This window comes from Capsicum annuum, chromosome 5 (genome assembly GCF_002878395.1).
Source record: "Capsicum annuum cultivar UCD-10X-F1 chromosome 5, UCD10Xv1.1, whole genome shotgun sequence".
Classification (NCBI taxonomy): Eukaryota; Viridiplantae; Streptophyta; class Magnoliopsida; order Solanales; family Solanaceae; genus Capsicum; species Capsicum annuum.
Window position 1 is genome coordinate 73,904,640 of NC_061115.1, and position 72,089 is coordinate 73,976,728.

The 72,089-nt window shown below is 34.5% G+C and overlaps 1 long non-coding RNA gene across 1 annotated transcript; it reads left to right on the forward strand.

Annotated features, from left to right (window-relative positions):
• The first annotated feature begins 34,271 nt into the window (after positions 1-34,271).
• Positions 34,272-36,108, forward strand: LOC107870637. The gene is made up of 2 exons (XR_001674219.2): positions 34,272-34,742; positions 35,944-36,108. It is a non-coding gene; the product is annotated as an uncharacterized LOC107870637 (long non-coding RNA).
• The last annotated feature ends 35,981 nt before the right edge of the window (positions 36,109-72,089 follow it).

The following is a 72,089-nucleotide window of genomic DNA, read 5'->3' on the forward strand; positions in this document are numbered from 1 at the left end:
AATAAATGAACCATCTTTTGCAATATGTCATCCATCTATTACAACAAATGCCTTATCAGTTGAACTGATAGGGAATCTTTACATCAAATTGGTCATCTATTTATTCATTAAATTTTGTGTTACCATTTTGTAATGTTCTTTTTGTTCTTCACTTATTTGACTTCAAATACATTTCTTTTGTTTGCAAATAAAAGGAAGTAAAACTGGATCAAATTTTACCCGACTAGCATTAAAGGCTAGAGTAAAGATGGGTTCAGAGGAATAAGCTGCTTGCATATGGAACCACTTGATATTTGAGAGGTATGTATTACTGATCAACCTATCGTGAAAACACACATCTAGTACAATGATTTTGTGAATGTTGGTTCTTTACCTATCAGTCCTTAATCCTTTAAACAAGATATGGCATTTTATAGTTAAGATTGTTAGGTTCGAACTGGTAAGGCTGAGGGACCAAGTAGGTGGTGTCGATACACTATTACAGTTTAATAAAGATTTTGCTACTATATATGTGTTAAGTTTAGAAAAGGGTTAAGGTTTTTGGTGGCAGTGTATACATTCAAATAGGGATTGCATTGACTTTAAGGGTTCAATGGACTTTTAAAAGGCCTCTGAAGCCTCGCACTGTTGCAAGAAAGAATAGAAATGAATATAGTTATTGCTCTGGTCGAAATTTATATGGATGGGTTGCTCGAGGAGACTATTATATAGTAGAATGTTATTGTAAGAATACCTGTGTGGGCCTAGGGAGGTGGAAAAGACCATATATCAAATCAGACCTTATTAAAGAATAAACACAGGGTAGGAAGGAAAGTGTAGCAAAACTGACTGATGAAATTGACATGAAAAGTAAAAAAACTAAATGAGATACGAATGTTAAAGTGTATCCAAAAAATGAAAATCCATCAGTCGTTCTTGAAAAAGAAAAATGCTCAAGTGGACTGGAGCTGTGTACTTTGTTAGGGGGATGCAACTAGCTAGCGTAGCCTAAATAAAGACTCACAAAATGTAGGACCAGAACTCTAAGGAAGTAGCTTCATGAGCATGAAAGGTAGTAAGATTGTCGGTCAGAATTGAAACCTGAACCAACTAATCCTGAATTAAAAATAAGGGATCAAGCCAAGGTGGCAATTTCTCAAGTTAAACTTACATCCCATGCCTCATGTTTATGGCTCTGATCAGGTCAAAGCTAGTGGAAACAACAAGGCATAGGATATCTGCCCAACTTCAGACCTTTTTGTTTCTACTGCCATTGACCTGATCATATCCACAAATAGAAGGAATGTCATATAAGTTAGACTTTAGAAATTAATGCCTTGGATTCCTTTATTTTTACTTCTGCAGTTGTTGTTTCAGGTTTTATTCTTGTTTAAAAATCTTATCAATCTCCAGTGCTAGCGAAGTTCTACCATAGAGTTCTAGTCCTGCACTTTGTAAGTCTTCATTAAGTCCATGCTTGCTAGTTGCAGTCTCTCGCAAAGCAACCAGCTCCAGTCCTCTTGACCGTTTTTCTTTTTCTTCAATGACTGACGGATTTTTACATTTGGATACACTTCCACATTTGATGCTCATTCAGTTTTTTTGTTTCTCATGTCAATTTCATTGACCAGATTTATTAGAAGTTCCTTACTTTCTTCCCTATGTTTTCTCTTAAACAAGGTCTGAGATAATCTATCATCTTCTCTACCTCTCCCTTCCTATACAGGTATTCTCACAAGCACTTTCTGCTGTATAATAGTCTTCTTTAGCAGCCCATTCGTATAAATTTGGACCAAGGGAATTTCTATTGGTCCCATCATTATTTGCTGCAATGCGTGGCTTTGAAGTTCTTTCAATAAGTCAATTGTGTCATTAAAATTGGTCCAATCACTATTGGATATTTACACTACCACCAAAAACTAGAATCCTTCACAAAACTTGACACAAAAACATGAACATAACCGTCATTAAATTGTAACAAGGAAGCGACACCACCTTCTTGGAACCCTTTGGCCTTATCAGTTCACACATATCAAACTAAACTGTACAATGTAGGATTTTGTTTGAAGGATCAATATCTAATCGCTAAAAAAATGTATTCACAAAATCATTGTACTTTATGTGTGTCTGTCATGGTAGCTTGATCAATAATACATAACTCTTACGCATGAAAGTGGATCCATTTATCTACACACACTTTATTTTTCCTACCCCCTCAAGACATGTCAGACAGTGTCTATTCATCTACATACATGTGATGACTATTAAAAAATAGTTTAAGAGTCGTGACTTTTTATCTAACATATTAAAAACAACTGACATATCGAATTCTCTATTTATTGAAACTGATGAATCAACTGTTAGAAAAAATCAAAACATCTCAAATAGATGGTCTATTTGTCGCAATAGATAATACATATGTTGCGACAGATGTTGCAACAAATGGTAAATCTATTATGATAGATCAAACAATATTTATTCATCTGTACGCATATGATAACTATTAAAAAAGAGCTAAAGAGTCGTGACTTTTTATCTAACACATTCAAAATAGCTGATAAATTAAATTCTCCATCTGTTGTAACTGATGAATCAACTGTTAGAAGAAATCAAAATATATCCTTAGACAGATGGTCCATCTGTCGGAACAAAGAATACATATATTGTAACAGATATCTCATCTGTTGCACATACAAACAATCTATTGCATCTGTTGGTAAATCTATTTTGACAGACTATTTGTTGCAATAGATGGTAAATCTATTACGATAGATGGATGATCTGTTGCAATAACTCAATAATAATGGTTGTTATCCAGTCTCAAACCATTTTGAAAAGGTGAGATGTATTAATGTAAAAGAAAAAGTTGTGAATTTTTACAGAAACAAAATGCCACCAATTTGAATGTAATTAATACAATGGAGCTGAACAGTCATGCCTTTTGGACTGACACATCCAGATTTAATCCTTTATAATAGGTCCCCCCTTAATCTTCATTCTACTCAACTTTATTTATTTCTTGCATTTTTTATTTTTGTGTGACATCTTCAACCACTTCTCTTCAAAAAATATATTCCTTTCTCATTGAGGTAAGTTTATTTACGGTGTAAATCTTCCAGTTGGTAGTATACGTTGTATTATATTTGGACTTTTTAATTTATATTAGTCAATTCATGCGTGTTCTAGATATGGCTGATCCTGTTTGGGATATTATTATTCTACGCGATACAGTGTGGGAGCTTTAGAAGTAGGTTAATGACCTGCAGAGGTAGTTCCTCACCATGAGAGCTACGATGTTCAGAGAGATCTAGAGGCTGATGAGGGCCCTGCTACTGAGAGTTGATTGGCCGAATATCATTAATAATGATGATGATGATAATAATAATTAGAATGTGTTTTTTGTTTTAGCATATGTATTTTAATTTTTCTATATCGTATCTATACCTAATGTATTTTATTTTTCGTTTACTGAAAAATTTATTTTTAGTTGACTTTGCCTTATTAATTCTTATTCAATTTTCATTCTGTCTATTTCTTATAAACATAACATACATGTTAACATGTCAACGATTAGAGGCAAGAAGCAATTTTGAATCTAGTAGCAATAGCAATTTTTGCTTTTGAGTTCTTTCAACAAATGTACCATGTGTTGTAACAGTTTGGTCATCGGTTGGGTTTCTGTCAACAAATTAACCATTTGTTGAAAAAGATTTGTCATTTGTTGGAGGAAAGCATTTTAGTTTGATGGAGTTTTGTTGTGTTCTTCAAGCTAATGTCCATCTGTTGCCACAGATGGGTAATCTGTTGAAAATAATTGTGGTCTGCTGTATTATTTAGTATATGTTTTGCCTCTTTTTATTGATGCACAAGTTATTAAAAAAGATATTTTATATATAATAAATGATAATATTACGTTCATAATAATGAGTTAAATATATAAAATTCCACAATTAACAACAACACAAGTTTTTGTAATTACAACGATCATGGTGGATTACGATCCGGGAATGTAGTTCTTTTGTGGCTAGCGTGCTTACATACAAAGCACTTATTTCTTCTTGATGAAAATGATTCTCTGACTCAACACCACCTCTTATATGGATTTCTTCCTGGTTTGACAGTGCATTGGTCAATATATGGAGGAGGTATTAATCTCCCCAAAAGCTCTGTAGGAACAACCTAAGATTCTTCGGGAAGCATCAGAGTAATATGCCCACTATATGTCATTTCATATTTTTTCACCGAATAATATTGAGAGGAGTGCTTATAAGCTTTAGGTCTATATTTTGGACCGTATTGAGATCGAATCACTGCCATAGCATATGGATAGGGTATTTTGTTCAAGTCAAAAACTGTGCACGTACAAGATCTTGTTTGAAGATCTACCGTGGAAACATGACTATGACCGGTGATATTGAATTTGTAATCTACTATTTTATGAGATAATTACCTGTTCCCCAAATTGGTGTTCATTGATATTATTTTTTCAATTTCTAGAACAAATGAGGATCTTCTTGGGCCCTCGAACTACACCCGCCTTTAGTTAAAAAATCAGTCATACTTCTTGTTTATTATTTCAAACAGAGCCTTGATGGGAAATTTTCTTTCATTGCCAAATAATGAATTCACCGATTCAGCTTTGTTTGATGTCATAATAATGTAACTATAAAAAAGAATCACTTAGTACGACATCATAGTAAACTTGTAACTTAAAAAAGACATTAAATTTATATGAATGCACCTATTTGCAAGACAGAATGCCCGAATCCATCTCTCGAAACTGACACATATGAGAAGTTCTTCTACCATGGGATGCACATTCGTTATTTTATTGAAATGGTCTAAGAACTCATCTCTACTATACGCTTTATCTGCTCTATAAAAAAGGGTCACGACCCTTTCGTTGTGATAGTTTGTCAGAATGTTCTCTCCAAGATGCCTGATGCAACAACCAAAGTAAGTTGAAGTGAAGGAAATTTAACCCATCTTTGGAATACTTGGATGCCTATTAAAAAAAGCACAAATCTTTGGTATCTTTGACGCAGCTTCGCAGTTGTTCCAAAAAAACCATAAGAGGCATTATATTCCTTATCCGCTACACAAAAAGCAATAGGAAAGATGTGATTCTCTGCATCCTGTGTCACCACCTCTAGCAGAACTCCATTATACCTGCTCTACAAGAAGTTACCGTCATGTCTATGCCTTTTCTTAAATGTCAAAAACCTGGAATCGAAGCACCATAGGATACGAAAAAGTACTTGAAAATTTGATTTTCATCAACATGTAATGTCTTCTTACTTTTGGGATTTATGGACTCAATCATGTAACAGTAGGAATCCAGGACTGCATACCCATGCTCGTGTGTCCCCCTAACCAAGTCTTTGGTAATCCCCATGAATGTATATATCTTCTAATAACTGACTAGGACACCTAATTCTGTAAAGAGTTCATAGGTCATAACCTTTGTAGAAGAGCCTTTGGCATCAGGGATACTACTCTTGAAATATTCACCGAGGACTTTGCCGTGGCGTGAGGATTTTGGCCTGAGATATGCTCTGAACCACACGTGTCATGATTTTCATGCTTTTGAATGACGAATCTATCAGAACATACATACTTCACAGCTCTCAACCACCACTTGCAGTTCGGATTAGCATATTTGTAGCAAAAGACACTGCTCGAATTAATCACCTTCTTTGTTCTGAAATCTTTTTTCAAGCAAGAAATAAACAAAGTGGTAGATAGTTTATTCTTTTCCTTGAATGACATTCTATTGAAAAATATGGTTCCATAGTCTTGAAGATTACCAGACTGTGTCGATCGAGAAAAACTGACCACCATATTGGTCATATCAACGGGCGTAGGTGTTCGATCATAATCTGGAATATTCTTGTCTAAATCATCAACCTATCATCAAAGATTCCTTGTTTTTGTTCTTCTTCTACTTTTTGATTCTCATTCTCTCTCATCTTTTCAATCAAGTACACCCTTAACATCGGCCTGGATGAATCACTAAGATAAGTTCGCAACCGAACCTGATCGATTTTTTTGAAAGGTAGTACCCTCTGATTTTCAAAGGAGTTGGGCATATAGCTGATGATGAGTTCTTCCGATTGATAATTCAGTCCATAATAGCTGATGATTAAGTTCAAAAAATCATCATACAAAACATCACTTTGGACTGTCATAGCTATCATCTCTAGCATTTTACCCTCCTTTCAATGCCTTACATATCGATTGCTCTTCTCGATCCATTGACCATGACAATCCACCCTATTATTATTGATCCCTCCTTTACTGATGCCTAAATTAAGTCATTTGTTAAAAAAGGTTAATAGTGATTTCATAGTTCTGTAAAGGAATTGCAATAGATATGTAATCTATTACAACAGGTAAGTGATCAGTCACAAAATATTACTTACCTGTTGGGATTTATGTTACGCTCCTGAAGTTAATTTCAATAGATTAGTCATCTATTGTAACATATGAATCATATGTTGAAACAGACTATATATCTATTGCAATAGATAAAGCGCCTGTTAGGATGAGAGACATGTTGTAATAGATAATTAACCTATTGCAATAGATGACTTACCTGTTGCAACAGACGATGATATGTTGGAATCAAGGTCAGGTTCTATCACAAACGGTTACCAATATGTTGCAATAAATATTAAACATTTGTTGGAATTGAGCTCAGGTTCTGTTGCAATAGGTTAATAATATGTTGCAATAGATATTTACCATGTTGCAATAGATAACACGTCTGTTGGAATTGAGTTCAAGTTCTGTTGCAATAGGTTAATAATCTGCTACAATAAATATTTATCATGTTGCACCAGATAACTAATTTGTTACAACAAATGGGTCATATATTACAACTGATGATCCATCTTTTTGATTCATGTTATGGCCTATAGAACCATAAAAATGAATCCAACATATAAGTCTTCCGTTGAAACCATTGTCTCATCTATCGCAACAGATGATTGATTTGTTTTAACAGATGGCTCTTATTTTACATTCATCTTTGTGTGCTATCTATTGTTGGAAAAACAGCATAATTATAGCTACCCAGATGACAAATTAAACTACAAATCATAATTTGAATTACCAAAGTCTCCTATGAAGTAATGCCAAAGTGGAAAGTGATGTACGAAACAAAAGTTGATCTAAGAAATTGGTAAATAGAAACAGTAGCGATAACAACAACAACAACAACAATGGTCAAAAAGAAGAAGATGGAGATGATAATGAAGTAGCAAATTATGATAATGAACCAGAAGATGTTGAATAAAGTAGCAGCAACAATGAACAACAAAAATCACTAAGAGAGAGAAAATAATAATGGATGAGAAAAGAGATAAGCACGTCTTTTTTCCTCTGTTTTTTATTATATTAGGTAAACATTGATCAAAGTGTAAATTTAAAAACTTCTGGACTATTCACAAACTTACCCGACTTTCTTAATCCATAATAAAGTAATTGTCACCTCCACTCAGTTATTAAGACTTGTGTCTCCTATACCTCATTTTAAAACTCTTTTGTTACCCACAACTTACTATTAGTCATGCTGCTACAGTATTTTAGGATTTAAGAAAAAAAACATAAAAATTATATCAAATGTCTCAATTTATGTCATAGATTTTCATATCGCTATTATAACTTTCTTGTTTAATAGAATTTTCCAAGCTCTCTTGTTATTGAAATTTTGTAAGAATATTTAACCTATATATATAAAATTTATTTTTTCTTACTACAGTTGCAATTTTTCTAAAAAGAAAAGCTATTTAAAATATTTATTTAATCATATATTGTAGGAGTGTTAATTCTCCTTCCCTTGTATTTTCGGAATCTAGTTAAACATACATAGGGAAATATTAATTCTCCTCCTGTATATTGTAGAAGTCTAGTTAATGTAATAAAAATAACTAAATAAATAATTTGAGGAAAATAGTGAAAAGATGAATTTGTCTAAAATAGACTCTTTTAATGAAGGGCAAAAAGTTTAAACAATATTTTTAAGACCCTTCAAACTTTTAATATATTAGATTAGATTAGATAGATAGATAGATTAGATAGTAAAAAGACAATTTTACCTAAAACAAAGTCTTTTATTGAAGGACAAAAGTTCAAACAATAATTTAAGACCCTTCACACTTTTAATAACCTAATTTATGATACATGTATTTCCCGTGAATTTAACTGATTATCACCAAGACATTAGTTCTTTTGATATAATGCACAATAAAATCTGAATTGAGCTATTAAGAAATCATAACTAATCAAATAGAAGGTAACACATAGAAAGTAGTCATAATCTAAATCGTAATAACATTATTAGAAGTAAAAGATACTTACATATATTTTAAACTGGCGAATGAAAAACTGAAGAAACTATATCCTTGAAAAATCTTGGCAGGAACACAGTGGAAGATTTATGAGAACCCTTAAAAATAAATCCATTGTTAATCTGCTTCAAGTAATCACTGCATTGAAGATATCAATGTTAGTAACCCATATTAAGAAAATTTTATGAAAAGAAAGTACGATGATTAGGGATGTACATACGTTGGGATGGTTTCATTTGTTACTCTAAAAAAAATCAAATCAAAGGAACATAAACTGATTCTTTTGGCTTGGTTTTACTCATTTTTTAAAATTTTCTCAATTTTTTATCATCTTTAATTTTACAATTATATCGTGATTGTAGACAAGACCAAATATGTTTTTACTCTTATACTAGTGAAAAACCATAATTATTGAAAATGAGGAGTGGAAAGGAGGAGCGGAGAAACCGTAGGTACCACCTGCGCCCTACCAGACCGCAGCTATAAAGAGCAAGTGGTCACCGACCCTGTTTTCTCCTATTTTGTCTGGGCTTTACTTTTAGGATTTTCTCTTGTACTGTAAATACCCTTTATGTATATTTTAGTAGAGGTTATGTACTTTTAACACTAAAAAATATATTTTGATTTCAAGATCCATCTTTGATCTTGGGATCTCTCTGTATTGACTTTGATTGATTATTCAGTTTATGGTTTTGGGTTTTTATTCATCTTATCATTTTGATTTCATATTATCCTTTAAATATGAATGTTATTTATTTCTTCACAATCATGAGCGGCTAAAACCCATAGCTAGGTTTGTGGAAACTCTGGCGAACTGACGAAGTAGCAGAAGTGCGATTGTTGATCTGAAGCAATACCAATTGCATTGCATTACTTTATCTTCATTATGATTTATTTATTAATGGGTGCACACATTAGGATCCCACCTATATAATGCTATTTAGTCCAAAAGAGGACAAGTGACTAGTAAAAGATAAAGACAACAGTAATTTTGGAGATAATTGTGAATCCATTACCGCACAATGGAATATAGTGAATGACTATTAGCTTTCATCTAATAACTTGAGACTCAAAAGGTAATAGTTAACTGGGATCAAGATTATGGGTAGTAACGTGACACCTTGAGACTCAAAATGTAAAAGGTTAAATCCTCCTTCTTGTCCAAAAGACTATGGGAGGTACATAACTTATCGATTTTGCCTGCAAGGTATTGGATTGGCTCAATAATGCACAATAATCCTACGGAATTGAGATGCCAGGGGAACACAATCCTAGTGTTCACTTATGACTTATTTTCAACCAAGTTAATACTATTCTTTTTTTTATACTACTACAGACAAATCCCCCCATTTACTTTTTCTGTCTTGCCCATAGACTTCAACCACTGAGATCTACAAAGCCATGTGTTCCCTTTGTATTAGACCCCAACCTCAGTTGGGTTACTATAAATTTACAGAAATTGTACCATCATCTAAAATGAGGTCTTTCTTGGACGTCATCTAACCTTTGATATTTGAAGGATGCTAAGTTTGGGACCTGGTCTTTAGATCTTTTTTAGAAAAAAATTTGGTATGAGTGTTGTATTGAAACTAACAAGTTGAGCATAAGAGGTTAAAATAGGGAGTGTTTTTCTTAACTTGGCCTAACATGTAAATTAGTGTCTATCTTCAAAATTTTGGCTTTATTCAGGAGATAGGTATCCTTGGTAGAATAGGTGCGTTTTGGTCTAACTCAATATCATACCCTTGCAGTAATACACCCATAGGAACAACTTTGGAGGAGGAAAATGTAACATCCACAAAGTCAAGGATTCACTCAAAGAAAAAGAGGGACCTAGTCACATCTCTCAAGTTAGTATCAAGAATTTTCATTTTGTTTGTTCTAATAGATAAAGTTGCATCCTTTCTCTCTCTTTCTATGTCAGAAAAATATTGTAATATCCTAAAAGAAAGGATGAGTCATCCCTAAATTAAATTGATCACCTCCAACTATTTCAAAAACCCATTTATATGCTTACTTCTATCTTTATATCTAAGCTAATACATTCCTTCTCTAGTCAAAACAAAAAATCTAGTCACAAATAGTTCTTCTATGGAAAGGATCTACAAATGGCTACAAATTCCTTATTTTCGAGTCTTTTAAAGGAAGCTGTGCATAGCATTAACAAAAGTCCATTCCTAAATCCCCTTGAAAACACTCTTTCTCTCTTATTCTTCTAAAGCCAAATTCCCTTTTCACTCAAATTATTGATGAAGAATCATCCCTGGGCTATCAATTTTTTTTTGATAAAGCATTGATAGATGATTCATAGGTTGCTAAAACCCTCATCTTACTATCAAATAGCCCAGGAAAGGGTATATTTTCTCCCAAAAACAAACATATTAGTAAAACACTAAAATATTCAGGAAAAAAAGTCTGAAAGTTTTATTGAAAAGAAGGAGACCTTTGAGGGACCTGGTCCTAGAAGGAGGAAAAAAGCTAAAAAAAATCAGTGATCACCTATACTAGAAGGAAAATAGGGAGATAAATAAAGTTGTATCTAAAGAAATGAGAAATAGGTTATGAGAAATCAAAAGGTATTAACTGGAAGGATTTTTGACACAAGTGTGCTAATAGAACCTAGAATGTTGGAGATAGTTGAACTGGTAAGACAAAAAGGCTGGATTTATCTCATGGAAGGACCTATTCCTGTAGTCTTTGATGAGGTTGTCAGGGAATTCTAATCCACATTGGAGTTTTCTGAAGATAAGATAAAGATGACAATAGTAGTTCAAGGGAAGAAGCTGAATATTGATGTTGCTTTACTTTGGAGAATTCTAGATGTTCCAATTATGGTGTGAGGACTATCTCAAAATAACAACGATCGATAGAGTTTTTGGAAACAACAACAAAGGTTAAAGGAAAAGCAGTGGTTGTAGTGAATAGAAAATCACTCAAGAGTGAGTTAGAATTTGTCTTTGATTTTGTAAACAAAGTAGTTTTGTCTAGATCACAAAAAAAGAACCTTGCTTCAACTGCTAACTTGTATGTAATAGAATGTATTAGAAATTTTGAGTTCATTAGTCTACCTGCATTAATGATGGAACACATAAACAAAGTTGTTCTTGAGAACAATGGAAAACATGGTATGCCTTATGGTTAACTAGTTAAATAAAGTTTTTAATCACCTTTGTATTGTATGTGAGAATGGAACACCTGGAACTATATTATAATTGCTTAGAATAAATAAACCGATCAAAACTGAGTTTGTGAAGAAAAAATCAAGCACCAACGGTCAAAGGGAATTTAGCAAAGAGATAGAGAAATTACAGCTCAATATAGCTTCTAAGGATACAGAGATCAGCAAACTTAATATGACAATTTAGTATCTAACTATTGAGGTCTTGAGTGTCACTGATGAGCTTAAAACTAAGAATATTGACCTAAAGAAAAAGGTCTCCACTTTGACAGATGAGGTTCTCATCTTGAATACAGAGATAAGGTATTTAACCAAGGAATTGTTGCACTATGATGCTGTAGATCACAATAACCTGGCTCTACTAATTCCAATCATCCTTACAAGTCCCTTCCCTGTTTAACCTTTCTTGATTCCTTTGACCTTTTCTCTAGCATATTTATACTATGCACTACAATGATACTTTTTCTCTACATATGAATCAATCTTTATTTTGGTGTTACATGTATTTTCTCTTTCTATAAAAGATGTTCTTTATGTTAGTGTTGACCCAGTGGCCATGAGTTAACTAACCTATACTTATCTTTACTCTTGGTTTACAGTTATTCATTTTCAATGATGCCAAAAAAGAAAATATTGACTTTATGTGTTAAGGACTAGAGGTGTGTGTCTAAGGAATGTACTGATGATGTTAGGGACTTTTAGGGACCAGGTACGAAGTATAACACATGTGTTTGAGTTTGGAAGCATAGTTATAGGGGGGAATATGCATATACAGTAAATGACCAATGGAGTATGATCATAGGCGAAGTAATTTAAGATTGATAGCAATTGACAACAAGGGACCAGATCCCTAAGTTGTAGAAGCATGGTGTTGCATGATAGGGTGGATATTCATCTTCAATAGTGGTAATCACACCGATTAAATGTGATGTATGTATGTTAATTCTCAAAACTCTGTGGCTGGTTTGTTGATAAGTGGTGATTTTATCACTCATTTTCACTCTCTAATTATGAACACTACTATGATTTAAATATATCAATGAGACAAGTTGGTAATTAAATGCACTAAACTCCACAATTTGCAGGTATAAAAGCTAGATGAGTGAAAAATATGGATTTGAGCCAAAATAGATATAAGAAGGAAATAAGTACAACAGAATCAGTTGGAGCAGTCATTAGCCTCAGTTACCACGATCGTGGGCTATAGGTTGCGGTCCCAGTTAGTCAAAAAAGAGTCAAGAAGATGCGATCGCTGAAGCATTATCGTAGTTGCATTAGCTGCGATTGTGGATAATCTCATGCAATCGTGGTTAAGAGGGAATGTTGTCTAGGGCAGTTCTGTCAATTCACTTGGCCAAATCCAAATCCCCTTACAATCTAAAACCCTTTCTTCTTTGGGTATTTCTTACAACTTAGATACTTTTGAATTCAAAATAAAAACCCTAAATTGGGTAAGCTTTGTAACCAATTTTGGAGACTTGAATTTTTCATAGTTTTGAAGGATTAATGCTCTAAATATTCCATATGATGATATCTTTCTCTAGTTTCTTCACGAGTAGCTAATTATTTTAGTCTTGGGATTATGTTGGACTAAATTTCTATCTCTGTTGTGTGTGTTGATGGGTTTACATGATTTCTAGTTAATGATTATATTTCACCATTGATTGAGTTTAGTGGTTGGAATTTATGGGTGAAAAACAAAAATTTCCAAATGGGTTTGATGGGTGAAAACCCCAAAATCTTAAAAACCTTTATCATCCTTATAAGAGGGATGATGATGCACCTTAGGGAACCCATCGCATCCTTGAAAAAGGGTCATATGGGGACAACACAACGATGGAAAATTAAGCATGTGATTTACTAGCTTTTGTATTCTTAGAAATGTGTAAACTGAGGGTAGGTCATGTCAATGGCATTTTTATAGAAATAGGGATGCCCGATTGAGTTTTTTGGTGATTATCATGGACACATATGTTAGGCGCTCGAAAGATCCAATGGGTGAAATCATTGAGGTTTGGTTGACAAACTAACTGCAAAGACTTTCGACCTAGCCTATCTTGCATTCAACAACCTAGGGTTCATGCTAAACTATCTTAATCCTACGCACGCATTGCATTTAGGTATACATAATCCCAATATTTTCTCTAACTTTGACGTTAAATAAAAAGTTTTATTGTATCTTGTAGTGTGGCTCAAAATTGATACAACCCAAATCTTAACCAAACCCCCCTCACCCTCCGCCCCCACTTTACCTTACATATTTCTTTTTGCATTCTTTCTGGGTATCCCTTTTAGTAACTAGAGTACCCATAGGAATTGAAGTTTAAATTTCACTCCTTGTGGATTCGACCCCAACGAGAGTTGGGATATTAAGAACGACCACCTTACCCCATAAATTTAAGAGTAAGTTGAGCGTTATCAGAATAGCGTCGTTGCTGGAGTGTGGTATCTAGATTTCACATGTGTGGTGTGATTTTTACTTGGGTAAACCAGGAGTGATTTTGATTTATGTTTTGTTGTTTTTGATTTTGTAGGTGATCATAGTGTAAATGAAATAATGAGTGACAATGCTAGTCACGTGGTGCCCTTTGATGTCCCTCTTGATGATGAGGGGCAACTCAATGAAGTTGGTCATTCAAGTGCTATCCGTGTCACACCTACTCATGGGAATAGTGCCATTCATGTCACAAGCGCCATGTTGCATATGTTGCAAATGAAGGGACTTTTTGTGGGGGCAAGCGTATGAGGACCCCAAAATTCATTTGAAGAATTTTGTAGAGGTGTGTGCACCTTGATATTGGACACATAACCCAAGAATCCATCCGACTTCATCTCTTCCCATTTTCTCTGAAGGAGAGTCGGAATTATGGCTTTGATCTCTTTCGGTTGGGTCTATCACTTCATGGGATAAAATCAGCACGATCTTCCTTGGCTGGTATATCCCACCTTCCAACATACTCCAATTGAGGAATTGGATCATCAACTTTAGGCAATTGAATGGAGAGCCTTTGTATGAAGCTTGGGAAAGATTCAACGAAAAACTAATGCAATGTCCAAACCACGCGGTCCAGGAGAAAAGTCTTCTCCAAATCTTCTACCATGCCCTTGACCCACTCAACAAAACCGTGATAGACAATATAGTGGGAGGCTCTCTTGTGAAGTTGCATTAGCATGCAGTAATGAATTTGCTTGAAGAGCTGACCAAGAAAAATCGAGGATGGAATATCCAAGATACCAAAGTTCTAAGGAGTTCTCCTACTAAACCTTTGGTTGACAATGACCAAAGAAAACAAGATGAAGAAAGAGAGGAGAATATAACTAAGATGATGATGTAACTAGATCTTTTGACAAAACATGTGAAGGGTGCGTCCGCTAAAGCGGTGAATGTCATGACATCAAAAGCCTATAAGGATGAGGAGTAGGCTATGAAATTAGGTGAGGAAATTCGGTACTTGGCAAACTACCCGGGGGGTTCCCACCCTGCCTATCAAATGCAAGGTGGGAATCAAGGTTGGATGGATCGTGATTATGATAGGGATTGGAGAGATAGAGAACGTGATTATAACCACTATGTACCTCCCCATGATTGGGAAAATAACAAAGAGACAAGTTTCACAGACCTCAACATGTACAAATCTGAAGATGTTTTGGCAAAAAATTTTCTAAAGGTGGAAGGAACGAACAAGATGATCTGCAAAATGAAAGGAGATTTCTCACAACTCTCCCAAACCGTTGTGTCTCACTCCACATCCCTCACATAATTGGAGACCAAAATTGGGCAAATATCAACTCAAATGAATGCTAGGCCTTGAGGCGATCTCCCTAGTGACACTATTTCAAATCCAAATAATGATGCTCAAGTTTAGTAATAGTCACTAGGAGTGGAACACACTTGTTGAAAACTTGAAATAAGACATGAGAGGAAAGATGCCTAAGGATAAGCCAAAGGAAGTGTTATCTATAAATCAAGGAAAAGAAGACAAAAAAGAGCTAGTGGAAGTTGATGAGAAAGTAATTAAGGTTAAAAAACCACAACATGCAGCAAGGCCTACAATCCAAGTCCCTCTCCCATTTACTCAAAGATTGCATAGAAAAGAGGAGGGTGACAAACTCAAGCAATTTATGGCCAAGCTTAGAAATATCTTGATCAATATCTCATTACTTGAGGTGATCCAAGAGATCTCGGGATATACTATGCTAAGGAAAAAGTTGATGTCCAAGAAGAAGCTTATCGAAGGTGACACCATTGCAGTCACCCATAGTTGTAGTGCTATCATGAGTAGTGAGATTGCAGAGAAAAAGGATGACCTCGAAGCTTTCACTATTCCTTGTACCATCGAAACACACACAAACACATATATATATAAATGAAAACAACATAGACATACATAAAAAATAAACTAAAACAAAGCACAAGTCAGGTGTAACTAAGAAAAGCCATGTCAAAGGCATATGTAATGCAATGCAATGAGGATGGAATGAATGATGAAAGCCATTACAGGACTTTCTGTATCCACCTATCAAACTCGCAGCTCCCAAGATTTAAGCCAATAGGGGGGGGCGGGGTTTCAACATATACACAATATCTCATATGTTAAATCTCATTCCACCTTTCTAGCTCATATTCATGGGGGTGTTTTAAAAATGTCTTATTCTCTTTCAAAGACGGTGTTCCTCAATGGTATCAGTATCCCATGAATGTATATGTATGGAATAAGGATGTAATACTCATAATCAACTCAATAAGATGATATCCAATCCATCCAACATGTATACACACACAGACACACACACACACACACATATATATATTACTAGTATTACTACTATATATAAGCATAAGTGGGGCGGTTGGAAGTAGGTAGCTGGCGGTTGACATGCCTGCATCCAACTGCCTGCTTGCTCTGTGATTTTACTATATCACCCCTAATTAATTATTATATACTCCCTCCATTTAAAAAATAATGACCTAGTTTGACTTGGCACGGAGTTGAAGAAAATAAAGAAGATTTTTTAATCTTGTGGTGTTAAATTAAAGATATGTCAAATGTACCAAAATGCCCTTCAATCTTGTGGTCTTAAACATGCCATGTGAAAATTTAAAATTAAAAGTTGCTAAAAATGGAAAGGGGTCATTCTTTTTGAAATAGACTAAAAAGAAAAGTAGGTCATTCTTTTCTAAACGGAGGGATTAATATTTACGTATTAAAAAAATAATAATATTTAATAAAAATAAAATAAACATTTGTGGTGACATGGCTATTTTAGCTGTTTCTAGCTGCCTACTTGCTCTATGATTTTACCATATCACCCGTAATTAAATATAATATGATATTTACGTATTAAAAAATTAATATTATTTAATAAAAAATAAAATAGACATTTATAAAGTAAAATAGATATTTATGACATGGTTGATTCAGCTGTTTCAAATTTTAATTTTACTATTTCACCTATAATTAATTATTATGAGTCATCTAAGTATTTAAATATTGATAATATTTATTTTTTAAAAGGTGAAATAAACATAAAATGATAAATTAAAAGTTTTTGTTTTAAATTAATTTGACATCTTATGTGAGGCTCACTTAAAAAAATTCACAAGTATTTTTTATTGCAATTTTGTTATATCACTTTTAATTAGTTATTACGAGTCATTCAAGATGTACCAGTTTCACTATTTCAATCGTGATATTGGGTTTACTCTCGATACAAACCATATATGCTACAAGACTATTTTAAATGTTTTCGATTCCATAGAGATGTCAAATTTTTTGAAAAAGTTGTTTTAAATAAATTAACCTCGGGGACTCCTTTTTCACTATTTTGCAAATGAAGGTCAAAGTACAAAATAAGGGACCCAAACCGACTATGCTACTAACCCAAATTCAATATTTCAAACCTAATGGAACTATTTAAATTGTCATCTGCACTCAGAATAACATATGTTGGCCAAAGTCAACTATATGATTTTTTTAAGCCTTTATAAATTCAAGTTCATCAAAATCACTCCTAATCACATTCTAACCAAACCCACACCTTAAAATTATCATATATCAACTACAAAGATATACAAAATGGTCAAAACATATTAAAATTAAGTTTTTCACAAGCCAGGCCATTATAGCATCCACCACTAAGACTCTACTTCATCCTTGAACTAAAAGGCAAAGAAATAGTTGAATTAGTAAAGAGCTAGGGGTAGCGAATACGCATGTCAGATTTGACCTCACAAGTAGGCTCCTTAAAGGGACAGTGTCTCCACTGGACCTTAACCACAAAAATATTTGTAAAACACAACTGTTTAAGATGCCCAACTAAAATGGACACTTGCTCCTCTACAAAGGTCAACCTCTTATCCAATTGAACTAAATCCCAATGAAGCACATGAGATTCATCAAGAATATAGAGTCAAAGCATAAATACATGAAAAATTATATAAATGGCTAAAAAGTGTGGAGGTAATTCCAACTCATAAACAACCTTCCTAAATGTCTGAAGAATCTCAAATGGTCCAAAGTACCACGGGCAAAGCTTGTATCTCTTCCCAAACCTTATCATGCACTTCATAGAAGACACATGAAGAAAGACTCAACACTAATCCCAAACTTCAAGGCATTAAACTGTCACAACTCAATTTCTTAGGCCATGATGGCACCTACTTTGACCCACCAGTAGGAGGCCAAACCATAGCCTTGAGCGTTAGTAATGGGCTAATTTGTGGAAGGCATAAGTATGAAAGAAACATACAACTTAATTGTAAGCAGATAAATATAAGTGCAACACATTAAATAAAAGCAGAGAATGAGAAAAGTGTACAAAAAAACATCCCATGACCTATTAAGGTCGGTACAAGAGCCACTAAATAAAAAAGGTGAGTACTGAATAACATATATATAAAGGTAGTCTCAAAAGTAAAGGCTGTTAGAAAATTGTAGAAGTGAGAAAATTAGCTCCATCTCTAAAAGCTCACCCTATCTCTGAGTCCTAAAAGAAAGTTGGATGTAATGTCAGTGACAATGACTCCTACTCGATTCTGCTTCAAGAAAATATGCAGAAGTGCGATATGAGTACTAAAATAATGGGTACTCAACAAACATTATCGACAAACTAAGTAAAATCATAATAAAAGCATAATAAAATGTGAGAAAGTAAACTAAGTCAAGGATGAGTCTAAATCTGAAACAAATACTCCAATTTGGATAAAATGATATGTACGCAAGAATGAATGAATTAATATAAATACAAACAATAACCTAACTGGAGACCCATAAGCCGAGAAAGTGCAAAAAAATGAAAAAAATAACCCAGCCGATCCCTCATATGCCAGGTGGATGCAAATAAAGGAAAGCGAGTACCAATAATAATAACTTAAATAATAATCAATCATAAGACCATAACAAAAATTTCCTTCAAACCATAATGTTAGACTCGAACTAAAACCAAAGAATGATATCATCATAATAATGCGATAAATAGATCACAATTTTTGGACTTGAATTATAAATAGTTAGTTAATCTCAATTGATTATAATAAAAATATAGAGCCGTAACTTTCTTAAAGACAATTTAATATCAAATTAACAGCTTCAACGAAAAGTTTACGAGGGTAACAAGGTTTACTCAATGAGTCTAATAAATGAGCTTAAAGGCCAACCGTATTCTAATTCGGGTGTTTCACTAATCAGAAACTGATAGAAAGACTAAGTCACCCTAAGGTTCAAGAATTTACCAAAATATCCCAAGAAGATCGTATAAGACTACAAAGGACTAATCTAGATGTCTGACCTATAAGGAGGCCCGACAGGACCCACTACTAATACCGAAGTCTATACTACGGAAAGCACCAATCCAAACATAGACTAAGGATTTAAAATATTAAACTAAGATATAAGATGAGCCAAAACTATCCCTAAGAAGGTATTATGATCATTAAGATGGGTGAAAAGGTTGATTTCAAAAGAAAAAGCCCTTAAGGGAAATTTTTTTCTAATAAAATATGAAATAAACACCAAGTTGTAAAACCCTACTCATGACTAGAATAATACTATACTAATACTATAATAAAGCTCAATCTAAGAGAAGTAATCCTATCCTACCTAGACACGGTCAAAAGCTTGATAAATTTCACTAGGTCAAAACATTTTCCTTCCAAGAAGCCTCTACATGATGCTACAGGGAATAAAAATAAAAAGATGACAAAAATAATATCAACTTACCTAAAACATCTAAGGATCGATGTCTAAACTATCTTAACTCTCTAGGGTTTCTAATGGTTTCTTAGGAGTTGAAGATTGGCATAAATAAAGAAGGTAAAGTCCTTAAATACACTAGCCTTGTAGCCAAGGTAGCATAAAGCATCGTATAGGTGGCCAAGTCATCATTTAGTCGATGGCATGCCAAAGGAAGTTTTATCGTTAAGGCAGTACAACGCATCACCCAGGAGACCTCGCCTAAGCATCCAAAGCACAACATAGGCGATGACCTTACCAAGGAATCCATGCCAATTAGGCATTCCAACATACGCCAAGGCAACAGTGCCTATGCCACCAAGGAGTCGCTAAGGTAGTACTTACCCATCAAGACTCAATTAGATTCTCGTGAGAACAAATGAACTATGCTACCATACCCATTTGGTATTTTGGACTCAATGGAACCTTCAAATTTCAATCTAATGTCTTTTTGACCAAATATGGGTCCCACACTCAAAGGTCCATTTTAATCAATTTCCACCTAATAGTTCAAAATGAGTTTGAAAGCCTTAGGACCCAAACCAAGGGCCCCCAGCCTAAAATCAACATTTTAGAGATAATAAAACTATTAAAACTAGCATACGAGGAACTTCAAAATAGGAAATTCTCTCTAAAAATCAAACAGACTACCTAGTAACCAAAATATCAGCTCCAGTATGTTATAAATGACTTAAAAAAGCTATTGGAAAGATATAAACGTCCAAAGAGGGTGGAAATATAGAAAATAACATGAAGGGTCATTACAATATCCACAGGAATTTCATCCATAAAAGTAAAGAATCAAGATGTACCAGAAGACTCAAATAGGTGGGGATACTGAGTCCGCATCTCACTTTCGATCTTCTAAGTAGCCTCTTCAATTGGATGATAACCTTAATTACTTGAATAACTTTAGTAAAACTATTTGACATCCTAGACAATATAGAAACTGGCTTCTCCACAAAGTTCAACCTATTATATAACTGACCTAATCCAACTGAAGCACATGCAACTCATCAAGAATATAATGCTACAACATAGAGACATGGAAAACTTCATGAACAACTAAAAAATCTTGGGGTATGGTAAACTTATAAGATACCTCTCCAATCATCCAAAATATCTCAAATTGTCTAATAATATTGAAGGGGGAGCTTTCCCCTTTTATCGAACCTCATCACGCCCTTCATTGGAGATATCTTAAGGAAAACTCGGTTACTATCGAACCTCATCACGCCCTTCATTGGAGATACCTTAAGGAAAACTCGGTTACTAACTCTAAATATCTAGGCACAAAAACTATGACCAATATAAATTTTCTACCTACTTTAAGCTGCCCTCAGCCTATCCTAAATCACTCAGACCCTATCCAATGACTCATGAAGTAAGTTAGCACCAAGGACTAACCTCAAAAGTCTTAAACCAACCTATCAGAGATTGACAACTCCTACAATATAATGCCTTAAATGGTGCCATCTCAATAATCAAATGAAAGCTATTACTAAAAATGAACTCTGCTAAGGCCAAGTATTGCTCCCACTAAACTCAAAAGTTCATAACACATGTGTGGACCATATCTTTCAAAACCATAATAGTCCACTCTAATAGCCCATCAGTCTTAGGGTGAAAAGTGGTGTTCAGGTCAACATGAGTACCCAACTTCTCTTAAAATATCCTTCAGTAGCTACAGATGTATATTAAACCTCTATTATAATAATAGACACAAGCATTATATATAGTAAAACTATATTATGAACATAGATACGGGTGAACCTATCGGCACTGAAAGACTTATGATAGGGATAAAATAGGACAATTTAGTCAACCAATCTATAATGACCCAAATTCTATTAGAACTGCAAGAAGTGCGAGAAAACCAATACACAAACTCTATAATAATCAGCTCCCACTTCCACTTAGGAATGGGTAGGCTCTAAATAAATAGACCAAGCCTATGATGCTCAGTCTTCACCTATTGACAATATAGGAAATAAGCTCCAAAGTCAGCTATATCCTTTTTCATACTGCTTCATCAATAGTATTGCCTCAAATTTCTATACATCTTAGTCGTCCATGGGTGAATGGACTATCGAGAGTTATGATCCTCTCAGAATATCAAATAAATTAAGTATCTAACCCTTTAGACAAAAATATGTATTAAACCTTAAAACAAGGTAGCCCGACGATATTCACCTCTCAGCACCTAATCATAAATGCCAATTAAGTCTACTATCCTCAAAGTGATGATCCTGAATCTGATCCATCAAGGTAGATCTAGGCTCAACAATAGCAATAATCTTCCTGAGGTCTGAGATATCAAGTAAAACCATTAAGTTGTCTAAGAACTAAATATCCTAATCCAACAGTCGATCTAAAACTAAAATAAAGACTCAGCTTCTCATACTCACTGACTTCTGGCTCAAGGTTCCCGCTACCATATTTGCCTTGCTTGATTGGTATAGAATAAAGATATTATAGTCCTTCAACAACTCAATCCACTTGAACTATCTAGAATTAAGCTACCATTGGGTGATAATGTACTGAAGACTATAATGGTTAGTATAGATCTCACATTGAAGACTATACAAGTAGTTCCTCTAAATCTTGAGCGTGAAACCACCACTGCCAATTCCAAACCATGGGTAAGGTAGTTGATCTCATGGATCTTCATCTACCTCAATGCATAAGCAATAACTCAGACCTACTACATTTAAACACAACCCAAATAAGCACTAAGGGGTCATTTGGTAGCGTGTATTGAAATGTTAATACATGCATTAGTTTAATCTGTATTATTTGTACCTTGTTTTGTATACCTTTTTACCCTATGTATAACTAATGCAAGCATTAGTTATACACTCTATTGTGTATTGAGGTGTGTATTACTAATACCTCAAAATTCATGGCATTAGTAATGCAATGGATCTAATGCATGCATTAACATGCTTAAAAACCCTATTAACCCTCAAAAAAAAATTTGCATCCTTTCCAACATATATATTTGAGGGTATTATGTAAAAAAATTTTTTAGAAATTATGTAATTAATATTTTTTTAATACATCAAACTAAACACTGCATAATAAAAATACAAGCATAACTAATGCAAGCATAACTAATACAAGTATTACTAATACAAACATTCCTAATTCACCTTATTTTGGATTATTCTTATACACTCTACCAAAAAACCCCTAAAAGCATCAAAATAAACTATAAACCCCTTACCCGCAACTAGAAGAGTCAAAATAGGAGAAAAAGTGAGAAAGTCCTTGAGCTTTTGAAAGCTAGACTCATACTTATCGAACCATAGAAAAAGAGCCTCCTTCTGAGTCAATATGTTCATAGGTGCTGCAATAGTTGAAAATGTCTCAATAAACTGCTTACAGTAGCCTGCTAACCTAAAAAACTGCAAACCTCAATCACAGATATAGGTTTGGCCCAATCATTCATTTCCTCAATATTTTTTGGACCCACCATAATTACATTCTTAGCCACCATATGCCCTTAGGAATGTAACAAAATCAATCCAAAACTTGTGCTTTGAGAATTTGGACAAAAGCCTATGATCCCTTATAGTGTGGAGCGCAGTCCTTAAATGTTACTCGTCCTCCTCCCTACTCCTCAAGTAAACAAGTATATTATAGATAAAGAAAATCATAAAGGAGTCCAAATAGGGCCTAAAAACATAGTTCATCAAACTAATAAATTTTGCTAGGGAATTGGTCAACCCAAAAGACATCATCAAAAACTTAATGGCACTAGCCGGTCTTGAAGGCTTTCTTAGGGATGTCCTCAGACCGTGTCCTAAACTAATGGTAACGGGACATTAAGTCATTCTTTGAGAATATTACCAGTCCCTGAAACTGGTCAATCAAATAATTCATAAGAGCCACAAGATGTTTATTCTTTATTCTGACCTAGTTTAGGTGTCTGTAGTCGATACACATTCACATAAAACCATATTTTTTCTTCACGAACAAGACAAGATCACCATAAGGTAATACATACATCTTAATAAAACCTTTAACTAGAAGATCCTAAAGCTAAGAATTTAGCTCCTTAAGCTCGACAACAACGTTGCAATAAAAGTGCCATATGAATAGGTTGGGTGCCCAACTAAAGATCAATAACAAACTCAATATGATGCTTTGAAATAATATTAGGTAGGTTATTAGGGTAAACCATGAACAATAGGAACAAAATCAATTAAAAAACTTTCACTAACATCACAAACATAAGCAAGATTAGACTCAAAACCCCTCGACACAAATATCCTAGCTTGAATAAAAGAAATAATCCCAGTGGATGCACAACTAAAGAAACCTTGCCATATAATTGAGGGTATACCAGGTATGGATAAGTTAACATTTTTCACAAAGTAGTCCAAGATTGCATGACAAGGGAAAACAAGTCCACGCCCAGAATCACATCAAAATCCATCATATTTAACATAATAAGGTCATCCTAAGTGTTGACACCCAATTTTGACCGCGCGATACTCTTTTTGGGCTGCTATTTTAGGAAAATTATTAATTTCAAATGTTAACCTTTTTTACATATTATTCTTATATCGGACAATACCGACGTGTCACCTTCATGATTTAAAAAATGTACAAATTATTTTATTATCTTTTGGAATGAGTTTTAAAAATTTTTAAAACTCAAATGCAACACTTACGTAATTTTATTAAATTATTCGTAGCTGTGCACACTCATTTTTTTTGCCAATACTCTATCTAGTTTGCCATTATTTAGTATTATTTATTTATTTATTATAATTATTATCGTTATTTATTTTTATTATTATTATTTATTATTATTATTATATTATCTACTATTATTAGCATTACTATTATTATCCCAACTATATTTAAATAACAACCAATTTTAACTTATGTTGCTTAATTTATTTAAATTCTAGCCTTTATTTATTTAAACTATAACAATTTTTACCTAATTTCTTGTAATTCTAGCCCCATTCAAACTCTACAACAACAACAACAACAACAAATCCAGTATATTCCCACATAGTAGGGTTTGAGGAGGGTAAGATGTATGCAGTCCATACCACTACCTCCGACATAGTATATTCCCACATAGTATATTTCTAGCCGTTGACTAAAATTGATCTAACGGCTGATATTTGATCTGCCTTCTTTCCATTTAAATTAATCAAAACCCTAATTCATATCCAACCAAAAATACGCCATACTTTTTTCTTTCTTTCTCTACCTCTCCCTTCTCTCTAAAGCCACAACCATCGCTCCTCTTCGGTAGATGGCTGCCACCGCCTTTCTACCACCCCTACTTCTTTCTCCTCTCTTCCTTCTTCTTATTTCATTGATGCCTCAACCTTTCCATGATAAACCATGCTAGTGAAATTCCTCAAGCCATCTCCACCAGCGCTGAACAGCTATCGGTGAGCCACCCTCCACCGACATCGACCAAGGCTAGACTCGCCATCAGCAACCAGCCATGCTGCCATACCATTCTCTGCATCTTTTTCGGTACAAGACTACCAGCCGCTTCTTTGGTGCCTCCCTCAATAGCTCCAGCCGGTGAAACCCCTATAGCCTCCATGCAATGCCGCTGGTCACCGTCCAGCTTACCTCCAGCAGTTGTGAACCAATAATGTAACCCTCCAGCTGCGATTTAGCCTTCTCTCTCTTATCATCAGTCACGTTCTCGTCAAAAATTGAGGACCGGTGAGACTACTTTTGGTGAACCTGACTATTATATAGTTTGATTCTTGAATCCATTAATTGCATATTGTTTTTTTTAATTTGTATATTTTCTTAATTGCCTTAATTAATCTCTTAGTTTTAAAGTTTATGATATCAAACTTTGAATGTTGATTCAGTCCATTAAATTACGTGTTTATCTTTGGATTTTTATAAACGATAATCCCTAATTTTTGGCACTCAATATGATTACTGACTTCTGCTTGTTCTTGAAAGATGTTATACTTGGATTATGTTTGATTTAATTGATATTGATAGAAATTTAAATTGAAGTGTTTGGTAAATTATTGATTGTGTTTACTCCCAACTGTCAATTGATTCAGTGTATTAGTGGAATTGATTATTGTGACTAATTGACTTATGATTCGTCAATTAATTTGAACATATATGGTAAATGCTAAAGTTAGTATAGATTTTATTTTTATTTATTTATTCTCTTTTTAATTAAGTATCTCTTACTTATCTATTTATGGTAAATTCGCTCCTAGTTGATTTTACTTATTGAATTAAGGAAAATAATTTATTGATTGATTTTTCTAAACATCTGATTTTTTTTATAGTTGGATTGACTTATGGATGATGGATTCACTTATTCAAAGTTTTCTATTAATTGATTTATCAACATATTTCCCTCTTGATTGATTCTGATTGGTTGTTTAAGAGTGACCTATTTTCCTTTCTTATCACCACTAATTGATTCCCTTACATATTTATTCCTTTTATCCTCTAGCCCCTATTACTAAACAACATATTTCTTCATTTACTAAACAACATCTCTTTTCATTTAATAGATAGCTCTTTAATTACAATCACTCTCTAAATTAAAATTTACTTGCTACTGTAAGATGAAAAGAAAGATATTCTTAAGCTATTTGGTTTCTCTGATTTCAACAAGGAATTTAACTCGCTTTACTATTGCAATAATACTCCTTTTATTCTTTATTATTATTTTCTCCTTTTCCTGGCAAGTTCTCAAAACAATGTAATTTTTATTCTTTATGTGTGTTGATGTGAGGCGGGAGAATGAGGTAGGAGTGACGCTAGAAGCACAGGAGGTAGGGAAGAGGGATAAGTTCAAGTATCTCGGGTCCGTGATCCAGAGTAACGGTGAGATTGATGAGGATGTCTCGCACCGTATTGGGGCGGGATGGATGAAGTGGAAACTCGCATCGGGGGTGCTGTGTGATAAGAAGGTGCCGCCCAAGCTTAAAGGCAAATTCTATAGGGTGGTAGTCCGTCCGGCCTTGCTGTATGGAGCGGAGTGTTGGCCAGTTAAGAACTCCCACATCCAAAAAATGAAGGTGGCAGAAATGCGGATGTTGCGCTGGATGTGTGGACTGACCCGAGGGGATAGAGTTTGGAATGAGACTATCCGAGAGAAGGTTGGTGTGACTTCAGTGGAGTGTAAGATGCGGGAAGCACGATTGAGATGGTTCGGACACGTGAAGAGGAGGGGCATGGATGCCCCGGTCCGTAGGTGTGAGAGGCTAGCGTTGGATGGTTTTAGAAGGGGAAGGGGTAGACCGAAGAAGTACTGGGGTGAGGTGATTAGGCGGGACATGGAACAGTTACAGCTCACCGAGGACATGACCCTAGATAGGAAGGTCTGGAAGATGCGAATTACGGCAGAGGATTAGGGCCAGTTCGGGTCGCTAGTGTAGGGAATAAATTGGTGGGGGTGTATTCCTGTTATGATTCCGTATTCAGTGTTTCGTGTTCCTTGTTCCATGTTTATTACGAATCTGTGTGCTTTCCTCTGCTTTATATTCCTGCATTCCTGCTTTACTCTGTTTTATATTCCTTATGGGTGCCGTATCTATGTTATGTCATCTGCTTCTGTGCTGTACTATGTGTTTGTGTGATATCTCGTGACTTGAGCCGGGGGTCTTTCGGAAACAGCCTTTCTACTTCATCAGAGGTAGAGGTATGGACTGCGTACATCTTACCCCCCCCCAGACCCCACTAAGTGGGAATACACTGGGTTTGTTGTTGTTGTTGTTGTGTGTTGACTGCATCATGTTGGGAAAGCCTTTAGAAAGCATGTCTATAGGAACATTTCGATGTTCGTTATTACATGGTCCTGTTTGCTTGCCATTACATCTTGCATCACAGGTTTAAATAAACAATTATGGGGTTTTAAAGAGTTACCAGGGTGTTTACATTAGGTTTTAGTATTTCTATTTAGTTTTAGTTTCTTATTATTTGGTTTGTGATATTATTGTATAAACATTACTATTATTGTAATAATAATTTTGGGGACTGCCTAGGGGGTGGGGACTTACATGCTCTATGAATAGTATTGATAGGCACAACTTAGGTTTTACATTTATTACGTGCTACGTGGATCAAGTTAGGCCCACAAATCTAGGATTTATTAATACATAAATTTCTTAGACATTTAATCTATGTATTAATTCGATTAGAAATCTTGATTTTAGGATTAAACTAACCCATGCTAAATTAAATTCATGTATATTAATACATTTTTAGCATGTTAAACATTTGAATTAATCTGGTCATTGTATGTTTAGAATATTAACACAAATTTAAGCATATTGGTATTTTTAGGCATGTCAACAATTAGATTTTCACATATTACTACATTTTAGCATTTCTAGCATGTTAAACATTTGAATTATGCATGTCATTGTATGTTTAGCATGTTAACATGAATTTAAGCATTTTGGTATTTTTGAGTATGTCAATAATTAAATTTTCACATATTAATACATTTTAGCATTTTTAGCATGTTAAACATTAGAATTAATTATGTCGTATAGCATGTTAACACAAATCTAAGCATGTTAATATTTTAGAGCATGTTAACATAAAATTCTTGCGCATTAATATATTCTTCAGTATGTTAAATTCGTGTTTCTGCGTTGAACAATTAAATTTTAGCATGTTAAAATTGTGTTTCTGATGAATAATAAAAGGGGACTGCTTATGTAATAGATTGCTTATTTAGATGTTGAATAGCACGTGGGGATGAAAAAATAACTTATTTATTGATCGTTTACTAATTTTATCACTTAGATAATAAATAATTAGAAGTAACAAAATAACATGTGTTTGCTTATTAATTATTTTATCACTTAGTTAAGATTAAGTTAATAAATAAGCGACCTTTATTCGATCACGTAGAACTCCCATGTAACGTACAAATTCAGTCGGGAACCACCTTGTTGACCTCGAAAGGTGCCTAACACCTTCATTTTGAGGTAATTTGAACCCTTACCCGAATCTCTAGTGAACTAAGACTAAAACAACAAAAATAGGTTCGTAGTTAGCCTAGACCGGTTCCCTAACGCACCTTAATTCATTAGGTGGTAACTTTTCGTACCCTTCCTTCAAAATAAACCCAAAAAGAGTGGTCACGTCGAATCCTGCTTTTCGCGAGGAAAATGGGGCGTGATAGAATGGCAACTCTAATGAGGTCCTTAGGTTCTAACCATTACAAATTTTTGTTTTATGTGGGATTCTACTACTTTCTTTGTCTTATTGTTCTATAATTACTTTTTCTTTTTTTTTTTTATCCTTTTTATTGTCTATCTCATGACTAATCTATACATGTTAGTCCCTTCTTCTTTCCTCTTTTATGTGTTATTCATAGTTCTTCATGTATACTTTTTGGTGATTAATTAATATATGTTAGTCCCTTCTCCTTTCCCCTTTTATGTGTTATTCGTATTCCTCCATGTCTACCTTTCTTTTATTGGTTATGTGTTTTAACATTTATTTTTATATTGCTAAAGCATGGTATTGTATGTTGCTATGTACTATGTGTTACCGCTTTATATAACTATCATTTCGCTCATACTTCCCCCACTTGGAACCTCATTTATTTTTCTTTACGAACAGTTGCGTGGTTGCACAGACGTTTTTTCTTAAAACAACTTTTGGGAAATACCTTGTGGATCGGTCGATCAGTGGTGCGTTGACAGCCACGATCTTTCTCACTCTCGAGTTGTCCACTCGAGGGAACTATGTCATAAACCTACTCTTATCCTTTAGGTCTTGGCTACATATTTCTTTTATCATGGAATATATGTCCAATTCAATGTACAATGCCTTGCATCCTTGACTCGTTGAATGTTAGTCTCATTCAAAGTCTAAAGAGGTTCACGACCTCAAAGGGACTCACAATTATTTGTTATGGGTTATATTTCTATGTATGTATTGACATCTTGCCTATCTTGTTGTTTCCATTCTTGCCTTAGTCACTCTTTACATTTAGTGTTCCTCACTTTAAAGCTTTACTGTTAAAATTCTTATCATGTTAGAACCCTACAATACACTCTTAGAGCCTATGGAAAAGCCTCTAATTCATCCCCACATGCTATTCAACTTCTACAACTCTCAAAATTTTGAACTACAATCGAACTAATTCCCTTGTGGATACGTAGGCACTCATTTAATGAGTTCGGTATCACCATAATAAATCTTTCTTTTCCCTTACTTTATCATATTTCCTTATGGAGTTGGATGAATTTACAATATGACATGAATAAATAAATCTGATGTTCAACATAAGTCGACCTTCTTCATTTCCTTTCTCTCTTACCTTCTTTACAGTTACAATTGCAAATTCGACATCACGTTCTATCAGTATCCTATTTTGTAAGTTAAGAGCTCAAATCTTCACGCGCGGAACGCTTATTAAGGTTTAGTCTTTCTCCCAGAATGACTTTTGTTTTGTATGTGTTTAACTTATGCATTATGTAATTTTTGCTGACTTGCTTATTTTATTTTAAGGTTGTCTAGGATTTGAAAATCGATTTCAAGTGACAATCAATAATATGATAAATATGCTCAATATCCAAAAAGTTTTCAATCCCCTTTCTCATGGCCCAAGGGAAAACACTGACTCCTATCCTCACCTTATCCAAACCCCTTCTCAGTAATTTTCTCTTGCACATGACACTTCTGAAAGTGAAAGGATCAATTTAGATGAACGTTGACAAATGAATTTTTACTTCACGAAATACGTTTGACCTGACTTCTATTTGGATAGGTAGGAAGCCCACTTTGATTCCGGTCATAATCTAACAAAACACTTCTTTCCCCCTCTCTTTCACATTCCTACACTTCCAAATAGTCAAGCTAATTAACCAAACTCTTGAGCATATGAAGGAAGATTAAAATTGAGGTTACGGTATTTAAATGTAGGACAACCATTTCTCTTAGACTAATATTTTCTTTGAGTGGTACAGGAATATAAGGCTCCAAAGAAAAAAATTGGGGCAGAATTTTTGAGGTTTCAAGAAAACCTCAAAAATTTCCCGATTAAACAATAAATCTATTCACAATGATGTACAAAAGGTGCCTTTCATTCTAAATTGGGGCAGAAATTTTTTAGAACTCCTCAAAAATTTCACGAGTAAATAATTTATTCACAATGACTTGCGAAAGACGCTTTACAAACTGGGGCAGAAACTTTTGTGAATTCCACAAAAATTTCATCACGATGGAGTATAAATCCCAAGGATTCATGGAGTAGGAAACAATGACCAAGGAGTCGACTCCGGCATGGTACAAATCTACATTTCTTTTTGACTGACAACTTTTCTTTGAGTACAGTATTAACAGGTACAGATGACAGAAATCACTCCATCACGAGTGGCACAATAATATGTGAAAATTTAATTGTTGACATGCTAAAAAATACCAATTCTTAAATTCATGTGCAAAATCCTCTAATTCATCCCCAAGTTCTATTCAACTTCTACAACTCTCAAAATTTTGAACTAAGATCGACCTGATTCCCTTGTGGATATGTAGGAGCTCATTTAATGAGTTCGGTCACACCATAATAAAACTTTCTTTTCACCTACTTTATCATTTTTCTTTATGGAGTTGGATGAATCAACAATATGACGTGAATCAATAAATCTGATGTTCAACAAAAGTCGACCTTGTTTATTTCCTATCTCTCTTACCTTCTTTACAATCACAATTACAAATTCGATATCACGTTCTATCACTATCCTATTTTGTAAGTTAGGAGCTAAAATCTTCACACCTGGAGCGCTTATTAATGTTTAGTCTTCCTCCCAGAATGACTTTTGTTTTGTATGTGTTTAACTTATGCATTATGTAATTTTTGTTGACTTTCTTATTTTATTTTAAGGTTGTCTAGAATTTGAACATCAAACTCAAGTGACAATCTTTAATATGACAAATATGCTTAATATCCAAAAAGTTTTTAGTCCCCTTTCTCATGGCCCAAGGAAAAACACTATGACTCCTTATCCTCGCCTTACCCACACCCCTTCTCGGCAATTTTTTCTTGCACATGACACTTTGAAAGTGAAAGGATCAATTTAGATGAATGTTGACAAATGATTTGTTACTTCACGAACTACATTTGACCTGGCTTCTATTTGGATAGGTAGGCAGCCCACTCTAGGTCTGGTCATAATCTAACAAACCACTTCTTTCCCCCTCTCTTTCACATTCTTACACTTCCAAATCATCAAGCTAATTAACCCAATTGTTGAGCATATAAAGGCAGATTAAAATTGAGGTTATGATATTTAAATGTAGGACAACCATTTCTCTTAGACTAATGTGTTCTTTGAGTGGTACAGGAATATAAGCCTCCAAAGACAAAAATTAGGGCAGAATTTTGAGGTTTCAAGAAAACCTCAAAAATTTCACGATTAAACAATAAATATATTCACAATGATATGCAAAAGGCGCTTTTCATTCTGAACTGGGGCAGAATTTTTTGAGAATTCCTCACAAATTTCACGAGCAAATAATCTATTCACAATGATATGCGAAAGACACCTTACAAACTGGGGCAAAAACTTTTGAGAATTCCTCAAAAATTTCATCACGATGGAGTACAAATCCCAATGATCCATGGAGTAGAAAACAATGACCAAGGAGTCGACTCGAGCATGGTACAAATCCACATTTCATTTTGACTGAAAACTTTTCTTTGAGTATAGGATTAACAGGTATAGATGACAGAAATCACTCCATCACGAGGGGGCATAATAACCAATCTAATATCATGACGAGAGACATCACAATTAATCTAAGAAATATGACATATACGTTTTCTCATCTTTTATTATCTTTATTGTTATGGTTGTTTGTTACAAGGTTCAATCTTCTATACACACATATATATCCGTGCTAACCATTTTATCCAGTTGAGCTAAAACTGGCAGGATCAGCAGGTACATATCCAATTAAACATCATATTGAGAAGCCAAATAGCTGATCCAATGATACATCGAGAGGTTCAACAACCGATCTAATGTCATATCAAGAAGCCAAACAACTGATCCAATGATACATCAAAAGGTTCAACATTCGATCTAATGTCATCTTGAGAATCCAAAGAGCTGATCCAGCAATATATCGAGAGGTTCAATATCCATTCCAACGTCATCTCGAGAAGCCAAACAGCTGATCCAATGATATATTGAGAGGTTCAATAGCCGATCCAACATCATATTGAGAAGCCAAATAGATGATCCAACAATACACCGAGAGGTTCAACATTTGATCCAATGTCATATTGAGAAGCCAAATAGCTGATTCAATTTCAAATCAAGAAGTCAAACAGTTGATATAACGATACAATAGATACACTTTCTTTATTTCTACATTTACTTTACGTTTATCAACTATTTACTTCTTACATGTCTAACCTTTGTCATTTAGTACAATGTAAAGACGCAGGTAACAGAGAAGGAAAAACAAATAGGGACAATTTTCGTTTTTGTTTTTGGAGTATTACTCCATCTATGCATCATCGCCTAAACTAATCTTAAAACTCACCTACCTCAACACTATCAAACTTCTCCTCACGTCATTGTTCCAAATCCTATTCATTACCATCTCGCTGACCCACGATACCATTGTTGATGTCCTATCCTTTATCATTAACATTCTTTAGGAATATTATTCATTCCTAAATCTAGAACTACAAATGGTCTGATTCTCATAAAACCAAAGATATGTAGGCAACTTGAAAACAAAGTCTCGGCCACACTATTTTTAACAACCTCTTGTTTTCTTAATTCTAACAAATCTTTCTCGGTTGGACAAAATTGGCTACTACGTCAACTTTCATTGCTTGACAATTCTTTTATTAATCCCAAGTAATGAAGGGCAACTGCTAACACCCAATTTTGACTGCCTGATACTCCTTTTAGGTTGCTATTTTAGTAAAATTATTAATTTTAAATGTTAGCATTTTCTACAAATTATTCTTGTATCGAACAATACTGACGTGTCACCTTCGTGATTTAAAAGTTGTACAAATTATTTTATTATCTTTTGTTATAATTTTTATAAATTTATAAAACTCAAACGTGACATTTACATAATTTTATTGAATTATTCGTAACTGTACACACTCACATTTTTTTGCAAATACACTGTCTAGTTTTTCATTATTTAGTATTATTTACTTATTTATTATTATTATTATTATCATTATTTATTGTTACTATTATTATTTTTATTATTATTTATTATTATCATTTATTATTATTATTATTATTATTTATTGTTATTATATTATCTACTATTATTAGCATTACTATTATTATCTCTAGTATTATTTAAAGAACAACTGATTTTAATTTATGTTGCTTAATTTATTTAAATTCTAGCCTTTACTTATTTAATCTATGATATTTTGGCCTAATTTTTTGTAATTCTAGCCACATTCTAACTCCACATAATCTTAAATCCCAGCCGTTGATCAAAATAAATCTAATGACTGAAATTTGATCTACCTTCTTTCCTTTTAAAATAATCAAAACCCTAATTCAATTCCAACCAAAAACTAAGCTGCACCCTTATCTTTCTCTCTCTATCCTTTCTCTCTCTACCTCTCCCTTCTCTCTAAAGGTATAACCGCCGCTCTACTCTAGCAGACGGTTGTCGCTGCCGCTCCATCACCCCCTACTCCTTCCTTCTCTCTTCCCTCTCCTTTCTTCCTTGATACCTCACCCTTTCCCTGTGAAACCACGCCGGAAAAATCCCTCAAGCCTTTTTCACCAGCGATGAAAAGTCATCGGTGAGCCGACCTCTACCACCATAGACCAGATTTAGACTCACCAGTCAGCAACCAGCTATGCTGCTGCCCCGTTCTTCGTATCCCAATCAGCACAAGCCCACTAAACGCTGCTCCGGTGCCTCCTTCAATAGCTCCAGCCGGCGAAACCCCTACAACCGCCATGCAATGCTGTCGACCACTGACCAGATCACCTCCAGCAGCCGCAAACCAATAATGTAATCCCCCAGACACCTTTCAGCCTCCTCTCTCTTCTCACCTGTCACGTCCTCATCGAAAATTGAGGACCCGTGAGACCCCTTTTGGTGAACCCGATAATTATATAGTTTGATTCCTCAATCTCTTAATTGCATGTTTGTTTGGTTTAATTTGCATGTTTTTTTGATTGCCTAAATTAATCTCTTAGATCTAAATTTTGTGATATCGGACTTTGAATGTTGATTTATTTTGTTTAATTAAGTGTCTATCTCTGTATTGTTATGTGCGATAATCCCTAATTTTTCACACTTAATATGATTACTAACTTCTGTTTGTTCTTGAAAGATGTTATACTTGGATTATGTTGGATTTAATTGATATTAACAGAAATTTGAATCGATGTTTGTGGTAAAATATTAATTGTGTTTACTTCCAACTGACAATTGATTCTGTTTATTGGTGAAATTGATTATTGTGACTAATTGCCTTATTGTTCGTCAATTAATTTGAACATATATGGTAAATTCTAAAGTTATTACATATTTTATTATTATTTATTTATTATGTTTTTAAATAAGAATCTCTTACTTATCTATTTATGGTTAATTCGCTTCTAATTGATTCTACTTATTGAATTAAGGAAAATAAATTGTTGATTGATTTTTCTAAACATCTGTTTTCTTTTATTGTTGGATTGACTTATGGATGATTGATTCACTTATTCAAAGTTTTCTATTAATTGATTTACCAGCATATTTTCCTCTTGATTAATTCTGATTGGTTGTTTAAGAGTGACCTATTTTCCTTTCTTATCACCACTAATTGATTCCCTTACATATTTCTTCCTTTTATCCTCTATCCCACTTTACTATATAAGGAACATCTTTTTTCATTTAATAGACAGCTCTTCAATTACAATCACTCTCTAAAATAAAACTACTAGCTACTGCAAGACGAAGAAAAAGATATTCTCAAGCTATTTGGTTTCTCTGATTTTGACAAAGCATTCAACTCACTTTACTATTGCAATCATGCTGTTTTTCGTTCTTTATTATTATTTTCACCATTTTTTGGTAAGTTCTCAAAACGATTTAATTTTCATTCTTTATGTGTGTTGACTGCATCACGTTGTGAAAGCCTTTTGAAAGCATGTCTACAGGAATATTTTCATGTTCCTTATTAAATACACCTTTTTTCTTGTCATTACATCTTGCCTCGCAGGTCTAAATAAACAATTATGGGGTTTTGAAGAGTCGCCAGGGTGTTTACATTAGATTGAAGTAGTTCTATTTAGTTTTAGTTTCTTATAATTTGGTTTGTACAATTATTGTATAAACATTACTATTATTGTAATAATAATTTTGGGGATTGCTCGGGGAGCGGGGATTTACGTTCTCTATGAATAATATTGATAGGCACAACTTAAGTTTTACGTGTGTTACGTGCTATGTGGATCAAGTTAGGCACAAAAATCTAGGATTTATTAATACATGAATCGCTTAGACATTTAATCTACTTATTAATTCGATTAGAAATCTTAATTTTAGGATTCAACTTACGTCCTCCATGCTAAATTAAATTCATGCATATTAATACATTTTTAGCATGCTAAACATTTGAATTAAGCATGTCATTGTATGTTTAGCATGTTAACACAATTTAAGCATATTGGTATTTTTTGGGCATGTCAACAATTAAATTTTCACGTATTAATTAATTTTAGCATTTTTAGCATGTTAAATATTTGAATTAAGCATGTCATTGTATGTTTAGCATGTTAACACGAATTTGATTATTTTGATTTTTTTGAGCATGTCAACAATTAAATTTTCACGTATTTATACATTTTAGCATTTTTAGCATGTTAAACATTAGAATTAATTATGTCGTCTAGCATGTTAATAAAAATCTAAGCATGTTAATATTTTAGAGCATGTTAACATAAAATTCCTGCGCATTAATATATTCTTCAGCATGTTAAAATTGCGTTTCTGCTTAGAACAACTAAATTTCAGCATGTTAAAACTACGTTTCTCCATAAATAATTAAATTTCAGCATGTCTAAATTGTGTTTCTACATAAAACAACTAATGTCCAGCATGTTAAAATATTAGTTTAAGAATTTAAACATGTTAACTTGAAATCACTGCACATTAGCATAATTTTCAGCATGTCAAAATATTTGATTCTAGGCATTTTTAGCATGTTATTGCATTTTTCAGCATAATTAACATGAAATTTCTGCACTATTAGCATAATTGTCAACATGTTAAAATGTAGATGTTTGAGAACTTTTCAACATGTTAAACACTAGATTAAGTACATCATCGTGTGCCTTAGCATGTTAATGTATTTTCAATATTTTGTCAATTCCTTCCAATCTTATTAGTTTATACACTTGCACAATAAAATTCGAAGCACAATTCCTTGACATATCAACCACACTTTTGACACCCTCTTTTAATAATTTGACAACACATTGTTGCATTCATAAATCACCGTTACATTTTATCACACTAACATTTGTTGGAAACTTAAATATCATCCTATAGATTAATGACACAAAAAATAGCTATTCTTTGTCATTGCATGTTAATCATATTAATCAACTCTTTAATAACCAAGGGGATAATGGGCGACATTACTTGCTACTTGACGTCCAATGTGTTACGCGTTTTGAGCCGTTGCAACATAACTTTATTTTGTTTACACCACAAAACAAATATAGAAAAGTCCAATGCCTTTTGGATGATAGGTATTACTAAAGATCCTAGTTTTATCCTTGTCTTAGAACGCCTTTAGAGTTAACAACCAACCTAGGTGGGGTGAGATGGGTAGCCATTCGAAATTGATGATTTCTAACAGATATTAAAGGTAAGACATATGACTTGTCTAAGAGTTCGGCCAGTGGGTCTGATGATGATTAAACAAGTTGGGGTTCTGATTCGAATGAGACCAAAAACGTTTCTTTGTTTGATTTGATGAATTTTTTTAATTCTTTTTTTACTTTACATGCTTATTTATTTTGGGTAGTTAGTCTATTACATAAGTAATCCCCTTTTGTTATAAATTATGCCATTTCTTTCTCCTCGCTTGTCTTATTATATGTTTTACACTGATTTTATCACTTAGATAATGAACAATTAGAAGTAACAAAATAACATGTGTTTGCTTATTAATTATTTTATCACTTAGTTAATATTAAGTTAATAAATAAGTGACCTTTATTTGATCACGTAGAATCCGCATGTAAAGTACGAATTCAGCCGGGAACCACCTTTATGGACCTAGAAAGGTGCCTAACACCTTTCTTTTGAGGTAATTTGAACCCTTACCTGAATCTCTGGTGAACTAAGACTAAAACAACAAAAATAGGTTCATAGTTAGCCTAGACCGGTGCTCTAACATACCTTAATTCGTTAGGTGATGACTCTTCACACTCTCCCTTTAAAACAATCCCAAAAAGTGTGGTCACGTTGAATTCCAATTTCCACGAGGAAAATGGGGTGTGACACTGACTATGAAGCTCTCAAATAAAAACAATATATGATCAGTAAACCTGATCCACTACTAAAGATCACCCATGGGAGTAGATATATGCAATGGAAAAGATAAAGGATCCCAAGGTAACTCTAACTATGGTGCATAATAAGCAGAAACATATGAATAACTAGATCAGTGAACAAATGAGGTAATAGGTGGTTAACGGCATATTAAAATCATAGTTGTAGTTATAGTATTCGAAGACACTACCTCAAGACTACAAAGTACAACATATAACTAACCCTGTCCTCTTCTGAACTAGGTACCTAATAAACCACTAGTCTTACCAGCCTGAGGACCTCCATGAGAACCTCTACCCCTACGACCTTGCATACCATCTCTAGCTAGGGGCGGCACCACTCTATTCAATTGAACACTCTAAGTTGCAAGTTAAATCATCCCATGTTGGGGACACTCTCTTGAGTAATGATTGACAAACCCACAATTATAGAAATACCTGTGGATTCTACCCTATCCAAAAGATCTAGTTAACCTAGCATAGCCAACTCGGATAGAAGACCCAAAATGTGCACTTTCAAAGACTGGCTACTACCCTGGCCATTATAGTCGCTATAACCAGAATGACCTTCATCTGTGATTTGAAGTATTTCTTGAATAAGTGTACTAGACTAACCCTTATGATTATAAGACTAATGCGGAGGGTACTACCCTTAGAACCTCTGCCTCTAAGTTGTTAGTTACTATGGATACCACTCAAACTACCTTATTGACATGGCCCCTTATCGCTGCCCACTTGGTCCTTGCAATAAATATTCTCTATAGTCTGAGCATAATAAAAAACCTCAATAAAGGACCTACCAATAGAAACAAAATATTAAGTAGCCATGCTAAGAGAAAGTTTCAACCCTCTAAAAAACACCAAATCCGCTCGTACTTGATAGGAAAGATCATTGTAGCATGTCTGACAACTAATGAAATCTCACCTCACACTCAATAATCATTATAGAACCCTACCCCAACTTAGTAAACTGATCTCTCAAAAGCTCTCAAAGACTATGAGGCATATACTTCTCCAAGAAAGCCTCAAAGAATTGAGTCTATGTTATAGAGGGAGATCCATGAGGAATCGAATTAATGTAACCTCTCTACCAATGTTTAGCTTTCTAGTCTAACTAAAAGGTAGTGTATTCAACTCCAAGCATCTCAACTAGGCCTAAAATATAGAGTCTATCCTTACAAGAAACTCAAATTCATCCTCATCTAGGATCCCAACAAATCTAGGTGAAGTCAATCTAAAAAATCTACCTAAAATCTTCTACAACTTAATAGACATAGCTGTCTAGGAGACTATCATCTAAGAAACTATTGGTGCTGGATGAATCTCAACTCTTGGAGTTGCAGCTATAGACTGTGGCCCTACATCTATGACACTCTAATTTATGATAGATCGCTATCATAGGTACACCACTAACTAATCCCAATAACTAAATAAACACATATCTAATCACTAAAGATGAAATAAACCCTAGTAGGGCATGGGTTGCCCTATGGCCCACTAATGGTTGAGGTGGAGAAATCTCTAACTCGCAAGCAATAATAGAATTTGGTGAAGGCTACCTATCCTGACCCCATGTTGGGTATGTATCCCTAGACTAAGCTTGTTCCTTGGGTTGGCCACGACCTCTAGCAGGTTCCCTAGCCACGTACTTGGGATCCTTATCGTAGCTCACATCTTGACTATCTTGCGGATGAGTGAAAAAATGAAAACTTTATAAACCAACACACACTTGGTGCATGAAATAAACGAAGAAAGTGATATTCTCCTAAAAATAACTTATAGCCTCCCGAAGATAAGATATAGATGTCATCTTTCCAATTTATGATTTTCTGCTAGGCATTTGAACTTGTACTAATAATACTAGTGTGCCTAGGCTCTAGTACAAATTTTTCATGTCCTAATTTCTATGGCCATAATGGCACCTACTTTAACCCACAATAGGTAAGGCAAACCATAGATGGAAATATTAGTAATGGACTAATTGGTGGAAGATATAGCAAATATAAGAAATAAAGGATACAACTAAATTGTAAGAAAACAAATATAAAAGCAAGATACTAAATAAAAGAAAAATGAGAAAAGTGTACAAAAGAGTATATCATGACCTAGTAAGGTTTGTACAAGAGCCGCTAAATCAAAAATTAGAGCACTAAATAATGTGAATATACAGGTAGACTCAAAAGTAAATACTATCCAAAAATTGTAGAAGGATAGAAGATTGGCTCTAGCTCTGAACTCTCATCCTATGACTGGGTTCCAAGAGAAAACTAGATGTAACATCAGTAATGGTGACTCATACTCGGGCGAAATTAGAAAAAAATACAGATGTGTAGTATGAGTACAAAAAAATGGAAACTTGGTAGACATTATCAACCGACTAATATAAATCATCATAAAAACATGATAAAATAAGAGAAAGTAAACTAAGTCAAGGATAAGTTTAAATCTAGAATAAATACTCCAATTAGGATAAAATGATAAGAATGCAAGAATGAATGAATTAAGATAAATACAATCTAGCTATAACCTGACTGGACCTCCATAAGCCCTAAAGGTTTAAGAAAATAAGAAAATAACCTTATCGATCCCCCATAAGCCGACACTACTGGAAATTACCCCTATGGTAACGAAAATTTTGGCGACGGTTAAGAAAGCGTTGCAATAGGTGGTCTATTGCGACGGTTCGAAGTGTTGCCATAAATAATTGTTCTATTAGTTATAATTTTACACTATAAACATTGCATTTGATAATAAGAGTTGTCATAGATAATTAAAATAACCTATAGAAATGGTTATTTTATTCCCTTCATTTTCACTAAAAATTTGATAAGTCCGCCAAAAAAGACAACCTAAGACAACTGTCTCTTCCCTCTTAGCTTTTACTTCTCTTTCTCTCTTAGTTTCTGTATTAGCTCTCATCTTACTGAACCTTTTGAAAAAATAATATACTATGATTAGGGAATCAATCGATTGCTACAACAATCAATCGATTTGGGAATCGTCTTCTCTTCGCTACAATCGCTACAACAACAATCAATCGATTAGGGAATTGGATTCTCTTTGCTATAATCTCTACAACGACAATCAACCGATTAGGGGAATCAACTTCTCTTCACTGCAATCGCTACAACAACAATCACTCGATTAGGGGATTCAGTTTCTCTTCGCTACAATTACTTGATTTGGTAGTGAGCTTTGTAGGATTTACTGGTGTTGCTTCAAAAATTGATTTACTGGTGCGAGAAATATTTAGACTGAATTTTCACTTCAATTTCTCTCAAATTTGCACTACAACTACTTCAATTTGGGGATTTTAAGGTTAGTGTATTATTCTATGTCTTGGACCTAATTTTTGGGGATTTTGAGCTTTTCTTCTCCTTCGAGAACATTTTAATACTAGGTTCATTTGATTATGTGAACATTGGTAAAAACTTTAGTAATAATGCGATCATGACTTGGTAAATTTTGATTGCTAATGATTTTTATGTTACCATTAGTTAGTTTGAATTAAGACAACTCATATTAAGTGAAATTTTGACTGCTGATGTAACAAAGTTTCAGGCTTTCTGCTACTGTAGTAATAATGCATCCATGAGTGTCCAAATTAAATGCTTGGTAATGAAAGGAAGAAAAATTGGACTGAAGGTTGGTTACATGGTAAAGAAGTTTCGATGGGGTAAAATTTATGCAATGAGATAAGTATGAAGAAATGATTAATATTTCATTGTAAAAGATTAGTTTTTAAGTAATTTATGTTAATATGGTTATGGCAAACATGAACCAGTACATTTTGTCGTAATTACTATTCTTTGATAATCATAAAAGCAAATGTACTCCAAACCAATTTTGATAATATTAGTTTGACGCCAATATTTATGGTCTAAGAGAAAATAAAAGGGAAACCTGGTGCACAAAGCATCCCATGCTAGTAGGATCTAGAGAAGGGCCGCACGACAAGGGGTGTGATGTTTAAATGAAAATAATAGAAAAAAGGTCTACTGTCTAATGGAATTTATGGTCTCAGATGTCATTAGAATGTTGTTATTGACTGCAGACTGCATCTAAATTACACATTGATTATTGTTGCTGTCAACTACAGGCTGCTATGCTGCTGAAGCTTCTTCTTAGCTTGCTGTTGTTGGAGTAAAATTTTAAGAGGATTAATATTTCCATGTTCCTTGGATGGACTAGTCATGTTAACCTCCTTAATTTTGTTTCTGCTAGAGTCTAGTTGTTACTACTCCATATCATTTATAAGTTGTTTTTCCTCAGAATATTCTGGTACGATAGCCTCTTTACTAATCTCTATTTCTGCTTCAGGGATATTGCTGGATGAGTTATAATTTTCCCACTTTTCTTAATTATGGGTTGTTGCTGTTTCATATCATCCTTAGGGGAAATTTATTCCTTATCTTCATTGTGAATCATTGTTGTATCTTCTATCAACCTATTTCTTTTTGTATCTTTTACCTCAATGTCACTATGCTCCTTAACAAGTTCTTTTCATTATTCTCTCTTTGTCTCATTCAGTAGGATCTCTTGGGATTATGGTAGTTTCTTGAGGAGGTACAAAAAAGAGGTTGAGTAAGGGGAGTAAATGTGTAGTAAATGAGGATAGCGAGTCACTTTCCTCTCTTTAATTTGAGGTGAGAAAAAAACTATCTCAGATTACATTCTGATTCTTTTTATATGCTCCTAATATTTTTTGCAGTACTAGATATTGATTCTGTTGGTACATTTACTATGGGCCATGAAGCACTTAACTATATCAAGAAGGGGGGACTTGGGAGGAGTTCGACTTCTGGTGGACTAATATTGAACATCAGTGCTACTTTGCATTACACTGCATCTTGGTATCAAATCCATGTAGCTGTTTTTAAGGTTTGGAACTTCAGCTTGAAGCTTAGTTTGTGTTCATTTTTATTTTGTTATTTTTAATTCCCACTGACATCATCTCTCGGTATAGGCTGCTATTGATGTAGTCACTAGAAATTTGGCTCTAGAGTGGGGCACCGACTATGATATTAGGGTAAATACTATTGCACAAGGCAGCATAGGTGACACTGCTAGCATGCATAAACTTGGACAGTAGGAGATAAGCAATAGGAGTAGAGAATACGTGCCTCTATACAAACTTAGGAAGAAATACGATATTGCCATGGCTGCTCTGTACTTTGCGTCGGATGCTGGTTGGTAGCCTGATGCTTTTTAGACTTGCACTGAAGTTTTACACCTATGTTAATATTAATTGGTCATACTGATATTTATGATCTAGAAGAATTTTAAGATATTAAATATGAATTGAGATAGATGCATCTTTGTATTAATTACTTGGTTCATATTAGGTGACATGCAATTCCCACTTCTACTTCCTTCTCTTTCCTCACACCATGTGCTGTTGTGCTTGTCCAAGTTCACTATTGAAGACGTGTGGGGGGATATTTCAATTCACTAGCATTGTTGCCTTGTTATTCATCTCATTTTCTTTTTCAAAACACAAACTCAAAGTCTAGTGAAGCCGTATGAGGCCTATTTCGATTCACTAGCAACTTGTTGTTCAGCTTGTTGTTCTTGTGTTAGTTTGTGAATCCATGTGAGGCCTCTTTCCTTTTTTCTAGTTATTGGTATAGATTTGTGTGTTTTTTCTAGTCGAAACTTAGTAGATTACCTTTTACGTCCAACAATGGAAGTATTTGGATTATTGATGAAAATTTGATTTACTAGTCAGGAAACACATTATGAGAGCCATTAGGAGCACTATATCACTTACACTTGCTTGCTTTGACTCTCTTTCTAAGTTGCTATATCGTCAAATTGCATGCTGAATTCCTTTTCCACATGTATGTGTATGTGTATGTGTATATATATATATATATATATATATATATATATATATTTTATTATATGTCTTTGTCTGTCTAAATATCTATCTATCACTACCTTGCTCCTGCATTGCTGCATTTTCAACCAAATTAACATTGAAAGCATAAAATTGGGAGGATTAGTTTCTTAAATGTAGACTTATAGGGTCTCTTCAGTTAACTTCTCTCTTATAAATCAGTGTGTTTTACTTCACAAGACTCCTATTTTTTTTGGAGATTTTGGTTGTAATGGTATGATATAGATGCTTCTTCTTCAACTTAAACTAAGACTCGGAGATTAACGTCTTCCAAAAACTTAAAACATATTTGAAACAAAAAAGAGACCGTACAAGTAACCTTCGTCATTAACTATTGACCAGCCATAGTAGATGAATAATTTTTTCTACTGAAGGTGGTGTCTATATTTGTAATTGGAATGTATCATTGATTATGCGAGTGTGTTAGTTTTAGCTAGTAGTCTCTCATTTTCACTTTGGCATGACTATTTATGAAATGTGTGTTACTTGAATTCATTGTTTTGCTTGCAGCTCTATCTTTGCCTTGTGGCTTTAACTTATAAAGTTCCTCCAAAGATTGTGCCTTGCTCTAGTAAAGTTAAAAAGTATGTCTAGGAACCATTTTTCAGTGCAAGAACTTCATTGATGTTATGTCCATACATGTTAATCCTGAAGACTTCATAGTTATTGCTGGTAGAGTTCTAAGTCAATCTATAAGTAGATCCAACATAATTTTCATTGTCAGTATTACTAGTGTCATTTCCCATTCGTTCATCATCGTACTAGTGATCATCATCACCAGTACTACAATCATCATAACTAGAGCCTTAGAGGGATGGGGTTTTATATAAAGGGTGGTTGCTTCTCCCTGATATGTCTATCTCAGCAACACCCCTTAAGTATTCCTCTATAAAAAGGGGCAATGCTCTTCCTTTGTCTGCTTCTGCTGGGACCACTTGGATACCTGGTGTCCACGTTGATCGCCGGAGATCACCTGAACCAGTGACAATTTGTTCACAATACAATAAATAGTACAGTTTTTCAAGCAGATGTACAAACAGTACTTTGAAGGGATTCCGCTGCTGGTTTCTAGTTTGTATATGACAAAGAAAGAGGAATTACTGAATCAGTTCTCTGTGGTACCAGATGATCTTATCTTGTTTGCTGTTGGTCACCATGCAGAAGTCAATAAAACATTGGATCATCTAAGAACATATGTTGCACATGAGCTGGGTTTAATTGATAATGCGAGTATCTAATGTCCAAATTTGGATTAACATGTGTGCTTATTTGTAGAAGACTTGGGTTCTTGAGTAGAATCTTGTATTTCCTAATATCCATCTTTCTTTTGTTCATATATCTAGTCCAGGAATTCAATACTTTGGGTGACTGACTTTCCAATGTTTGAGTGGAACGACTCAAAACAGAGACTTGAGGTATGGTGCCTTGAATTATAACCTTGAATTATGTTTCCCTTTCCCTATGAAATCTATAACCTTAACCTTATAACTTTAACGGCCACCATTTAACCATATAACCTTAACGGCCACCGTTTAACCTTATAACCTTAACGGCCACCGTATAACCTTATAACCTTAACGGCCACCATTAAACTTATAACCTTATAAGGTTAACGACCATCATTTAACCTTATAACCTTAACGGCCACTGTTTAATGTTATAACCTTAACAGCCACTATTTAACCGTATAACCTTATAACCTTAACGGCCACCGTTTAACCTTATAACCTTATAAGTTTAACGGCCATCGTTTAACCTTATAACCTTAACGTCTACCATTTAACCCTATAACCTTAACAGCTACCGTTTAATATTATAACCTTATTAGTTGGTCTTGTTTGGTTTTAGTTTGCTTTTGTTATGATTTTTGTTAGCGTTTATCACATAGAAAGAAAGAAAGGCTTAAACTTACACGAACTGTATCAATTATAAAACCAAGTGAATGCTTAGGGAAAATGATCTAAATAGAATCCATACCACTATTGTAATAACCATTGAAAAGGGCTACATTCAAAAGAAATAAGACTCACCTGGGAAACATTAGTCATAAGTTTAGTAAGTACGTAAAAAAGAGCAACTTGGTGATATAAAATCTTCTTAAACCAATACATCCAAGAAATTCTAACATAACCTATGACATGAGGTTCTAGTTCAACCTTGTCAAGAAAGGCAAAACTTCAATATTAACATCTAAACGATAATTATGTATTTGAATATTGTTTAGTTAGCAACTGGGAGTTTTTGCTTTATAAGGCTTGTGTATTCTGAATTTGTTGCTTTATAAGACTTCTAGTTGTATGTTAGAAGATCAATACACACTTCTACTTCATGCCAATTCTTCTTTGTTATTTTAACCAACTTGACATTACATTTTTGCTCTTGATCTTATAGAGACGTAAAGAATCATGAATCAACAAGGGTGTTCGAGGAATCATCAGAAAACTAAAAACTTTCTTTCAGCTGGATCACTAGTAGCTCTACGAAACAAAAAAATACTAGAACATAAGAGATGAAGAAAATGATAAAGACATTGACCATACTTGATAAGATTTTTGGGTTGTGGATAAATGCTCTAATATAAAAAGTTTTGTGGTGAATTTGTTTAATCTTATCGTGACTTGAACTTGCTAGTATGTAAAACCTTAACTAACCATTTGAACTTGATTACATTTTACTTTTGGGTTTAAATTACTAGCTTGTTGCATATTTTGAATTATGAGATTATTAATGAATGATTTTATTGTGTGATTTGCATATATTGTGTTATAATTTACTATGTATATAAATAAAAATTTATATTAATACGACTATTTAGATAAATCGTTTTAATTTAATAACAAAAGCGTCACAATATATGTTATTGCGACGGTTTAATGTCATTGAAATAGAATCTATTACAATGGTTCGTAACTGTTGCAATAGATGGAAATAGGAATCAAAAAGTGTTGCAACAGAATAACGAAGGCGTCACAATAGCATCTATTGTGATGGTTCATAACCGTCGCAATAAATTCTATTGCAACAGTTCATAAGCATTGCAATAAATGGAAATAGGCATCTCAATAAGTCAAAAAATAGCCGTCATAATAGTCCTATCTATGAAAATGGTTTTAATAGACCGTCATTATAGCTCTACCTATGGTGACGGTTTATATACAACCATCTCAAAAATCGTTGCCATAGACCTATCGCAACGCCCACCTATGGGATACTTGCTAAACCATTGCGATAGTCTATGGCAACGGTTTTTGGCCTAATTCAATGGTTTTGCAACTGTCACCATAGATCTAATTTCTGGTAGTTCCAGTGGATGCAAATAAGGAAAAGAGCACCAAATATAACAACTTAAATAATAATTGCCGATGAGACCATACTTGATATCCCTTCAAATTATAATGTCGGACTCAAACTAGAACTGAAGAATGATTTCATAATAATAATACCATAAATAGATCACAATTGCCGAACTTGAATTAGAACTAATGGGTAAATATCAAGTAATGATAATAATAATTTGGAGCCATAACTTTCTTAGAGCCCATTTAATATCAAATGACCAACTTCAATGTAGATTTTACAAGGGTAGCATTTCTTAATCAATGAGTCTAATAAATGAGGTGAAAGGACAACCATTTTCTAGTTTAGGTGTCTCGGCAATCGATACCTCATAGAACGCATACATCATCGTAAGGTTCATGAATTTCCAAAAATATCCCAAGAGAATCTTCTAAGTGTACAAAGGTCTAATCTAGATGTTTAACCTACAAAGAGGGCCGATGGGACCCACTACTAGTCTAAAAAACCAATAATGAGGCAAACACCTACCCAAACTTAGACTAAGGCCTTACAATTTTATCCTCAAAGCTCCAAACTCAAGCTCATTCCAAGAATTCAAGAAATTCATGTATGTGGGGTTTGAAAAAGGATAACCTTTCATCCTTGTGCCCAAAAACTTTGGTTTTAAAGTTGAATTTATGTGGTTTTAAATTAGGGTTCATACCCAATTTCAATATTCTTGAAATTTTGACATTATCATGTAATTTAAAGTTCAGCTAGACAAGTATTTATCTTTACTAATGTTTCACTTGTATGATTTTTATTTTGAGGTGAATTTTTTTATTTTTAATGTGAAGTTATATGAGATGGTGAATATATATGATTTTCAACTTGATTTAGTTAGTTTACACATATGAGCATATGAATTTATCATGATTCTCTCAATTTGCAAGAAGTTCAGATTTACTATTTTATTAGGCCGCTCTAAATATTTTCCCCTTGAGCATGAAAATAAATTATCAGTAAAATCTATTAGGAACCCTTTTCCATTGGTCATGAAAGTTATAAATCAATAGAAAGCCACCTAAAATACGTTCCTATGTGGCATGTAGTCATAAATTAGTAAAAGATCCAACCAAAACACTTTTCCACCGGGTATGCAATTACTTTTGAATGAACTTTCCTCAAAATATCCCTTTTTCAATGCCATGACATGAGTATGAGCGGTATGCATGGATCACAACAATAAAGTAAGTACAAACTGTCTAAATACCGACACACAAGGTCATATTCAGCTTAACAATACCGACTACAAGCCCCAAAATTATCATGCCATGCTCAGCTCAACAGCACCAGCTATAAGCCCAAATATTATCAGTCTAACTCAAATATTCAAATCATTCCTCTACAGATAAATTACAATCAATATCATCATCTATCGAGTTTGATAAAATCATTAATCCACTTTTAATATTTGAATCCATCAATCAAAATAGCAAAAATAAGCAAGTCGTGTCAAATAGTCATTTTTAACCATTTTCAATACACAAGTACCCAAATAGATGTTCGTCATATAATATATATAAGACCCCATTCCCATTACACTCCCTACAAATAACTAAGAGATAGGATATTCGAAAAAGAGCCTAAGCATGTCTCAATTTAACTTAGTAAAGCTCAAATGATCAAATTAAAGCTTTACTCAACTGAATAGCCTCTAAAGAAGCCAAATTCAGCCAAATATAGATTTTGTGTAAGAAAATGAAACTACAGACATCCATATTGCTATACTTAAGATCTAAATTAAAAAACTCAATTGAAAGGTCAAGTCCATGACTAGAAGGAAAATATTGGGAGTTTATTTAAAAACCATGTTACCTATAATTTAGGGAATATAAATATGAAATTTCATTGAAAATGGAGTTAATATCGACATTGAAATTATCAAAATATCATTTCATTACATTCCTATTAAAACACCCAATTTTTCATGTCCAAACATGGATTAAAAATAACAAAACTATAAGTCAGTAAATTATAAATGAAATTAGATTACCTTTACTACAAGGACCTTAAATACAACAATCAATAAAATCTGATCTCAAACTAATCATTATTTCAAAGAAAATGATTTCGTAACATTGGAGTTTCAAATCTCAACTTTATGAACAAAAATCATAAAAATCAAGATGGATATTCTTGAAAAATGAGAAAAATAAAGGCTGAATAGTTAACCAATGATTGTATGAGAATTATTCATCGACAATTACAATAATCAAAGCTTTTTAGCAAATTTTGGAAATGCTAAAATCTTGAAATCTACCTCTTAAATACTCAACACTTTTAGCATTTGGGGATAATAAACCATATTTTTAGATATCTAGCCACATTTTTTCGACCATCTAACCCATTTTCTTTACTGCAATTCCAGCTCAAAGTCTACATTTTGGGGTTACATCATAACTATCCACAACAAATCACGGTACAATGTTCATATCTCCCTTATACGTACTCAAAATTCTAGTATACTTTTTGTGCTAGTTTTGAAATTTTTATATAGATTTAATGGTTTAATCCAAATACCAAAAATAACTCATTTTATTTAAATGATAGTATTAAAACTCTACTTCAAAAAATTTCAACCTCCAAAAAGGTATCCAAAATTGAAAAAAGAATATTCTTTGAAAATAAGAAAAATGAAGACAGAATCACTAACTAATGATTGTACAAGGAAAACACATGAGGGATCACATAATTGAAGCTTCCTAGAAAATTTTCAAAATACTAAAATCTCAAAATCTATCCCTTAAGTACTCAATAATTTCAATATTTGCAGATATTTAACCTTATTTCCAAACTCTCAAATATAGTTTTTAAACTTTTACTATAATTAATTCTCTGTAATTATAGCCCCATGTTTGCATTTGAGGTCTTACCAGTACTAACAACAAACTTAACATGGTATAAAGGTCATATCTCCCTCATACAGACTTGAAACGAATGAAATCTTTTTGTGTGGACTTTAAAATTTTGATATAGATCTAGAAGTACCATCAAAACACAAAAAATAGCTCCTATTATTCAAGTGATATGATTAAAACTCAATGACAAAAAACATCAAACTTCGAACAAGTTTCCAAAACTCATTAGATACCTCCTGAACACTAATCAATAGTGCAAACCATTTGTAAAACACATTATGGACCTGATGGAATAATTAAAACATCCAAACGAAGTCATCATGAAATTATTCTTATGAAACCATAAGAATTTGTTGTGTTATTGCTCTGCCTTTTCTAATACAATATGTGTAATGATTCTCTCGGTTATTTTCTTAATTTATATATTGTTCTGGCATTTTGAGCCTTCCCACTATAGCAACAGGTCATTTATGACTCGCCAAAACTATCGGTTCAATTATCAAATAGTTTATTTAGATGTTAGATTCATTTTTCTATAATAGAGCTGTTATTATTAAGAAATCAATCATGGACAAAAAATCCTAGTAAAAAACCATATATGAGAAATCTAATAACTTCATTAGTTTTAAAATATTGATTTTAAGATAGGAGGACCCTTTATACAGGTAAAGAGGCTTTTAGAAAATTTTTGGGCTGTTGGGTGGAGTTAAAATAAAATGAAACTAGGTGTGGGACCCACATTTTACTGAAATAATCGGATGAAAGTTTTGATGATTCTATTGAGTTTGGATGGCCCAATTTGGTAGGGTTTCATGGATTTTTGCAAACAGGGTTCTAAATGAATCTCGAACTCCTGATCAAAACCCTAAGGACTTTTTTATTTTGATGGTTTTCCAGCTTCTAGTATAGGAAAATTTTGTCTTCGCATACATATGGCATTAGTTTTATTCATTATGGGAAAGATTAATAGCATTTGCATTCGCGAGCCAATCATCACATTCGCAAAGGGTAAGCTGGCCTGTCCAGCTCAACTTTGCTCTTTGCAGTCATGATGGACCGAATTCATTTATGAAGGCTTGAAGTAATCTGAGATCGGCATCATGATAGGGTTCACTCTTTTGTGAAAGACACTTGGCAGTTTCTGTAGGTCTCTCTCTCTCTTTCTCATTTCTAAACCCATTTCTTGGGTAGTTTTGCCAATGAAAGACTTTTATGCTTAGAAATTATTTGGGTTTCATCATATTAAGCTTAAGTACATTATCCTACAATTCCTTGGTTAATTACCCTTATGTCTAAATCTTATTACATACCAAAATCCATTACATTCTTAGTTTTAGGTTTAGATTCTTTGGGCTTTGGAGGCTGATTTGAGCCTTGATTTACAATCCATTTGTGCTCAAATTTTGAGCACACATTCTTGTCCTTTGAGGGTCCTCATGATGGATTCAACTCAAGGATTTTGTTAAAAGGCTCCACAAGTCCATTATTGACCCAATTTTAAGCCTAGAGTTTTATATATAAATATGGTATTATTTTAATTCTATTAATGTTTAGATTACTATTTTAATAGTATGATATCATTTCAGGATCATAGAGTAAGGACAAACGACTTGTGGATTATTCCATATTGCAATTTGGCACCAAGGTTGGCTTCGGTCTAATTTTCTCTACGAGATTGTCTATTGTATAGATTGTATACTAAGCAGGGATAATTGGATGGAATTATGGCTAGTATAACATAACTTAGTCTAATTAAGGAATATGAACTTAGTCTAATTAAGGAATATGAAAGAAATATATGACCTTAGCATAGGATACTTTTTATCGCCATAGGATACTATTACCCTTGATTATAAGTATGTTAATCATAGTTTGATGTTAAGAACCCTTTAGTACAAGAGTTACTACGTGACTTAATGATTTGGATGGTATTTATATTATTCAATCCTTTAGTGACCTTACACCCTAATTTACTGTATTTCTATATTTATGGGGTTTTATGATATTGATTATGTAGTGTGGTCTCCAGGTCATGGTTGCGTACCAGATGTGTAATGACCCTTCAGGTCATTTTCTATATTTTTGCTTATTTTTACTATTATATTTACCATAGCTTCCCAAGTCAATTATGACTTCCTGGAGTTGATAATTTGGTTACTGACTAGTTTATTTATTTTTTAGAGCCAATTCTCTATTTTAAAGTATTCACTTGTTCAAAATATCCACCGAGAGTCAAATAACCTCATATACGAATTCTGACTACTCCAACAGCTCCAAAATTTTGATTTTAGGCTTGTAGGAATCTTAGTTTGGGTCCCGAGATACCCAGGCTCATTTCGACCTATTAGTCAGAAAGTAAAGAAAAAGAAATATGGGTGTTGGAGCCATTTTTTTAAAACAAACTTGGATGGAAATTTTAACTATGCCATTGAGTCTGAAACCTTGAATTTGGTATGGTAGCATAGTCCATTTGTATATACATAATTTCGGTTGAATTCTGAGGGGTTTGCTGAGACTTGAAAAATTCCAAGTATCAGCTGTATCTGGTGCACTCGTTAATAGTGAGCTAGGGGTCGGGATCGAGATTTCCTTGGAAGGCCCGCATGTGCTATGCCTGTGGTGAATATGTCACAAATGTCACTTACTTTAGCAGCCTCAAGATATGGCGATCGTGAGAGTCAAGTCATGATTGTGACACCTAAGCACCTAGAAAGGGTATACATACCCTATTTCTACCCTATTTTTGCCCATTCTTTATCCATTCTCTCGAGACTTAAACCCTAAGGAGGGAAAAAGCTTAGGATTCAAGCTTGTAGAAGATTTGGGAGCTTTAGTAATGATTATTATGAGATTTTCCTTCAGATTTTAGGTAAGATTCCTTTATTTTCATGGTTTATTTCCCCTTTTTATTTCTAAAATGCCTAAACCTTGGAGTTTTGATTTTACCACCAATGCAACTCAGATTTCACCATTCTTGAAGGTAATTACTCCTTAAGGATGAAGAATTGGGTTGGTATGATTTTTGGTCCTGAAGCACAATGCTGCAATATGAGTATCATTATTCCCATGTTAATGAGTAGATTGTTATTTTAATAGCTTGGCAACTTGCCGGAGCTTTTGAGAAGGGAAAGTCAATGATTTAATGGATTCTTAGAGCTTTCTTCAATATCCATGAAGGATAGGCCCATAGATTGAGCTATGTCATAGTATGTTTTTGATATTATGTAAGATTTGGGATGGGTTTTTAGTGTTGGTGATCAAATTGGCAATACTTGAGTTAGTTGGACCTTTTAGGCTATTCGAAAATCATAATTTAGGTGCTTCAGTTTTGTTGGTTAGATCATGAGTAGAATTTACATCTTAGGGCTAATTTATGCTTGTTTGACATTTAAAAGTGGATTTATATACCTTAGCTTAGTTCAAGATAGAATTTTCCTAGTAGTGGATTTCAGGGATTTATAAAAGGGCCCTTGGACCCACCTTAGGCAAGACTTATGTTAGCTATTGAAAACCCTTATATAATCTTGCTGTATGTCTTAATATTGGTTATCGAGGTGATATTGGGAAGCCTTGGAACTTTATGGTAATGATGGGTTGAATATTTAGAGTTGAGGATTATTGATTATGCTAGTGATTATGTTATCGATTATGCTAGTAGTTATGCTATTTATTTAGATAGTGATTACGCTATTGCTTATATATTGGATATATAGTTACCGATTCTAGTTCGTATATTGATTATAATATTGATGACATATTATATATATATATATATATATATATACACACTAGTTCAATTTTGGGCATTTATTATGATATCATGATACATGATTACCAGTTCAAGTCCTTATATTAATGATGAAATTAATGATATTATAACTGATTTGGGTATGTCTATGAAGTATGTGTAACGACCTGATTTTATGGAACTAGAACATCACGCGATGCTTATGATACCAAAGGACCACAAGCCAACCCTCTAGTGATATCTGTACCTAAACACTACATAATATAGATAATAAATGCCGAAACTAGCTATAAGGTTCAAAACATCTAAAAATACTCAAAATTGAAAACTGAATACTGATACACCTATTTGAAAAGCTTCTAAACTGTCTAAGTTATGGAGTTAATGGGACATGTCCCCAACTAACTCTGTCTACTGAATATAAGAAAAATATGATACGATAATACAAAAATAAGGATCATCCTCGACTAAAGACGACTCACTGCTATGTTTACTACTGCTGACTAGGACTAAGCAGGTAAGGGTACTCTGTATCTCATGCCTCTGAACCCATGGTTTCAAATAAAACACCATAGCGCAAATGCGTCAGTATGGGAACGTAAAAGTATAAAGATGCGGTAAGGCTAAATGCAAGGGATTATGCATGAACAATTACTTAACTAAATAATCAAGAGAGTACTGAATGAGAACACATGCATGAATGCACAAACCATAACTACAACCATCACAAATCTGAATACTAAAACTCGGATACTGCATTACTACCATATCGACTTACTACTAATACTGAGATACTGAACAACTAAATCATCTGATGCTGATAACTGAGTACTGAGATGAGATCAATCTTATCTAGCAAGTGATCTCAAAAATTGAGGATACAAAAACTGATTAACTAAATCTACTCATATCAATGACTGAATTCTAAGCTCACTTCTCTTGACTGACTCAATCGGAGATCAACCTCTCTATTGGATGATTTTGGAATCTATTATTAACGATAAGAAAAGATCATGTCCTAATCTGACAACAAGAATACTCAACTTAATCTGAGACTGAGATTAAGCCTATCAGGTGATCTCTTGATCTGATAATGAGATTACTCAGCTGATTCTGAAGCTGAGATCAAGCCTATCTATTGGGTGATCTTTGGATATAATACTTAATAATTGTATATGAAACCCAGCCTATCTGAGGGGTGGTCTATGAATTAATGGAACTATCTGAGTTCCTCACTAAGATAGATGACTTATCTGACGGTCCTGATTTCTAAAGATTGATACTGAAATTGCAACTGTGGGAAGTAGTTACTTAATCGATATGCCCCAACCTCACACTGGTGGGGTCTAATCTATAATTCCAGCTGGAAGGGTGTCAATACCGTGCCACGGGTAAAGACCTCTCTGGTCAAGCCTTTCTGGTGGTTGACCCTCACAGAAAGTCAGCCTAAGGAAATATAATAGTCAAACCTCTCACTACAGGTGACAGCCTCTACTGACGGTGACTCCTGCATCCTACGCTGGCTATGCAGTTCTGGAGTTCAGGGATTTCTCCTAACATCTTGGCCTCTCTCTCTGAGCTTCTATCCCTTCCCTCATTTGATGCTAGCTCCTACTCTCAACTGAAAGACTCTGAACTAAATTCTCAACTGAACACAAACTAAACTAAATCTAATACTGTTCATGTTTCTCAAATGATCTAACTGAGTTAAGCTGAATTCACTTGGTTCTGTATCTGACGAAATACTATTGAATCATGGTATCTGATTAACTATACAGAGTTTTAATAGGGTACTCAATTATTACAGAGGTCAGAACTGAACACTTGAATACTACTAGATTTGAGCTGGGTACAGAACTGAGGCTAGATTACTAGCGATACTGAGATTACGGCGATTACAGAGATTACTGAGATTTCTTAAGTTCTGTATCTATTTGAGAATACATAGTTTTATAACTCACTGAGTTCTAAGAATCATGGCTCGACTAGAATTATCATGAAAGCTGACAAAGGATCTAGACAATAGCTAAATTGTTGGGGACTCGATAACATAAAGTAAAACGTAACTATTCTTGAATTATTAAGACCATGGACAATCATTCACCATCACAATTACTAAGGAATCACTTCAATCATTTAGGAATCATAAACATGTGATAGTACAGGGAGCCATGCTATTGGATCATACTCCATTTGACAAGGCCTTGCATCAAGCACTTCGCACATATTTAAGTCTTGGCATGTACCGGAGAACACATAATTGGGGAACATCATTCTACCATGTCACAATTAATTTACGAAAGCTTTTCAACAAACAATTGACATGCATAGGGTTACAGACAATTGGGGATTTCTAGTCAACATGCTATAATGGCTCTAATTCATTCACATAAGCAATTTATCAAACATATGTGGAGCATGCTTTGCTTATTAAACAATTTCTACACCTAATTGACACGAACACATCACTTAACCAGCAACTTGAAGAAGGTTTATCATGAACATCACATGAATATCACATACAAGGGTCAAAGCTTGAAAAACTTGTAAACAAACATGAATCACAACTCAATCATAGAATGAACATCAATTTCAAGTCACATGAATCATGAAAACTCATAAACATAAGAAGATTTGAAATTTGAAAAAGGGTTCTCGAGCTTCTTGGATGAAAGGGACCCAAGAATCAACATCTACATACCTTAGAGAAACTCTTTTTTTGAAAGCTCTTGGAGGGATTCTTGATTCTTGATTTCTCTTGAAGAAGAAGGAAGGATTTTGATTTTGTAGAAACCCTAGTTTTTGATATTGAAGAGAATTGAGAGAAAACAATGATATTTTGGGTGAAATGAAGCCAAATCCTATGTTAAGGAGTATATATAGGCGTTGGGAAAAGACCTTTTTTCTCCCTTGGAATTAGACTTAAAAATCCTAATTTTACATACTGGTGCGACACACCATAATCGAGCCAGCTCACTGGAAATTAGGCAATCGAGAAATTGCTTGATGGCGCAACACGGTGGAAATCATGTTGCCACCTTGGTTACAAACTGGAAAGGCACCGCGGCACGGTGGAATTGCGTTGGTTCTATTAAAATTGACAATTATGAAATTAAGCCTTAGCATGATGTGTTAAAATAATGAAAGCTCACTGGATTTTAATGATTGCCATTTTGGCTGTTTCCGCGATGCGCTAAAGTGCCAGTTGGTACACTGTCTCACTAAAATATCTCTAAATTTTTCCTCAAGTATCGGATTCGGGCAAATTTGTTATCAATGGAAAGGTTATTCAATTCTCTACATGACAAAAAGTCAATATTAGGGTATTTCTACATGGTTCAAAATACTTCTCACTTGGAAGACACTTCTCAACCTTTTAGGGCTGGATTCACACTCAACTAAACATGCTCTAAGGCTCAGACTACGATAGAATTTTGTGGAGTCTTACAATATCTCCCCCTTGAAAACATTCATACTCGAATGTCGCTTAATAGGCTAAGAATACTGATCGACTGAACTTACTCAAGGAACGGGAGCATCTGAAACATTACTATGTAGTTGGAACCACTGATACTCTGAGTTCTCATACTGGACATATACCTTATGTATGGAATACTCGACTGAAGCTACTTATAAGCAAAATTCTCATAATGGACATGCATATCTAATGTATGAACTGATAATGGAGTTGATCTCATGAATGCATGACTGAACACACTAAAAAACTGAACTCTTTCTATAGAGCATGCGTATCTAGTGCATGAATGCCTGATTGAACTGACTCTCAAAAGCATGACTGGCTATGCAATGATAACTGAGGTTAACTTTGTAAGGAGAGTCTGAACATACAATTGAATAAGTCTAAAGACATGCAAATACCACACTATCATGGGGTATCTCCCCCTTGGGTATCAATGTCCCTCTACAAACTCTTCGCTGAAATACTGGGGTGGCGCACAGGGCACCTACAAGCTGGGTCATGATTGACAAACTTAGATCTAAAACTCATGCATGGATCATACTGACATATAAGCTCAAAATAGAAGCAGGGGATCTGATAATGCATATCACAAAGATGAAGAACTCATAACATACCCGAGTCTATTTCAGGGAACCTTTCCCGATCAACGAGAGCCTGAAGTGCATGAATTCTTCTCTGACGCAGACCACTACTGACACCGAAAGGGGAACCTAGCTGAAGAAACTCTCTACCCTCTGAGGTAGAACTATACATTCTCTCATTCTATATCCTAGATCACCACACCCAAAGAATATATCACTACCGGCTCTACACATATCTTTGTGGCTCTTGCCACACTTTTCACAAAGCGGATAGGTACGAATACCACTAGCACTACTCTGGGATTTAGATCCTGGCTCTCCATCATAACTGACACTCTTAAATTCAGGTTTGGGTACACTAGATGAGGATGGAGCTAGGACTGAATGTCTCTGACTATGCTGGGAACAGCTACTATCCTGGGGCCCTACCTATGAGAAACCACGACTATCTATCCTTGCCCTCTTGCTCAGTCTCTCCTTTTCCTTCATCTTATTCACCTGAATCTGCTGTGCATGTATTATCAGTCTAGCAAGGTCTATGTCTCTATTAAGCATGGCAGTTCTACACTCTTTAAACACTAACCCAGACACACAAACTTACTTATACTTGCCCTAGGGTCAGCTATTAAGTCAGGAGCATACTTAGCTAATTGTTTGAACTTAATAAAGTACTCCTTCACTTTCATGGAACCTTGCCTTAGGTTCATGAACACTTCTACCTCAGCCTCTCTTATCTCTAGCGGGAAAAACTTACTAAAAAGGCACCCTGAAACTCTTGCCATGTCACGGGAGCTATATCCTCCCCTCTACCCTTCTTCAACCTATAACCCAGTTATGAACGATATCCTTCAACCTATAGGATACTAAGTGTACACTCTTCTCCTCAGAAATATGCATAATCTGGTTAATCTTCCCCACCTCCTCTAGATAAAGCTATGGGTCTTCACCTGCTACTGACCCAAAGAATTTTGGTGGGTTCATTCTCATGAAATCTCCAATTCTGGCTGAGGATGAACCCCAATCTAACTGAAGTAGGGCCACAGCCTGACGGTTACCCTGAATATTTGTCACAGCTTGGGCTAGCACCTGAAAAGTTACCCAAAATATTGCATGTGACACATTCTCATTCTAAGAATCTATTGGCTGAGGGGTCTGGTCATTAAACCTAAAGGAATAATCTCTGCGAGAAGGCATACTCTGTAAATAAAAGAAAGAAGTGGATTAGACTGAGGATCAACTTAAGCTTACGCTCATTCATACGAAACGAACGCTGAAAGAAGGGAAATTGCTCCTAAAAACATCCTATAGCCTCTTGTACATAAATGTGGTGCGCAACACACCCAAGCATAAGACTCTACGAGATGTGGCTTTTCAGACTCCCTAGGATACTATTGAACCTTAGGTTTTGATACCATGTTTGTAACGACCTAATTTTTTAGAACCGAAACATCATATGGTGCTCATGATCCCGAAGGACCATAAGCCAACCCTCTAGTGATATCTGTACCTGAACATTACATAATATAGATAATAAATATGGAAACTGGCCATAAAGTTCAAAACATCTAAAAATACTCAAAATTGCAAACTGAATACTGATTCACCTGTCTAAAAAACCTCTAAACTGTCTGAGCTGTGGAGTTGATGGGACATGTCCCCAACTAACTCCGTCTACTAAACATAAACAAAATCTGATATGATAATAATAAAAATAAGGATCATCCTCAATTGAAGAGGACTCACTGCTATGTTTATTGCTACTGGCTGGGACTGAGCTACTAAGGGTACTCTGGATCTCGTGCCTCTGAACCTATGGTGTCAAATAAAAGACCATAGCACAAATGCATCAGTATGAGCATGTACCAAGTATGAAGATGAGGTAAGGTTAAATGGAAGGGCTTATACATGAACAATTACTTAACTAAATAAACATAAGAGTACTGAATGAGAACACATGTATGAATGCACAGACCATAACTACAACCATCACGACTCTGAATATTGAAACTCATCTACTACATTATTATTATCTAAACTAACTATTGATACTGAGATACTAAACAACTGAATTATCTGATATCGCTAACTTAGTACTGAGGTGAGATCAATGTTATCTAGCGAGTGATCTTGAAAATTGAGGATACTAAAATTGATTAACTGAATCTACTTATATCAATGACTGAATTCTGAGCTCACTTCTCCCGACTGACCTAATCAGAGATCAAACTCTCTAACGGATAATTCTGGAATCTATTATTAATGATAAGAAAAGATCATGTCCAAATATGAAAACAAGAATACTAAACCGAATCTGAGACTGATATCAAGCCTATCTATCGGGTAATCTCTGGATCTGATAATGAGATTAGTCAAGTGATTCTGAAACTGAGATCAAGCCTATCAATCGGGTGATCTCTGGATATGATACTTAATTACTGTATATGAGACCCAACCTATCTGATGGGTGGTCCATGAATTAATGAAACTATCTGAGTTCCTCACTGAGAAAGAAGACTGTATCTGACAGTTCTGATTTCTGAAGATTGGTACTAAAACTGCAATTATGGGAAGTAGTTACTTAATCGATATGCCACGACCTCCTAGTAGTGGGGTCCAACCTTAACCCTAGATGGAAGGGTGCCAATATTGTGACATAGGTAAAGACCTCTTTAGTCAAGCATCTCTGGTGGTTGACCCTCACAGAAAGTTAGCCTAAGGCAATATAATTGTCAAACCTCTCTCTATGGGTGACAACCTCTACTGATGGTGACTCTTGCATCCTACGCTGGCTACGTAGTTCTGGAGTTTAGGGATTACACTAATGACTCAGCCTCTTCCTCTAATGGAGAGCCTCCATCCCTTCGCTCACTCGGTGCTTGCAACTACTCCCAATAAAAAGACTCTAAACTGAATTCTCAACTGAACACAAACTAACTAAATTTGATACTTTTTATATTTTCCAAATGATCTGACTGAGTTAAGCTAAATTCACTTGGTTCTGTATCTAACGAAATACTACTGAATCACAGTATCTGACTAATGATATAAAGTTTTAATAGAGTACTCGCTAACTACAGAGGTTAAAACTGAACACTTGAATACTACTAGATCTGAGCTGGGTACAGAATTGAGGCTGGATTACTTACGATACTGATATTATGATGATTACAGAGATTACTAAGATTTCTTAAGTTCTATATCTGTCATAGAACACAAGTTCTATAACTTATTGAGTTTTGAGAATCATGGCTTGACTGTAATTATCATGAAAAAAGTCACTGGCTCTAGATAGTAGCTAAAATATCAGGTATAAATATCTCTACGACTTGATAACATAAAAGTAAAACATAAAAATTCTTCAATTATTAATACCATGGACAATCATTCACCAAGACAATCACTAAGGCATCACTTCAAGCATGTAGGAATCATAAACATGTGATAGTATAGGGAGACATGCTATTGGATCATACTCTATTCAATAAGGCTTTGCATCAAGAACTTCGCACATATTTAAGTCTTGGCATGTACCGGAGAACACATAATTAGGGAACTTCATGCTACCATGTTAAAATTCATTCACTAAGGTTTTTCAACAAACACTTGGCATGCATGGGCTTACACATAATTGGGGATTTCTAGTAAACATGCTATAATGGCTCTAATTTATTCACATAAGCATTTTATCAAACATATGAGGAGCATGCTTTGCTTATTCAACAATTTCTACACCTAATTAACATGAAAACATCACTTAACCAGCAACTTGAAGAGGGTTTATGATGAACATCTCATGAATATCACATACTAGGGTCAAAGCTTGAAAATCTTCTCAACAAAAATGAATCACAACTCAATCATAGAATGAACATCAACTTCAACTCACATGAATTATGGAAACTCATAAACATAACAAGCTTTGAAATTTAGAATAGGGTTCTTGAGCTTTTTGGATGAAAGGGAACCAAGAATTAACATCTGCATACCTTAGAGAAACTTTTTCTTGAAAGCTCTTTGACAGATTCTTGCTTTCTTGCTTTCTTGATTTTTCTTGAAGAAGAAGGAAGGGTTTTGATTCTATAGAAACCCTAGTTTTTGATGTTAAAGAGAATTGAGAGAAAACAATGATATTTTGAGTGAAATGAGGCCAAATCCTATGTTAAGGAGTATATATTGGGGTTGGGAAAAGACCCTTTTTGCCATTGGAATTAAACTAAAAAATCCTAATTTTATATGCTGGTATGATGTGTAATAATCGCGCCAGCTCATTGGAAATTAGACAATCAAGAAACTTCTTGATGGCGCGACGCGGTGGATATCATGTTGCTACCTTGGTTGTGAACTGAAAAGGCACCGCGACGTGGTGGAATCACATTGGTACACTAGAAATTGACAATTCTAAAATTAATCCTTGGAGAGATGCATCAAAATTATGGAGGCTCACTGGATTTTGACGATTGCTATTTTGGCTGGCTTCGCGATGCGTAAAGTGCCAGGTGATACACTGTCTCACTAAAATAGCTCTAACTCTTTATCTGAGTGTCAGATTTGGGTGAATTTTGTATCGACCAAAAGATTATTCAATTTTCTACATGACAAGAGATTGATATTAGGGAATTTCTACACGACTACAAATAGTTCTCACTTAGGAAGATACTTCTTTACCTTTTAGGGTTAGATTAACACTCCACTGAACATGCTCTAAGGCTTAAACTATGAGAGAATTTTGTGGGGTCTTACAGTATGTTATTGATGATATATGATTACCTGTTTGAGTCTGAATAGGGATTATAATGTTGATGAGATGTATATATTGGTTTAAGTTAGGAACTTGAAATTATTGTAATGTGGCATAATGTGGATACTTCTGGTTGTACTTAGGGAGTTGGTAAATGATGGTGGTTTGACTTATACTATCTTTTTGTGTACCTTCAATTCTTATGGGGTCTTTCATTGGGTTATTTACTTTTTCATACTTATTAGCTTATAGGGGCTAATTTTGTAGTTATAATCATATGTGTTTGATCTTTTATGTCATGCTATTATTTTTGTTATTTACTTATTTATGTACAAAGATGTTGGAGGTTATCAAGTTTGTGTCTAACTTGACTTAGTTATGTTATCTTGTATTTTATCAAATTTATATCCTGATTTAGCTCAATTGATGGTGATTCCTAGTGAGTACCCATGGTTTTGGTACTTAAACTACACTTTTGAACATTTTTAAGGAATATCCAAATACCAGATGGCACTATTGATTTGAGGATCATGTTGTATTAGCTTCTAGAGATATGGTGAGCTCTTGGAGTCAGAGTTGCCCTATTTCTTTCTATTTTACTCACGTCTTGTCTCAAATTTCAAGACAAGATTGTATTGACTATTTTAGACTTAGGTTGTATTTATAGTAACTCTTGACTTAGGTTGTATTTATAGTAACTCTTATACTAGCTCTACTAGGTCATAGGATGGTTTTCTATATTATGGTTATCCATAGATTATTTTTATTGGGTTGCTTATTTATTTATTGAATTGTCTATTTGTCCCTCTTTGGGGCATTTCCACCAGGTTAACCCATTGTGAATATCTCTGAGATAGGGTTTGACTTACCTACTAAAAGGATAGAGTATGTGCTATCATGTCTCATAAATCATCATACAAATTGGCATCAGATCCTAGGTTACGCCGATATTGTTGGTTGAAGAGCAAGTGTCTAGTAGAGTCCTACATATCAAAGTGATGATGTCCATTTCCTATCTTTGAGATGATATCGGACATTCTTAGGTGTTCATCACTTCTTTCACTTATTTCATGCTAAGTGTCGGAGTTGATTTGTTATACATTTCTTTAACTTCACTCTTTTGCAGATAGTTAGGGCACGTGCTACTGCTATAAGAGATAAGGGTATTGAGATTGAGCCTAGGGATCCTATTAATGGTGTTGGATGACCAAGAGGTTGAGGAAAACTTAAGATATTTCCCCAACTAGGGTACAGAATAGGTGGACTTCATTCAAACTTATTTCTACTCCTTAGCCAGAGATTCTTCTGCCCCAGCTAGTAATGGAAAAAGGATCAGTCCAGGCTCCACTGGGGGTTACTGCTTCTTTTATTCTTACAGATGCTTTGGTTAAGATTTTGGGTTTGGTTTGTGGTGCACCGCCTGATGTTGGACAGTCCATAAATGAGAGTGGTATTAAGGTGAGGGTGCAATCTGGTGATGCAACTACTAGAGTTAAGGTCCCTGCTATGCTATTAGTTGCTCAGTTGTTAGTTGCTCAGCCTTTTATATCTACTGAAGAGCAGAAAATGTTGGGCAGGCTTTTGTGATTGACGATGCTTAGGTTTTCTAGTGCACTGTGCGAGTATGTATATGAGTTTCTGATTACTTCTAGGGATAAGCTCTATAATTTGGGACTTGTTGAGACTTATTGTATGGATTAAAATAAATTTCAATTGGACTTGGGAGTCTAACAGTGGTGTATAGGTCATATTAATTTTAGACCAGCTGGATCTTCTCCTTTGACATAGGCCTAAGTCCCCTATGATTTTCTTTGGGAAGTACATGTCTCGCAACCTGAAAGATCATTTAAGGGATCAGTTCTGTAGATTGGAGAAGGGCTCCATGATAGTTGTGGAACATGAAGGCCATTTTTATGAGATAGTTAGGCATTCTACTTTAATTCTAGATACTGAGTATGAAAGGGTTGTTTGCTTTTTTTGAGGATTAAGACTTCCCCTCTGTATGTCTAATAAGAGTTTGGTTGATGCAGGTAGGTCTTTTTTGAGGTTTCTAATCATGCTAAAGTGATGGAGAAGATACATCATGAGGCCCAAGGGAGTAGCATTAAGAGGCCTAGATATCAGGAAAGTTTTAGTGCGAGCCATTGTACTCTTGACTAGAGGAAATGGTTCTCAGGGTAGGTATCCTCTGCGTCAGGCATATCAACCTTAGATTCAGCTTAGTAGACCCATTCATGAAGCACTCTAGATTACTAATGTAGGTCATCTATGTGTTAGTGATTTCCCTAGTCAAGGTATTGGTCAGTCTTTGAGGGGTTTGTGTTCTTGTTATTCTAGTCACGATGGATACTCCGGTTCAACTGGATCTTTTGATTCTGGTATAACTTTGGTGACTTATTATATTTTTGGGGGTTGTGTTCATTATTCATGAGAGTGACCTAGTCATGATATTGTTGTTTTTTCTTAGAGTATTCTCCCAATTAAATAGTCCATCCCTCAGCTAGAGGTAGTTTGTATATTTGTAAGGGTGGTCCCCTAAGGTGCTCGATTTAGTTCTCATGTAGGTTGGATAGGAGATCAGCCAAGAGCCTACTAGGTAGCAGGTGTGGTCAGTTGTATGTAGTACTTGCTAGACCCTAGGCTGAGTCTTTGGGTGCTATTGTTATTAGTATGATTCTAGTGTGCCTCAATCAACCTTTGCTTTATTTGATTTAAGATCTACTTATTTTTAAGTGTCTACTTATTATGCTCCATGGTTAGGGTTATCTTGGGATTTATTATCCATGCTATTTCATTTATCTATTCCCATGGGTGATTCTTTAGTACTGGATTAGTTTTTTAGATTAGGTATTGTGACTGTTAGAGATGTTGATACTCATGCTGATATCATTATATTAGACATGTTGGATTTTTATATGATTCGGGGCATGGACTTATTAATCAACTATCATGTGGGCATAGATTGTTTTGCCAAGACCATTACCTTAGCCATTCTTAGAATATCCCCAATCGCATAGCAGAGAGCTATTACTGATGGGGATTATTTATTATATGTGTGTTAGGAGGCGTATTTCAAGGCATTGTAAGTATTACCTCACATATATTTAGTATATTAGTATGGAGAGTCCATCATTTGACTATATTCTTATAGTTCATAAGTTACCTGATGTTTTCCCTACTAATCTACCTGTTATACCTCCTACCTATGATACTTAGTTTGTTATTGATCTTGAGCCTGGAACCTGACCTATTTCTATAGCACCTTACCATATGGCTCCTGCCGAGCTTAAAGAGAAGACTGCTCATCTTCAAGATCTTCTTGGTAAGGGATTTATTAGATTGAGTGTGTCTCCTTAGAGAGCTTCTATATTGTTTATAAAGAAAAAAGATGGCTCCATGAGCATGTGTATTAATTATTGGCAGCTAAATAAAGAGATGGTAAAGAACCGTTATCCTATGCCTCACATTGATGACTTGGTCAACCAACTTTACGGTGTAGCAGTATTTTCCAAGATTGATGTAAGGTTCAATTATCATAAGTTGAGTATTCAGGCTGAGGATATCTTGAAGATAACTTTAAGGACCCCTTGTGGTGATTATGAATTCCTAGTGATATGTTTTAGGTTGACTAATGCCCAGATGAGTTTATGGAGTTGATGAATTGAGTATTCAGTCCTTATTTAGACTCCTCCATGATTGTGTTCATCGGCGACATCCTTGTGTATTCGAGGAGTAGAGATGAGCATGTACAAAATTTGAGGATTGTGCTCCAGACTTTGAGAAATCATATGTTTTTCACCAAATTATTTAAGTGCGAGTTTTATCTTGAGTAAGTGACATTCATTGGACATGTGGCATCTAATGATGGGATTATGGTATACCCACCAAAGATTTAGGTCATTTGTGAATGGGTTAGGACTACATCTCTGAGCAAGGTTCATAGCTTTATTGGCTTCGCTAGTTATTGCAAATATTTCATCAAAGCTTTTTCTATTATTTTAGTAACTAAAACCAGATTAACTTGGAAGGAGGTTCCTTTTCAATGGCCCATGGAGTGTCAGTCAAGCTTTAGAAAGCTTAAGGAGTTTTTTACTTCAGCTCCTATTTTGTTTCTTCTTATTGAAGGTGAGGGATTCATCATGTATTGTGATGATTCTGGTGTTGGTTTGGGTTTTGTATTGATGCAGTAGGGTTATTTTATCAGTTAGAGGCAACTTAAGATGCACCAGCATAACTACCCCATTAATGATTTACAATTAGAGATGGTAGTTTTCACGTTTAAGATTCAAAGGCATTATCTGTATGGTGTGCCTTGTGATATTTTCATAGATCATTGGAGTTTTTAATATCTTATGACCCAAAGAGAGCTTAATGCTTGATAGTGTAGATTGATGAAGTTGCTTAAGGATTATGATATCTCTATCTTGCATAATTCAGGCAAGGTAAATATAGTAGCAGATGCCTTGAGTTAGAAGGTAGTGAGTATGGGTAGTATGGCTTCTATTTCTATTTCCTATAGATCATTGGCATGGGACATTCAATCATTAGCTAATTTTGAAGTACGACTTGATACTTCAATTCCTCAAAGGATTCTTGATAGTGTTTAGGCAAGGTCTTCGTTATTTAATAGGATTTGAGATCGATAGTTTAAGGATAGTAGACTTTGTATCCTCTGTGATTAGGTGTTGAGTGGTAAGTCTAAGAGGGCTACCATAGATTCTGAGGGTGTTCTTAGGATTGCTTGATTTAGTTGATTTTGCATGAGGGTTACAACTCCACGTATTTAATTAACCCAGTATAACTAAGATGTATAGAGATTTGAGAAAACATTATTAGCGGACTGTCATAAAGAGAGATATGGAAGGCTTTGTAGATCGTTGCCTTTGTTGTCAGCAGGTGAAGGCTGAGCATCAGTGATTAGGTGGTTTGATTCAGAGGTTGCCCATTCTTGAAAATAAGTGGGAGAAAATCACGATGGATTTTTTAGCATTTTAACTCATACTTTTCATGTTGATAGTATTTTGGTCATTATAGATTGGTTGACCAAGTTGGCATATTTCATTTCTATTCAAATGTCCTTCAAAGCCGAGAGGTTGGCTGACATCGATGTGCCTAAGAGAATCCATTTTCATGGTATGCCTAAATTTATAATTATTCATTGAGGTTCCATGTTCACTTTTAGATTTTGAAGATCTTTCTAGGAGAGTTCGGTACTCAGGTAGATATTAGTCAGTCTTCTATCCACCGATAGATGGCTAGTCCTAGCATACTATTTAGGTTCTAAAAGATATGCTCCAGGCTTTTGTTATGGAATTTGAAAGTTAGTGGAAGGAAAACTTAGCCTTGATAGAATTTACATATTATAAAAGTTATCACTCGAGTATTGAGATGGCACATTTTGAGGATTTATTTGGTAGGCGATGTCATTCCTCGATTGGATAGTTTGAGAATTTAGAAGTTAAACTCCCTGTTAATGACTTGATTTAGGAGTTTTTTATAGAGTTAAGGTTATTCAAGTAAAGTTAAGAGTGGCTCAGAGTAGGCAGAAGTCTTATGCAGACCATAGGTTTCATTCTTTGATATTTGGAATTGGTGATCAGGTATTCCTCCGCGTATTATCCATGAAAGGCGTGATGAGATTCTGAAGGAAGGGAAAGCTCAACCCCAGATATATTGAACATTTTGAGATTCTTTGAATGATTTGTGAGGTGGCTTATGAGATAGCCTTACTGCTATTTTTGCTGTTATCCATATGGTTTTCCATGTTTCGATGTTGTAGCAATACATTCCTAATCTGTCTCATGTGCTTTGGTGGGGTTCAGTTCAGTTTGATGAGTAGTTGACCTTCATAGAGAATACTATACTCATTTTGGCTAGTAAAGTCAAGCAGTTGCACACTAGATATATTCCTATAGTTAAATTTCAATAGAGGCACCGCCCGTGGAGGAGGCTACTTTGGATATCGAGAGCGAGATGCGGAACTAGTATCCTCCCTTATTTGGACCATCATGTACATCCTAATCCTTGAGTTTCATGGAGGAAAGTACTTTTTGTAGTGGATATTATAATGACCCTCTAGGTCATTTTCCATATTTCCACTTATTTTCACCATTAGAGTATTCTATAGCTTCCCCAAGTCATTTATGACTTTCTGGAACTGAAAGTTTGGTTACCGGATAGTTCATTTAATTTTTAGAGCCAATTCCATGTTTTGAAGTTTTCGTTGGTTCCAAATGGCCACCGGGTGAAACTTCAATCAAACATCCTCGTATGCAAACCTTGACTGTTCCAACAACTCCACAATGTCAGTTTAGGCTAGAAAGACTCTTGGTTTAGGTCTCGAGGCACCCAAGATATTTTACCAATAAATAAAATATTGTATGCGGCCCATTTTAGGTAAAACGACCTCGAATTGAAATTTTGACTGTGCCATTAAGTACAAAACATCAAATTTGGTATAGGAGCATAGTTCATTTGCATATACGGGATTCATAATAAATCTCGAGGGGTTGGCAGTGACTTGGAAATTTCCAAGTCCCAGCTATATCTGGTGCACTCACTAATGCGACCCAGGGGTCGCGATTGTGATTCCCTTGGCCGGCTAGTATATGTTGTTATTGTGGTGCACATGTCGCAAATGCGACTCACCCTGACAACCGTGAGGTATGGCAATCGTGAGGGTTGCATTATGATTGTGACACTCGAGCACCTAGAAAGGTATAAATACCCTATTTACAGCTCGATTTTGCTTATTCTTCATCCATTCTCTTAAGAATTAACCCCGAGGAGTGGAAAAACTTATGATTAAATCTTGCGGGTGATTTGGGATCTTGGTTAACTATTATTAAGCAGTTTTCCTTCAAATTTGAGGTAAGATTCCTCCATTTTCAGAATTGATTTCCCCTTTTCTTCCCTAAAATCCCTAAACCTTGGTGGCTTTATTTTAGCACCATTATATTTTGTAATTTGCCCATTTAAAAGGGTAATTACTCCTTTAACATGGGGAATATTGGGTTGGCTTCAGAAATGCAATTTCTGTAAATAGGACCCACATGGGATTTTGATATGATTTTTGGACTCAAAGAACAATAGTGCAATATAGGTATCATTATTCTCGTGTCGATGAGTGGATAATGATTTTGATAGCTTGGCATCTTATAGAAGATTCTCAAAAGGAAAAGTAGGTGATTTAGTGGAGTATTCAAGCTTTCTTCGATGTATAGGTAAGCTAGATTCCCCCTTCATAGATTGAGCTATGTCATTGTATGTTTATGATATTATGTTAGCTTTGAGATAGGTTTAGGTGTTGGTGATCAAGTTGAAAATACTTGAGTTAGGTTGACCTTCTAGGATATTTAAAAATCATAATTTAGGTGCTTTGTCTTAGTTGGTTAGATCATGAGTATAATTTCCATCATCGGGCTAATTATGTCTTGTTTAACATTTAAAAGTAGATTTAGATACTTTAGCTTAGTCCTGGAAAGAATTTTGCTAGTAGTGGATTTTCAGGATTTAAAAGTGGGCCCTTTGACCGTCCTTAGGCCAATACTTGTGTTAGATATTTAAAACCCTTTTATACACTTATTGTACGTCTTGATATTGCTGATTATTGTAATATTGAGAAACCTTGGCACTGGATCATAGGTTCAATATTGATAGTTGAGGCTTATTGATTATGTTAGTGATTATGTTATTGTTTTTCTTATGATTATACTATTGATTGAGAGAGTGATTATGCTATTTCTTATAATATTGGATATAGTTACCGATATGAGTTCATATATTGATTATAATATTGATGACGTATATATATGTACAAGTCAAGTCCGAGCATTTATTATGTCATGATGATACATGATTAACAGTTCGAGTCAGATATTGATGATGGAATTAATGATATTTTTACCGGTTTGAGTTCAACAATGGAATATATTATTGATTATATATGATTAAAAGTTGGAGTCTAGATTAGAAGTATAATATTGATGAGATATATATACCAGTTTAAGTCCAAAATTTGGAATTGTTGTAATGTGGCATGATATGGATAGATTCTGGTTGTACCCTGGGAGTTGGTAAATGATGGTTGTTTAGGTTATACTATCTTTGTGTGTACCCACCACGCTTATGGGGGCCTGCGTTGGGTTTTTTTGTACTTTTTGGCTTATAAGGGCCAATTTTATAGTTATAATCGGAAGTGTTTGATCCTTTATGTCATGTCATTATTCCAATTATTTACTTATTTAACTACAACAATTTTGGAGTTGATTTAGGTTTGTCTCTACCTTGACTTAGTTATCTTTAATTTTATCATATTTATATCATGATTTAACTCAGTCAGCTAATGATGCCTACTGAGTACCTATGATTTTGGTACTCATACAACACTTTTGTACCTTTTTAGGGTAGATCCGAGTACCAGTTCTCGCCATTGATTAGAGGATTATGCTATGTTAGATTCTGAAGATAGGGTGATCTCTTTGAATCAAAGTTTCCCTATTTTCTTCTATCTTGCTTATGTCTAGACTCTAGTTTTGAGACATGATTATATTAACTATTTAACACATGGGTTGTATTTATAATAGCTCTTATGCTGGCTCTACGAGGTTGTGGTATAGTTAAAATATTATGACTACTTTTACACTATGTCTATTGTGTTACTTATTTATGTATTGAATAGGCTATTTGGCCTTTTTTGGGGCATTTCCACCATGTTAACCCATTGTGAATAAGTCTGGGTTAAGGTTCGGCTAACCTACTAGTGGGATAGAGTAGGTGCCATCATGGCGCATAAATCGGGTCATGACAAATGAATACCAGGTTAGTACTTTATTTGTAATACCCCATACTTTTTCCTAGCTTGAAGTTGTCCCAAGAATGTTAGAAACTTTCTTTGAAATATGAATCCACTTTTGTACCTGTGTAATTTTTATGATTTTGACTTTTTAACATGTGGAAAATTGAATTAGCTTTGAAACGATTCCAATTTTGTCTAAATCCGATATCAAAGTGAGAAGTTAAGAATGTTTTACCGAGAGCTGTCAGCTTCGGCCAGGTGCGACGGCTAGGTTGATGGATCATCTATCTAACAATGGATCATCACCTTGACCGTCAGAGCCAAGGCTATGAGGCAACCTTCTAGATAAGGTGAGATAGACTGG